This window comes from Mytilus galloprovincialis, chromosome 12 (assembly GCF_965363235.1).
Source record: "Mytilus galloprovincialis chromosome 12, xbMytGall1.hap1.1, whole genome shotgun sequence".
Classification (NCBI taxonomy): Eukaryota; Metazoa; Mollusca; class Bivalvia; order Mytilida; family Mytilidae; genus Mytilus; species Mytilus galloprovincialis.
Genome location: NC_134849.1, coordinates 8,565,307 through 8,637,395, shown reverse-complemented (window position 1 = coordinate 8,637,395; position 72,089 = coordinate 8,565,307). Strand labels below are relative to the sequence as shown.

Below are 72,089 nucleotides of genomic sequence, written 5' to 3'. Positions count from 1 at the left end.
TGGATATTGTTGATTATTTTATTATGACACAAAAGATGCTTTATCTACTAAAACATATGAGAAAATGCCACTTTTTTGCAGTTTTTCATCTCACAGTCACAATGACTACTTGAAGAAAAATTTATAACAATAAGCTCCAATACTATTTCAATTGAAAAAGGAAAGCGAACATCTGAAAATATAGTTGCATATAGCATGTATAGATAATTCTTAACCGAGTAAAAAGGTATCATTGATTCTTTTACTTGCGTTTGTTTACTGTTGGTTGTCTGTTTGTCTTTTCCCTTTATGGCATGGCGTTATGAGTTTATTCACGCCTTTTAAGCTGGCATGTCATCTTTTGTATTTCTTTTAGAACGTTTTTTTTTTTTAAATATTTACAATCGGTTTTCCTTCGATACAGCATAAAATATATCCCCCATATCGCTCACTATACTTTCATAGAAAACATCAAACGGTCATAAAAAGGCAATTACCAAAATATAAACAAATTCTGGATTTTTTCTTACGATTTGAGACCTAAACAAAACCAATGCTAAATAAAGTTAAAGCAATCGAATATCTCAAAAAATGGAGTTCCTTAACCTATCATTTCTTTTCGGTTGTTTGGTTCCTCAACTCATGCTCTTCTGACTAACATCAATTCTAAATTATAGATTTCTTAAATAAACGTAACAACATCCTTAACACCTGTAAGATAGTTATCAAAAGTACCAGGATTATAATTTAGTACGCCAGACGCGCGTTTCGTCTACATAAAACTCATCAGTGACGCTCAAATCGAAATATTTATAAAGCCAAACAAGTTCAAAGTTGAAGAGCATTGAGGATCCAAAATTCTAAAATGTTCTGCCAAATACGGCTATACCTGATGAAAGTTTCCAGGGGAATATATTCCGTGTATATTATACCTGATGAAAGTTTCCAGGGGAATATATTCCGTGTATATTATACCTGATGAAAGCTTTCAGGGGAATATATTCCGTGTATATTATACCTGATGAAAGTTTCCAGGGGAATATATTCCGTGTATATTATACTTGGATAAATAATGGTTTGTCTTATTGTTTTTACAGATTATTCAAAACTTTGATATTTCAATGCCACCTGGAGTATCAGAGATTAAAACAGTTCACCGTACTTTTACTTCACCTGCACAGAAGGTCACACTTCAGATCCACGACAGAAATATTAATAGGATTTAAAATATATTCTTACATATATATATAATATACACAGAGTCGTTAGTACATACTTGGACATTTATTTGTTTTAATATCATATATGATATGATTCATGTTTATAATTATCTTTTTTGTTTTTATCAGAATTTTACATGCGTTTTTAAGAACTTTATCCAAACAGATTTATCTTTGTAAAGTTACTGAATTTATGAATGATATATGATATTAGTAACACAGTGTACTGGTGACCTCATACTGTATATTTGCAGTTATTCAATTCTCTATGAAGGTGAGAAAAACGAAGCTCAAACCCAACATGGAGTTAACTGAACCAATATATATCGTGTTACGTCACTAGCGCACTATGAAACGAAGTTATCTTACCTGTTATCTGAACATGCATCATTTTTATTAGTGGTCTATAAAAGTAATCAAGTGCTATATATAAAGAACCTACTTTCATCGGTCTATACAAAACAAAGGCAAACAATTACAAATTATTAGTTCCTATTTTTTATGCATTATTTGCAATTGTTTATTATCAATTTTTTTCTGTTATCCGGAGGAAACGGTTCAGATTTTTCTTCCACGTCTTGTAGGTTTTATAAAGAGTCGTGAGAATACTACTTAACGTGTATTTAAATAAACTTCGCACGTTGAATATACATGGTCCCAACGCGGTCGCTTTTAACCGATGATATTCACAGAACTGTATAGGAGGTAAGATAAGTGATGTTTCACCTCGTGTCAAACACCATATCGTGAATAAATATAGATGACAAACCACATTTAACTTATAAGAAACGTTCAACAAAATATAACGCTCCCAGGAACACATGTTTAATTGTTCATGTTATATGTCAGGGTCTTATAATTAAGTAGATACACTCATCATACACACCAGGCACGACATTTTGTACTCTAGACGCGCGTTTCGTCTACAAAGTACCAAATACGCTTTCGTCAAAATAATTAAAAAGACCAAATAAAGAAAGAAGTTGCAGAGTATTGAAGATATTTAATTCATATTTTCTAATGAACACACATATTCGGTTTTAAGCGTTTCTGATGAATATAAATCCATCCTAACATAATTTGATTACCATGATTACAGACGTCAAGAAGCTGTTTACGGGTAGATCGTTGCATAGATCTGATAAATGTGTCATAAAAGAGGGACGAAAGATACCAGTGGAACAGTAAAACTTACAGATCAAAACTAAACTGACAACGCCATGGCCACTGGGGTAAAGCTAGTGATTTGTGATTTCTGTGTGAATCTTTTATAAATTTACATCGTATCAATGTATACTTTGTAAAGAAAATGATATAGAAAAACTGTAACACACAATACAGATCCTGACCTTATTTTTCATCCGACATCTTGGGATGACCGTGAATGCAGTTACGGTCATCAGCTTTACCCCAGTGATGGCTAAAAATGAAAAAAGACAAACAGACAAATAATATAAAAAAGAAGATGTGGTATGATTGCCAATGAGACAACTGTCCACAAGAGACCAAACTGACGCAGAAATCAACAACTAAAGGTCACCACAGGGCCTTCAACAATGAGCAAAGTAGTACACAAAAAATAACATAGACAATTAAAGACTGAGCAATACGAACTCCACCAAAAACTTTGGGTGATATCAGGTCCTCCGGAAGGGTTAGTAGATCCTGCTTCATATGTGGCACCCGTCGTGTTGATCATGTTATGACACTCATAAACTACTTATCATCACATTTTAATACAGCTACAAGTATTACATAACAATCTAAGCATTAACGTGATTTATTTTATTTTAACAAAAAACAAACCTAAAACAAATGTTTGCCCATGCACATCGCGTTGCATGTAGATATAGTGTTTTATAGAGTCAATACACGTATAAACCATTTATCACAATTTGTTTCCTCAGATTTTATCTTTGTCGAAAAAGCAATCTTAAAATATTATACAAAATCTATATGACAAATAATGTATAATTTTTATTTCATTGAGCATTCTTTATTTCTAATTTTATTTTGTCCGAATTTCAGATGTTATCAATTTTACTGAATAATTGTCAACCTGAAAGTAATTTGTTATCGAAGTAACAGTCATCAAAAAGTTAAATAACAAAAATACCCAACTCCGAGGAAAATTCAAAATAGAAAGTTCGTGATCAAATAACAAAATCAATAGCTGAAAACACATCAAAAGAATGGATAACAACTGAAATATTTCTGACTTGGATGTACAGTTATAATCGTGTTTACATTTTCTGCTCTCTTTATATGCTGCTTCCAGAAAATTGAAAGTTCAAGAGTTGACATTTCAATCTTTAATGAAGAAAACAAGGAATGTTAACAAGATTATTGTACTTACTGTAAATAGAGAAGATATTTAGGAAGAAATAAAAAAAAGAAAGAAAATAAATAAAAACGGACAACATCATGACCAAAATGAAATAAGACATAAAAAAGACAAAAAAGAGCAGTCAAAACATCAAGTTATCATCTTTTTTTAAAAATTTCTTTATTGGAAAAGAGGTCACTGTTTCTAGCAGTAAACCAAATTGATGTCAAATTATGCTAGTGACTTTAACCATAAAATTAAATTTTTAATGCACCTACCTAACAAACGGCTAAATTATATATCATTTGAAAACTACACATCTGTACTATATGTTTTGCCCGGTTGAAAAAAAATCGTACGGTGCAATTTCCGTCAAATCAAGATCAAAGGTCAAGGACCAATAAGTGCATATTTTCTAACATTTTAACTTGATTTCATAACATGACTTTTATATACTAAATTCATATATGCAAACAATTTAAACTTTTAGCAGAGAGATTAGCAGTCATTAATCGAATGCATTTTTAAATATTTAAAGCTTGTTTCTGATAGACACCACATGTTTCCTGAAATTCGAGTAAAAGTTAACAAAATGTGTGAAAACCCATTTTTTTCTTTTGAAAAAAAGCTTTTACGCATTTATTCAATAATTATTTATTTAATAAACAAATTCTTAAGCATCTGAAAAATTTAAAGTAAAAAAATATGTGCGCGAATCATACTATTGCTTAAAATAAAGGGGGCGAAACTAAGAGATTGCAATCTGCATTGTAGCTACTAGACTGAAATAAACATCTTTCGAATTTTCTAATTGTTAGATTTGTAGCTTCATTATAAATGTTGATGTAGTGAAAAGATCTTTTATTTCTTTCAATGTGAACCATTAAAAAAGAAATTGAAAACTAAGACAAAAATGAATAGAAAATAAATTGATGAAAATTGAAAGGAGTAGGACCAGTAAGACCCTTTTTTGGCCCCAAAATATAGCAGTTTTACAAAATTGTTAAAATGTAAACTTTTAGTTATTTATTGGAAAGAAGATTGCTTCTGCTACATGAATGTGGGCTGTTTTTGATAATTCAATGCACATATATCGAGTACTAGCATCATCAAGGTATAATAAATTACTGAAGTATTCACAATTTTAGCATTTTAGTTAAATTTTTGACAGTTTCCGTCTTAAATGTAAGTGGCCGCATTTTTGTTCATTCTTAATATTGAAATGTAAGTTGTATTTGATGGTAATACATAACATATATAAAGGTTGAGAATGAACACGGATGCGGCCATTTCAATTTTGACAAAAACCATCTGAAAAGTGATATTTTTTGGCATATTCGATATCTTTTTCATATTTAAGCTTGACTCGGAGCGTTTTTAATGATTAAACCAGTTAAAATCTTTCGCATAAACTAATTGAATCAACTGAAATAGACACTTAAGTGTTTAAAGTGTCCAAATTCTTTTGTCAGATGAACCTGAAATTTGAGGCCAAAATCGGTCCTTACCGAAACTATACTCCTTTCAAAGAATTAAAAAAGCAGTTAACACATTATAAAACTTAACTTCTTGATTGCTTACATTGCTTTGTTCATTGTTTAAATGCATCAATTCATCAAATAAGAATAAATTTAAAGAAAGCAATCCATTAATACGCAACGATTCTAGTCACAACTAGACTTTCTGAATAGCTTGAATGACTAATTCATTTTTCATACGAGGATGACCTCATGCAAGAGTTTCTGATCTTGACTGAAAAGAGGCTACCATTATTTTAAAACTTCACTTTCCACTATATAGATGATGTCATCTCATAGAATAGTGCCAAATTTGTGACAATGTTGGACTAGTATTTTCCATTGAAATTGAAAATAAAAGACTCAACAGATGTAGTTCACTTTATCACGTATCTTGAAATCGACGATGAGGGTTGGTTGAGAACAAGTTTTACGACAAAAGAGATGAGCATAAATCAACCCATAAAAACACTAGAGCTGCTTACTTCCAAATTATGAACTTTTGAATTTTATGTAGCAACATTATAGCAACGCCTGCATGTCTATCATACTAAAGAAGGAGATCGGTTTCATTGAGCCTCAACATCTCTGAAACAATAACAAGTCGGAAATATTTATGATATGACGTATAAATGTAGGGTTTTGTATTTCCTTGATTTGTCTTTGCATACTCAGTCGACGTACTGCCCGCGAAAATAAATAAACTCTTTATTTAAACACTTGCCCTACTGTATCGCGATTTCGCGGCATCTTCTTGTGTATATATCTCCAAGTTGATACGATATTCAAGAGCTTGCATTTACTTCCACGATTTTTTTGTGATAGTGCGTAACTGCTCACAATGAAGATATCAAATAAAGACAACTATAGTATACCGCTATTAATTAGTCATCAATCAATTTACTAGTAAATGAAACGAACCCGGATCACAAACCAAAACCGAGGAAAACGCATCAACTTTAAGAAGAACACAACGATATAACAGAAACACTGAACTGCTACAAAAACAAACGCCAACATACAAAGAAACAGAGTTCAAATGCAAGTTGAAATCATCCCGTTAAAAACTTTATGGACAACACTGCGAGTTGGTGATTATGAAATTATGAAATATCGCGAGATGACGACTAATAAGTTCCAATCGACGTAACCAATATACCGTCATCTCTACCTTGAATTTCACCTACCGAATAAGGCTTGGCACCGAATTGGGCATTACATGAGCCACAAGACGGGTGTCACATGTGGAACATGATCTGGTTGTCCTTTGGGAGGCCCTGAGTTCACCCCAAATATTTTTTGGGGGTTGTGTTACTCATTTTGTAGTTTTATATGTTGTGTTTTGTATACTGTTGCTTGTCTTGTTCGTTTTTTCCCCGGCTTTGTCAGTTCGTTTTCAATTATGAGTTTGGTGTCCCTTTGATATATCAAGTAGTAAAATGTTTTAAAATTGTAGATAATTGTAGCTATATGTATCATGATAACGATTTGGTTCAATATATATATCACCATGAGAAAATTAAGTTATTTTCGCGGATATTTGTCTTATTGCGTTAATCTTCTTTACTTTACATTGAAGCGACTTTTTTTGCCGATTTTCATTACTGCAAGTTTATGTCTTTAAAGTAAAATAATACCAAAGGGACAACCAACATCTCAAACCATGAATCAAATAAACTTAATTAAAACCATGAACAAAATAGAATTAAAGTCCAAGAGACGAACAACAGTCCACAAAACACAGCACACCATAAAAACACTGCCAAAACAGCGAATGATCTTATGAGGTCAGGAAGGGTATTCAACTTTTTCATTTTTTTTTTATTTCACAGCTGCTTGTAGTGTTTAAAAAAGAGAGACGAAAGATACCAGAGGGACAATTTCATAAATCATAAATAAACTGACAACGCCATGGCTAAAAATAAAGGACAAACAATAGTACACATGACACAACATAGAAAACTAAAGAATAAACAACACGAACTCCACCAAAAACGATCTCAGGTGCTCCGGAAGTGTAAGCAGATCCTGCTGAACATGTAGCACCCGTCGTGTTGCTTATAAGATTACAAATCCGATAAATAGTTTAGTTCGGTAGGTCACACTCATTAAAGGGAAGGGGATTGTAGTTACGACGTAAGGAACATATCCGACATCATTTGTGATACGGTTATTCCATAACATACACCATGACCTGCATTTGCATTTTAAAAGCTTATGTTGAAAATACCAAAAGCATCTTTTATTTAAATGATTAAAGCGATTAAACTTCTAAACACATTTAATATGATAAACACGACTTTAAACTAAATAAGAAGCAGTAGCATTATAGTAAATTCGTTTACATCCCGCTTTAGACAACCAAGTGTTTCTAAACAAGATTACATATTTCAATGCTGCCTACGATTAAGTCGCAAAGTCATATTTTTACCTCAATTAGCTCGTATATATTCATTTCGAACATTAAATATCCCTTCTTGTATTATGGAAAATCATTCTCCGCCCTGATATTGACAATTAGCGATGTGTTATCTAACACAGAATAACAAAATGATCGCTATTTGCAGATGACAGATGTGTGGGCAACTGCAAACATTTCAGTAGCAGGCTTTCTATGAATAATAATTAATTATTGCATCTTAAAATTACAAAACAAATATTCCTTGACCTAAAACATATTCAACTATTTTTTAGCATACAAATCGTTCCCCAAGATATATTTTGCTTTTGGAACAATTTTTTTATTTTTTAGGATTTGTGATAAGTTTCAATTATCGGGAAATTTTGCGCATGTAACCTCTTATATTTTGTTTTATTTGGAAATAATGTATCATAATCCATACAGTTCATATGATATTTTGGAATTTTGGTACAAGAATTAGAAAATGGCTTTTTGTTTAGTAATCGCAAATATTGGAATGTTTATTCATGACCTTTGACCTTGATTTAACAGAAAATGCACCGTACGACCGGGCAAAACAGAAAGTACACATTATTAGCTTTCGAATGATATATAATACAGCCGTGTGTTAGGTGGGTGCATTAAAGTCGTTAACAAAGCGTCTTTTTGAAATAAGTCAATCGTTAAACATTTGTCAATCTAATCATAAATGTTTCTATTCACTGATTACAAAAACAGATCGGTTGTAATGTCTACAAATCTGATTAATTTGATATTAGACCTTTGACTCGTGTTGTTTAATTATACCTTTGTTTGTTATTCCATATTTTTATATTATTATCGTTAATGGTCTCAACGAGATTGATTTTCTCGCTTCAGCCAGTACGGCAAAAATGAGAAAAGCAATCGAGTTGAGATGACCAATGATAATCTGTTTATCACTTTTTTACCAATGACGAAGATGTTAATTTCATTAACAACGGGCACGTGCACCCTTAGATTTTAGCGATATTTTTCTCTTACCACTCTACTGTGTTGAAAAAGAAAATTATGAGTTAGCAAGATCAAAGGAAACATTGAGAAAAAAATAGCGATATATTTTATTTCATCTTCATTTAGAATCCATATTATACACATCACCAGTTTATACTCACAAATAGGTTTATTTCGTGATCATAAATAAAAATAAATGGCAAAGAGCATTACCACACGGCAGAGCCGAGGGGCTTATTCAAAAGGATGTACATTTACAGGTGCAGATTACGTAATAACTCGATAATGTCATCATCATACGTACATTGTATATAATCCAATAACAATAAACGTATGCATTGATTTTCTCAATCTTGTAATGCAAAACATTTTAAATATCATATACAGGAAACATGTCAAAAAGCATTGAAGACCTATTGGTGACCTTCTGCTGTTGTCTTTACTATGGTCGGGTTGCTGTCTCTTTCCATTCTCAATTTTAAATTTCAAAAATACTGAACTCCAAGGAAATTTCAAAACGGAAATTCCCTAATAAAATGGCAAAATCTGAAGCACAAATACTTCAAACGACTATAGTCTGATTTGGTTAAGGCACAAAACATCCTTTGACGTTACTAATTGAAACCCAATATTGTACGTAACGTGATATTTATTCTGACTTAGTTCAGGCGTAAAACGTCTTTTGACTTTACCAACTGAGACCCAATACTGTGCGTCACATTATATATATTCTGAATTGATTCAGGCGTAAAACGTCTTTTGACGTTACTATTTGAGTCCTAATATTGTACGTAACGTAATATATATTCTGACTTGGTTCAGGCGTAAAACATGTTTTGACGTTACCATTTGAGACCCAATATTGTGCGTCACGTGATATATATTCTGACTTGGTTCAGGCGTAAAACGTCTTTTGACGTTACCAATTGAGACCCAGTATTGTGCGTCACGTGATATATATTCTGACTTGGTTCAGGCGTAAAACGTCTTTTGACGTTACCATTTGAGACCCAATATTGTGCGTCACGTGATATATATTCTGACTTGGTTCAGGCGTAAAACGTCTTTTGACTTTACCAATTGAGACCAAATATTGTGCGTCACATGATATATATTCTGAATTGGTTCATGCGTAAAACGTGTTTTGACGTTACCATTTGAGACCTAATGTTGTGCGTAACGTGGTAAATATTCTGACTAGGTTCAGGCGTTAAACGTCTTTTGACGTTACCAATTGAGACCCAATATTGTGCGCCACGTGATATATATTCTGACTTGGTTCAGTCGTAAAACGTCTTTTGACGTTACTAATTGAGACGCAATTTTGTGCGTCACGTCATATATATTCGGGTGCGGGTTTAGAAAGGCATGTACTGGCCTGATAAGAATTGCAAAATAGATAATTTTGCTTATGACAGGATGAAACACAAAATGCGGCCATTTGTAAGAATTATTTTTTCAGGTTGATTTGAATTAGATGTACAAACATAAAAGGACAAACTCAAAAATAGCGTTTCAAATGCTGCTCTTTTACATGTGTTACGATCAAAGTTCCAAGAATTTGAGTAACACAAACACTTTAAGTCTTACAGTTTTGAAACAGTATACTTTGGACATAATCATACATGCCAAGTAACAGATAAAACAGGTATTTATTTATATATCAATGTGTAAACAAAGTAACAATTAAAACAGGTATTAATCAATATATCAATGTGTATACAAAGTAACAATTGAAACAGGTATTTATTAATTACAAAGTAACAATTAAACAGGTATTTATCAATATATCAATGTGTACACAAAGTAACAATTAAAACAGGTATTTATTAATTACAAAGTAACAATTAAAACAGGTATTTATTAATTACAAAGTAACAATTAAAAAGGTATTTATCAATATATCAATATGTATAGAAAAGAACAATTAAAACAGGTATTAATTAATTAGAAAGTAACAATTAAACAGGTATTTATCAATGTATCAATGTGAATACAAAGACTTAATCATACATGCTAAAATAACAATTAATAGAGGTCTTTATCAATATATCAATGTGTATACTAAGAAATAATTAAAACAGGTATTTATTAATTACAAAGCAACAATTAAACTGGTATTTATAAATATATCAATGTGAATACAAAGACTTTATCATACATGGTAAAGTAACAATTACAAGAGGTCTTTATCAATATATCAATGTGTATACAAAGTAACAATTAAAACAGGTATTTATTAATTACAAAGTAACAACTTAACCGATATTTATCAATATATTAATGTGTATACAAAGACTTTAGGACCGATTAGGATTTAATTTTTAGGTATTAGCCAAGGGTTTAATTTCTTATTTTCATCATTTGAAATGAACTTGAATTTGTATAAAATATAGAATACAGATAATATATTAGACAGAAATAAAAGTCTGTAATGAACTTTTAAAAGAAATAAAATAATAAATTATCACAGATTTACAATCCTTTCTTAAGAGTTGATTGTGAGCAATATATTTTATTTTATTTATTTTGTTCCGAAATTTGAAGGTAAACTTTGACACATAAACAATGAATAAATCAATTTTTTTTTTAACTATTTAGGTTATCTTCATTGATTCAGAAAAGATCAATTGAAATTATTATTATCGTACAGGTAAAACGTTATTCTAAAATATTGACCGAATTGCAGTTTTTAATTTATGTACATTGTGTTGAAGGCCGTACATTGACCTATAATGGTTTACTTTAATACATTGATATTCGGATGGAGAGTTGTCTCATTGGCACTCATACCACATCTTCCTATTTCTATATAGATTTATGAATATATTGAAATGGTCTGTTTGTAATTATAATCCTGGTACTTTTGATAACTATGTACTATTGAAATTTTTGAAATTAATAATTATTTACAAGCCGCCTGAAGTCTACTTCCGGGTGCGGAATTTTCGCGCTGCATTGAAGACCCACATATATAGGTGGTCGTCGGCTGTAATCACTCTGTGGTCGGGTTGTTATTTCTTTGACATATTCCCCATTTTCATTCTCAATCTTATTGTTTGTACTACTTCTGAATTCATATGGTCTTGTAAATTCATGGACATATGCCACTCAGTATTTGAAGGTCATGGCAAGTTCGTTGAATGTCAAAATACGTTTTGGATACGTCAGGGTTGCGTTTTTTACGTTCGCAGAGAGCTATAACTGCAAGAAATATGTTTACCTTTGCATTTCGATGTACTTTAAACTTATGCAACGCGCGTCTAACGATTCCTTAGCGTTCCACTTGCGTGAACATAACAAATACGGACGTTTCTAACTAAACCACTTGGTTGCATAGCTTCCTTTTGAGCAGCAACCCTTCATTAAGGACAAAAAGAAGCCCCGGAATATCGAATCAACTCAGGGGTATATAATCCCTATGCAGGCTTTGCTTGAATACAGATACATAGAAATTATCAATGCATAATCTGGAATCTCTCTTTTGCTCTCAATTCTTTTGTCGAAAGCTTTTGTTTGCCCCAAATCCCACGTCAGTTTTAAGATATAAGTCAGGCTATTGCTTGCTTGCTAAGCGAAAAGTGATGTTAACGAATACTGCTGAATTTTTTTCTTGAATGAAGATAGCATTATATGAATAGAAGAACAAGTTGACAAGGGAAGAGACACATGTGGTACCAATAAGAATCCCGAATGTCTACTGAAAACACGTCTTTCAATCGTAACAAACTAAATATTGTGTCTATCGAGAAATCAAGGTTCTTGATAATGTCAGTTTCAAATATATTTTGTTGGCATCAGACTGGTTTTTAAAAAAGTAAGAATTAGCCTCCATAAAACAAGAAACTTGTATATACGTTATTCATTTTAGTTTTTATGACACAGAGCAGGACCAACCCTTTAAATTAGTGCTTTTTTGGGGAAAATTTACTTTATTCCGATCATCTAGGCATGTTTAGAAAGCGTGTAAACAGTTAACTTTCCCTCAAAACTGTACCAAAAAAAATCTTGAATTTTTTCATTAAAGTTGCTCTTGACCGGGTACCAGATGTCCTACCATAAAGAAGGGAACCTGTTATAAAATGTTAATTCCGGATTCGATAGTCGGTAATACTAAAATAAACTTTTCATTTATCAATATTAACAGAAGATAATGTATGATTTCCAATGAGACAAATCTCCACAAGAGGCCAAATGGAACAGGAATTAACATTTATAGGTCACTGCACGGCCTTTAAACGATGAGCAAAGCTTCATTCATCAAGCACTTTATGTGATGTGATTTACACCAAAAAAAAACGATATTGTTTAGGGCTTTATATGCGGTTTCAACCACAGTTTTGTCATATTTTGAGGTAGGACACGTGCTTTTGCAACATTAAGGTCTGTAAAGGTTAACGAAGAATGGGTATTGATATACCCATTCATCAATACCCATTCAGTTTATTAATTCTGATTATATCAACGACCTCACTGCCTGAATCCATTATAAAAGAGTATATTCTTATTATTAGCGTTCATTTCATTCTTTGGCCAAATCCTCAATTTTACCCAACAACATTTTGAAGATGTGTTTCGCAATGATCTTCAACTTTGTACTTTCGGTGCCACTGATGGTGAAGGTGTCTTTGCCGAGGTAATCACAGGCCCAGAAGTCAACACTTTTATGTTGACATGGATCATCATTGAAGAAAGTAAAATAACAAAAATAACGACCTCCATAGGAAAAACGAAAAAAACCTAACAAGTGTCATATTCCTGACTTGGTACCAGCATTTCCTTATGTAAAGAAATATGGATTAAAATGTTCATAATTATAAATCAGCTGTGAACAAAACTTTATAAAGAACGAAATGCCCAGGATTGTTTACCCTTTAGATAGATCCCTTTAGCTGTATCTGGACATACCTTGTATACGTTTCAGTAAATAAATAACACAATGTTTAAGTTACACTGTGTTTAACGATAATACTAAGTTATGCGATTAATGTTATATTCACATGTTGTTAACAAAAAGTAAAATCACAAAAATACTGAACTCCGAGGAAAATTCAAAACGGAAAGTCCCTAATCAAATGAGAAATAAAGGATAAACCACATCAGATGTATGGACAACAACTGTCATATTCCTGACTTGGTACAGGCATTTTCAAATGTAGAAAAAATGGTGGATTGAACCTTGTTTTACAACGATGCGTGAAAAAAACAGACATAATCAAACTGTCATAGGTAAAGGTAACAAAACATGACTCACCCGTGATGCATCCTTTTGTAACCTTGCGGTTCTGAAAGACGTGAGAACTTAATAGTTGCCTGCAATACATGACACCAATAACTGTATGTCCGTATATGTGGTCCTTAACTAACGTTATATAAGTTGGAAAGCACAATTCTTGTTTCCTGTAATTAGTTAATACTTCAGTTTTATCATGTACATGTTTTGTATAATAATTTTATAAATTTACTGTTTGCAAAAGTATAAATTATTCTAAATAATAGGGATGTTCTGGTAACTAACAGAAAACCCTGGCCGTTTTTGGCACAACTTTTTTGATCTTTTGGTCCTCGATGCTGTTCGACTTTGTGCTTGTTTTGGCTTTCAAACTTTTGAATCTGGGCGTCACTAGTAGATCTTGTGTGGACAAAATGCACTTCTGGCGTATTAAAATTTTGAACTTGTTGCCTTTTGTTGGCTGTTGTTCGTGTGTTTCTTTTTGTCAATTGTGTTCTCCAATTTATTTATATTGTAGTCCTGTTGTGTTTAGTTGTCATTATAATGTTATATTTAACATGGCTATAAAAGAGGGAGGTTTGGCATGCCACAAAACCAGGTTCAACCCACCATTTGTCCTTTAAAAATGTCCTGTACCAAGTCAAGAATATGGCCATTGTTATATTATAGTTCGTTTCTGTGTGTTACATTTTAACGTTGCGTCGTTTGTTTTCTCTAATTTTTGAGTGTAAATTTACATTGCGATAAGACGTGTCACTGTACTTGTCCATCCCAAATTCATGTATTTGGTTTTGATGTTATATTTGTTATCCTCGTGGGATTTTGTCAGATGCTTGGTCCGTTTCTGTGTGTGTTACATTGTAGTGTTGTGTCGTTGTTCTCCTCTTATATTAAATGCGTTTCCCTCAGTTTTAGTTTGTTACCCCGATTTTGTTTTTTGTCCATGGATTTATGAGTTCGAACAGCGGTATACTACTGTTGCCTTTACTTGTAAAGTACTAATTTTTTTTAAGAATGATATGTGTATTCAGGAATGCTTTCCTATTTTTATTTGACAGTTTTTTGTAGGAGTTTCGACGATAAACACACTGCTGATTCTGTCTTGTAAACGAAAAAGCAAATATTGTTTTAGAGTTAACCATTTTAACATTGCAGTTGCATTTTTTAAAGCCTTCCTATTTACATTAGTAAAATATAACATAAGGGTACTGTTACGGTACTATGTTTTAATTATTGTTCAATATTTTTTGTTATATTATAGCTAGTAGTTCATATACAAAAACAGATAAACCAAAAGGACTAGGAATAATTGTACAAGGAGAGAGATCAAGATATTTTCCACTTGTTAGAGGTAAAATTTAATCACCCTCTTCTTAGTGGTGTTTTCATATTGCTGGGTGTTTTTGATCGTTTTGTCTTATCATAGCATTTCCATTTCCTTTTCGACTTTTGTTATCCATTGATATATGTCGACTTTCCTTTATCAATATAGAAATACTAATCGATTGTAATGTATAACAAGAATAGCCAAGTGAATATGTTCATTTTCTTTAAAAACAAAAAATATATCATGATTCAATCAAAACCTGACAACTCCAAGACAAAAACAATGTAATATATACAAAAATCAAAAACATCTCACAAACATGTTTAACCCCGCCGCATTTTTGCGCCTGTCCCAAGTCAGGAGCCTCTGGCCTTTGTTAGTCTTGTATTATTTTAATTTTAGTTTCTTGTGTACAATTTGGAAATTAGTATGGCGTTCATTATCACTGGACTAGTATATATTTGTTTAGGGGCCAGCTGAAGGACGCCTCCGGGTGCGGGAATTTCTCGCTACATTGAAGACCTGTTGGTGACCCTCTGCTGTTGTTTTTTATTTGGTCGGGTTGTTATCTCTTTGACACATTCCCCATTTCCATTCTCAATTTTATAATCATAACTCAGGAACATACAGACAACGCAACCAATCCAGAAAACAAGAGACATCAAGGCGCTCCGGGGCACCACTTCTTCTACTACAAAAGAGACTCTACTTTAAAAACAAGGGATGATTTATATAATGTCATATATAATTTACGTTTTGTCATAATTTGTCCTTGATTTAACATTCGACATACACAAAATCATCAATTCCTGTATATCAAATTGTCTTAGTTAAACAGCATAGAAGTGTTCAGAAACTAAAAAAAGTGATAAGCAAACATAACAAGGTCTTCTATAGTGCATACACAATTTCCAAATACATAAACTACCATTTTCAATTAAGAAAAATTGCTGGTACGACCAGGAACAAATTATTTCTGGTCATCTTTGATACAGATGTTATATAACGGTGATACAATTTGAAGGATTGACTTTACCTTTATTTTTGAAATCATGGTGCAATATCGTCCCAGCAAGCAGAACCCCTGTTATAAAGTATAAGATATTTCGGAGAAACTGAACTGTCGTCTTCAACGTGATATGTATACTACCACCAATTAGTATGGGCCTGTTTCAGTATTGTTATGAGTTATTATTTATAATAGACCAATCAAAACAACATCAAATAAAAAAAAAATGCTTAAAGATATTTGGATGATATATTGGCTCTCAATACTGACAACTTCTGTATGTATTTCTAATGAAATGTATTTTGTTAAACTAACTTAAAATTAGGCTAATACTAACATTGAACATTGCCCTTTCCTCGATCCCGATATCTATATCATTAACGAGAAACTTAATACCAAAAATGATGAAGAAATGATTTTTCATTTTCTATGTTAATTACCAATTTTAGTTAGTGTGTTCCTTTGTCACCATCTTATGGTATTTATATATCTCAACTTGTACAATTCAGTCGTATGTAACAACGTAATAGATCTTAGCGAAAGAAATTTATGTTCTACTGAAAAATTATTACACAAACCAGTCAAACGATTTACTTTATTTTATCATCGGTACAAGGACACATTCGTAAGTATAATTCAACAAGCAGACATCTTATTCGTTCAAGGTATTTCACATTCATTTGTTATGGTAATATTCTTTACAAAGCACACAAATGTCGGCAGTCACCCCAGGGGATAACGAAACCTTTAAACATACTCATTAAGAAGGGATATAGCTACGATACTGTTGTCAGGTCATTAAAGATAGCATATTATGGCTTTAATATTGATTCAGCTTTCATGGCTTTTGCATCGGAAATAAACACATTAATTCTAAATCCAGTTGTATCTTTAATGACTTGACAACAGTGTCGTAACAATATCCCTTCTTAATGAGTATGTTAAGAGATGGTTTAACACATAACCCCTAACTGGAGGAATTGTGCTCGATATTCATAGGATGAAGACATAGTATTTCAATCTGTTTAATCGATGTCTGGATCTATCATGTCAGGAACTGCTTGTAGTCTTTCCCGGAGCTTCTGGCCTTTGTTAGTATTGTATTATTTTTTTATTTTAGTTTCTTTGCTATATTTCGGAATTAAGTATGACATTGTTCAGAGGCAGCTGAATAAACCCTTCGTGTTTCTAGCTGCATTGAAGAACCATTGGTGGTCTTCGGCTGTCGTCGGCTGTCTTCTACTCTTTGGTCTGGTTGTTGTCGCTTTGATACATTCCCCATTTCCATTCTCAATTGAACCATATTGCTTCACAGAAATGGAAGTTTTGAATGTGAAAATTTACATCATCTCTTTTGTTGCAGTCAAATAAAACCTGGTTCTTTCATATCACGAAGTCTCCTTGTCTAGAAGCAAATTGAGGTGAAAATGTAGCAAGACATTTGTTTATCCCCATTTTCCTTTTTACTTTAATCAAAATATTTTTTGTAATATATATGTTAGCGGCAATAAGTGAAATTAGGCATTAAGCTTAAATCCTAGGCAATAAGCTAACGCCTAGGCATTAAGTTATTGCCTGAAATTTTCAGGCATTAAGCTTATTACCTGAAATCTTATGATGATTATTCATCCTATTGCCGAACATAATTTTAGGCAATAAGTGAAATCTGGAATTAATGCATATTTGGTGATTTATTCTTGATATAAAGGAGTTACTTAATTTATTTCTAATATAACATGTGTAAATATACATTCATTTGACAGATCTTCAAATTTAGTAAGTTTATTTAGTAGTTTTAGCAGTTAAAAAACAGAATTTACACATACTTTTTTCATGTTTTTGTGATATTACAAAATATTAAAAAGATTTAAAAAAGTGATTGTTATAATCCAATTAAACAAGGGGGAGATTCTATAAAATAATTTTAATATTTATTTGAAAAAAAATTCACTTCACTATAGTCGAGCTGATTTAAACTGGTCAAAAGTAGACAAAATTAAAATGTGATTTTTTTGCTCACACCATTTTTCAATTTGTTTTTATAGGATAAGTAAGTTTTCTTTATTAACAGTTTCACAACTTGTGATAACAAAATTATTTGAACACAAATTTTTATCAAGTTTTCATATTTTAGATTATTATTTTAATATAGATAACATATCTTATTAGTGATTTTATTTCCAATCTCTTGTGGAGTGTTGTGACACTTCCATTTCAGCTCCCTCAAAGCATGATTTTACTGATTTTATGTAAAATTTTAACTATTTGCAGTTAGTTTGCTCAATTCTAATATAAAACGTAGAGTGGGTGCACATATTCGCCAGGGACACAATTTCGCCGTTTTATGATTTTGAGGTGTAAAAACTTCAAAGGATGGTTTAAATTGAAGAAATATGCCAGTAAATTATATTTTTATAACAAATATGATTATTTTTGAAAATGAGACCAAATTTCGGCACTTACCGCAAAGGACCGAAAAGCGGACAACGATTTTCAGCCAATTTCCTGAATGCAAAAAACGATTTCAAAGAAGTATTTCTTTAGTAATTCTTTGACTGATTGCCCTAAATTTCATTTTTTACACCTTTCAAATGTCTGCTATTCATCTATAATGAAATGTATTTGATAAATATTATTTAAAGCTGAAGTTATTTTTTTTTTAAATAGATGTGTAACAACGGCGAATATGTGTCCCCCGTTGACAAAACATCAGCAAATTTCAAACACCCTTTAATCCAACATTTCAAATGATTTTTCTCAAAACAAACAAGTTTTATAGCTTAGAGTATTTTGTATTTGAAATTATCTTCATATAGAAATATCAGAATACTTCAAAAACATAAAGACCTGAACTTAAACTGAAGAAAACATGGAAAGATATGGCGAAAATTAGCACCCCACTCTAGTTATATTTTTTACTTATGTTTTGTTTCATATAGTTTACAATGTACAAATTATTATAATTTAAAACTAATATTTATTTTCTAATAATTAGTCGGTTTTTAAATTAAAGTTGTTGGTTAAATTTGATACAATATTAATTTTTTTCATTTGCTATTTTTTACGTCAATACGCGGTTAGGACATCCTAGCTAAGATAATCCTCAGATAGCTTCAATGTGCATGCTGAGACATGTCGTAAGTCGGTCCTAATTTTATCATAATTTCTGTCCTAGGAATATCTAATAGATCGATCTTAAGACAGTTTCGATAAACAGGCCCCAGTTCTCATAATGTTATTATTTTACAAATATATTGTTATTTAAATGAATAAATGTCTTTTATTTACTCGCATTTATGTTTTAGGCATTAAGTTTAATACCTGCACATATTTTTCAGGATTTAAGCTTAAATCCTAGGATTTAAGACTAATGCCTAACATCATTTAGGCAATAGACTTACTGCCTAGGCGTTAGCTTATTGCCTAGGATTTAAGCTTAATGCCTAATTTCACTTATTGCCGCTAACATATATATTGTGTTCATTAAAGTAAACATATGATAAAATTCTCTAGTACACATTTGATCATCCGGATATAAATGTACTAGAAGCTATTTAAGTTTTTTTTATGTTCTACATGTAACCTATTTTGATACCAGATAGTAATTTGCAATAGTAAACATTTGAATTAACCGGACAGAATTTCAATGGGGACTGTTACATATGTATTTGTATTTCGATGTTGAGACTATACCCACTTGTTTTTTTTATTGTTGTTCGAAAAAAAATATATAATTACATACAAACTTGGATTTTGTACGATATTTACAAGTACATGTAACTCATAAGTTTATATAATTATAGCTATTTACAAAGTTGTTTAATCAAATTGTGAAATCATTCATTCCTATCAATATCTGTTCCTACAGAGTCTATGAATACCAGTAATCCAAATCATAGGATAGCAGTCCCTTTATTGTTTCAGATCCTGACACACTTCATTTACAAGAGTTCTTTGACGAAATTGGATTTGTTACTGAATGCATGTATGGTATTGATTATGCCAAATTGCACCCGTATATGACCGATCAAAACATTTATTGCATAGTCATCGTATTGAAGGTATGTTAAATACAATGCTACATTTTTTTTTATAGATGTGATTAAACGATAAATTATAAAAAAAATAGGGTTGACTAGGCTACACTTGAATGATATGTATTAACAATTTGTCATAGTTGTTTTGCAGTTGGTATTTATGTTGTATACCTACTCTATTATACGCAATCAAACGCTGAAAAATACCATGTAATACGAACAATCCTTTAAACTAAGGGTTGTAATGGTTTAATGATTCACCAGTAGTAAATATGTTCTTGTCTAACGAGTATTCAATAGCTGTTATGAGACAGTTATCAATAATTTGGTGGTTTCAAGTCAATCAGTCAAGTTTTTGACTTATTTCCTGCGGTGAATGCAGTACTGTTTAGACAATTCGCTTGCACTGAAGTGAGATATGCCAAATCCATGTTTTTGAATTTACAGATGACATTAAAACCATACTGATAGAATACTACTGAATAGTAAAATTAAGAATGGAAATGGGGAATGTGTCATAGAGACTGCACTGATTACAAGAGAAATATCTGAACGATACTGAATTTACCAGAGTTGTTCAGATTATTCATATGTTAATAAAGATTGAAATCAGAGCAATCATCGTAATATTCCATGGTTAAACTGATAATCATTATTTTAAGTTAGTATGAACAATTTTTTTTTAAATGTTTATAAAGAAACAAATTCATCTTTTACATTCAGGGGTTCAGAGACCCTCACTTCACCAATTACCTATCACGGCTATTGCAGTCAAAAATCCCAGGTAAGAAATACTCATTTGAGTCAAATTTATCAAGTGAGTGTCGTTACTGGTAACTTGTATATAGTTTAATCATATTTCGATGTTTAAGACCAGGACAATCGCTTGCCTTGTTTAGCCTATTGTTGAAGATTGTGACTATTTAATTCTTCCCATTCAATAAACGGAATTTGACTCACCTGCAATGCCAAACCAACACACAGTCACCATGTCATAATCAACATATCACATACTTAACAATGTGTTATTGAATCTCCTTCAGAGGACGTCTACCTTCTAAAACTGATTGGTTCGTCACTATTTTTATATTGGAAACCTGAATATTTTCTAAGTGGAATGATATGAAGAAATCAATCAAAAGATCGGTCTCAAAGTACAAAATTATTCTTTTAAAAGCCTAAAGGCAGGGACTGAGACCATTAACAATTTCATAACTGTAAATGAACTCGTTATGATAGCATTTATAACTATACAAAACAATGTTCTTTTGGTTTAACATATTTCACCATTTGGATAACAGTTCATCTTTTGATCGATATGATTAGGTATCAGGAATCAAACGATATATAAACATTATAAACAGTATCTGTTGATGTGTCTTTCAAAACTAATAACTTTAACTAATCGTCTAAGATCTCTCTTGAAGATAAACACTTTGCAGCGCCCTAAAACCTCGATTTTAAATGTCAATAAATGTTGACAACCAATAAAAAGGTTGACACTTTTAATAAAACTCGACTCCATGTGTGAAATATTACTTTCAATAATTGACCCGAAAAATCAGATACACTAAATAGAGGCAATAATACATTTTCTTCTATTCTATCTTTCTTAATTTGTCAATCAACATTATGCAGGACTGTCGATTGTTTTCCATTTCTGAACTGTTCTTGTCTTAAAATATGTATTAAGTTAATGACTATAAGATTAACATTATAATCAAAATCTGAAAAGTTGTTTTTTTCATAAAATATTTGTATATAAACTCAACATAGATACCCTGACTAAATTTTATATCTACGCCAGACGCGCGTTTCGTCTACAAAAGGCTCATCAGTGACGCTCGAATCAAAAAAAAATTAAAAAGAAAAGGCCAAATAAAGTACGAAGTTGAAGAGCATTGAGATCCAAAATTCCTAAAAGTGTTGCAAGATACTGCTAAGGTAATATATGCCGGAGGTAGAACAGCCTTAGTATGTGTATCTTAGTTAAAATTAGCAATGTAATATTCAATTACATGCATTATACAATTTATTTTTGCAAAATAATATAATTACCTTCTGCATTATAAATGCCTGAATATTTTATGATATTAAAGGATATAGTTACTGTGAAATGGATTTATTTTGAATGTACGTCCAATGTGAACTCGTGATTGTTTGCAGCTGGTCGATGTCGCTTCCTTTTAAGAATAAGTCATTTATGGTTTTATCAATTTAGAAGTTAATGCTTCGGTATTGACATTACTTTTTACACACACCTCTTGAAAACTCAAAACAAAAGTCGGACTCGGTTGACCTTACATATCAATTTGTAGGTAATAATTGTTCATATAGCTGTTAACAAATTTCGGACCTCAAACGTCATTTGATATTATACATGTTAGGATAAGAGTGTACGCTATACAGAAAATTGTATCCTATGCACACCACTTATAAAGTATTATGTTTATAGTTTTCAATCGTGAATATAAGTTCATTGACTATAACACTTACTTCTCTCCATAGGATACTGTATCAACTATGAATTTTATAAAACCAATGTCATAAATATTTGACGGACATGTAGAACGATTTGATGTACTTGAAAGTCACCTTTTTTAATTTGTTTCAAATAAACAAGCATATTAAATGATCATACACGCCCTTTCTAGAGATAGAACACTACATTACAAAACATAAGATCGAAACAAAGCAAATAAAACAAACAAACACGTTACAAAATATTTACGATACAAAGTACCAATTTTTGTCGTTTGATCATTTCATATCTAAACTGCATAGGATATGCCAAGAGAACTATAGACTATATGATTTTCATACTTTGAACGACATTTTGTTTTATAATTATACATGTGTGACGTTTATATTCTTACGTCATACGCACGATTCAACGTTTGAGTCATGTTGGTTTGGCAATTCGGTTCCAGTGCTTAAAACCGTTCAATCGTTGATGGGTGGATTTAACATATATGTAAGACTCAGAACGACATCCGGTCTCTTATCGACGTTCGTTCCTCAAATCGACGTCCAAATTTGACGTCACAATAAAATGACATTCCAAATCGACGGCCAATGTTATGTCCCTCTAATTGACGTCCAGTTTTATGGACATATGCAAAGATCCAAACACCGAGATATTTTGGGCCGACATGCCGTAAATATCCCCAAAAAATTAACAAAACTGCAAATGGAAACCCTAAAAGGTTATAACAGAACTGAAACTTTGATTGACCTGGAGAGATTTAAAGACAGTTGTAGGTCAATATTTTTTCATAATTTATTATATGCGACAAACAGAATATATTTTTAAAATATTTTTTTTAATTTATTACCGATGTTTACAGGACCGTTGTTAAATATTTTCAAATCAGTTGGCTTTACTTCTTTAATTTGTCCATTGTTGAAGACTAAATGTTGCCCTTAATATGTTTTGTTTTCTTTGTCGTTGATTTCTCACTGATGTATACTCACATGTAATTTATCAATATGAATATGAAAGAAATTCGTCAAGATAGATCGATTGGATTAGTTTCTATCAAATATCATTACGCAAGTTACCTATTTGTGATTGAAGAACATCTCTATGAAAAGTTTATATTTGTATTAAATTGCTTTGAGAACCCTACAAATCAGACCAACATTTATCGTTTATTTCGTATTTAAAAAATTCAATATCAATCAACGTCCTACGAATGTACATGTATAAATGTAAGTGCAGTAATTTGTTATTTCATAAGTTATTGAACATCGATAAGAGAAAACTACAATTTATCAGACGTCGTTTTGGCAATACATGACGTCACATTGGACCTCGATTAGAGGATCAAAATATTGGAAGACGATTTGAGAATGTGACATCAGATTTGACGTCAATTTGAGGAACGGACGTCGATTAGAGACCGGACGTCGTTCTAAGTTTAACTTATATCAATAAAATTTGAAAATAAGACAGCAATGAATGAGGTTGCTACATTTTATAAATGCCTTCTTATGCATCTGTTTTAAATATTTGTTTATTGTATTGGTATTAAGATTCTCGTATTCTTGTAATAAATTTTTCTTATGTGCTTTGTCAATTTGCCTTATGGTGTTACTTCGAAAACTTGTTTGCTATGTGCTATGTCTATATGTCTTTTTTGTGTTTCTTTGATACATATATGACGTGTCTCTGTACTTATACATCCCGTCATTGTGTTATTGTACTATGGTAAATTTATTTTATTGGTATTGAGATTCTCGTATTCCTGTCCTTAATAATTACTTATATGATTGGTCTGTATGCCATTTTGTGCTTCTTTGTTACATGTTCGTATATGTCCTTAGTGATTAAGATTATAGAATAATGTTGATTGCTGTATTATCGACATTTTTACCTATTATGTCTGTTTGTTTTGTTGTCAATATAATGGAATTTGATACGACTTTCATACAAGTGAAAGGTCTAGCTAGCTATAAAACCTGGGTCAATCCACCATTTTCTACATAAGAAAATGACTGTTCCAATTCAGGAATATGACAGTTGTTATACATTCGTTTGATGTGTATGAGCTTTTTTGTCATTTGATTAGGGACTTTCAGTTTTGTATTCTCCTCGGAATATTTTTTGTGATTTGACTTTTTTCATAAATAGTTATTTTATTTTTCATATATTGTTTTGCTTTTTAACTATTTTGGTCTGAGTGTCACTGATGAGTATTATGTAGACGAAACTCGCGTCTGGCGTATTAAATTATAATCCTGGTACCTTGATAACGTTTTAATTTCAGAGTCCTGTAAAACGAACTCTAAAGGTTAAATTTTGCGTATAGTTGAAGGCCATAGTGTGAATTTACAGTTCTCAGTCAACTTCATTTGGGCTCTGTTCGTCTCATTAATCTCCTAGCCCATTTCCTAATTTGATATCAAGACTTCGGAAACGTGGTTGATAGGAGACGCCTTCACAGTCCACTTCGGGTCTTTGTCCTATTAGAGTCTAAACATTTCACTGACGACAGTCGTTTAATGTTTTTAAACATTTTGCATAATATCAATTGAAAAAAAAAAATAACGCATAGGTATAGTTCAAATGCTTGTTTTGTAACAGAATTATTTCAAAGAACGGTAAAAGTTGATCATAAATATAAAAAGTTCCGATTTCCCTCTCATGTCCTGCTAGACGATAATTAATTTAGTTTAAACAATATTTTAATCAAATAAATTGAATTGGATTGGGCAACAGGCATAGCCTATGTAAACCCTCTCCCTCTAAGATAATTAATGAACATATAAGCACGTTAAGCAATGACTACAGGAAAAGCCAAACACAATACAATGGCTGACATTTATAGAATAAAAATTTGATTTTAAAACATCAAATATTTCAAGCATAACGCATTCGGTTCTTACGTTTTAAGCAATTATTTATTATTTAGATTGAAGTAACTATGAATTACGATCATTATGAAGTAAGCAGTAAAATGGCATTTTAATTGACTCTCCATATAAAGGGCTATTGACAATGAAAGTAAACACAATCAGAGATTTGTTTTCTTCAATGTCATGCTCTAATCTTGTATAAATGTATTTAAACTCGGAATTTTGAATATCGTGTAGAACTAACGAAAGTGAGGTTTGAAAAACTGAACTACATTATGTCTTCGAAATTAATCAGCAAAGTAAATGCATGGGATGAGGGACTAATTTTTATTCTTGTAGGATAACCGCAGTTTTTTCTTTTTCATATAATTCAAATCCACAAGAAATTGTTTGAATGAGAACAAAGCTAAGATTATTATCTATAAATGAATGTGAATATCTATTATACTTATATTTCTTTATTTAGGTATACCAGTGATTGTTATGACTGATTACGTTGCCTACAGTCTTTACCTTAGCTCTGACATGGCCGATGAAACTGATTTATTGCTCGTGATGCCTTTTGGTCCAAGAACAAAAGGTAGAGTTATGCATTTTCCCTCTCATTGCAGTAAAATAATTAAACATAGTGAACGATAAAGGATAGAAAATAAATAGAATATTATTGTATTATCACATTGGTATCATAAAACAAACTCACCAATCTAACATTTGAGAGTCTAATGATTTTAAATATACAAGACATTCACGATAACTCTGATGTATTATCATTTCATCTGATACATACGATGTTTTACATTGGTTCAAATATTACGGATTTAACTGTCATTATTTGAGATATATCATATTGCACATTATATGATGAATTGACCTGTTTCTTTAATGAATAAAAACAACAGTAGTATACCGATGTTCAAAGCTCATAAATCGATAGAAAAAAACCAAATCAAAACCGATGGAAACGCACTAAATATAAGAGAATGAAGAAACACAATTTGAAATGTAACACACACAGAAACGAACTACGCATTAGACAAAATCCGATGAGAATAACAAATTTAACATCAAAACTAAATACATGAATTTGGGATAGAAAAGTACCGTGACATGTCTTATAATAATGTGAATTCCCACTCAAATATATGAGAAAACAAATGACACAAAAGAAACACATCGTTAAGATATAACATACACAGAAACGAACTATAATATAACAATAACTTGGTACAGGACATTTTTTAAAGAAAAAAATGGTGGGTTGAACCTGGTTTTGTGGCATGCCAAACCTCCCTCTTTCATGGCCTTGTTGAATATAACATTAAAATGACAATACATTACTACAGTACTACAACACAAATAAATAGGAGAACACAATTAACAAAGAAACACACGAAAAATAGCTAACAAAAGGCACCAGATTTAAAATCTAATACGCCAGAAGTGCGTTTTTTCCACACAAGACTTACTAGTGACGCCTTGATACAAAATTTGAAAGCCAAAACAAGTACAAAGTTGAACAGCATCGAGAACCAAAAGTTCAAAAAAGTTGTTCCAAAAACGGCCAGGGTGTTCTGTTAGGTACCAGAACATCCCTATCTAACCCTAACCCTAACTATCCCTATTATTTAGAATAATTTAAACTTTTGCAAACAGTAAATGACATATTTCGCGATATTTAAGTAACCATCATATTGCATTGTACAATGATCTCCAAACCAATTGTGATTTTCTAGCATACTTCAGTAGGCTAAGTTCTTAGTTATATTGGTTCTTTTGGGGTTTTTTTTATAACGAGAGAGAGAGAGAGAGAGAGATACCATTAAAACATCCTCCTTTGATGCAATTGAAGCGGTTTTCTACTTTTATAACCATTGCGAACTTATTTAAAACCGTTCGTCTTATGTGCAAAATAACCGTTTGTCTCTTACTTCTGTTTACGCAGTTTAAATATAGATTTATTTGAATACCCTATCCTAATGCCCTTTACTTTCATGGTTTATCTTATTTCTTGTATATATTTTTTTTGAAATGATAACTATATTTTATTTAATATATAGTTTCATTAGAACATTTGTATTACCAGTTCGTATCAGACAGCTGACAATTTTTTTCTCGCGTACGCGTAGATTATTCTAGTAGGTTAAGTTCATTGAGAAACAATATGATAGATATTTAAAAGATACCAAATAGCAGATAATAACCGAAGACGGGCTCCAGCTGGCCCCTAAAAAGAATGTGTACTAATTCATTGAAATAACACCACATCTGATGAGCAAATAAACTCATCACAGATACCAGGATTAAATTCTGTAATCACGCCAGACGCGCGTTTCGTCTAAAAATTACTCATCAGTGACGCTCTAAGTACTAAGTTGAAGAGCATTGAGGACCAAATTTTTAATCGTATTGCCAAATGCAGCTAAGGTAATATATTCCTGAGGTAGAAACACCTTAGTATTTCAAAAATTAAAAAGTCTTGTTATCAGTTAATCATAAATATCACTGTATTAATGATAATTTATGTCAGCTGACTACTAGGCTGGTGATACTCTCGGTGAATTAAAACTCCATCAGCAGTGGAATCGACACAGTGGTTGTTAATATACTCATCATAGATACCAGGATTAACTTTTGTAATCACGCCAGACGTGCGTTTCATCAACAAAAGACGCTCGAAATTAAAAAGGACAAATATAGTACGATGTTGAAGAACATTGTATATCTACGATACGATATTACTAGAACGCACTCTCATAAGTTTTGCATTGCATATGTAAAATGTTACAGTTATGTAAGATTTTAAAATGTTATCAAATTTCATCCTTTATCTAGGCCCGAATCATGGAGATAAAGAAAACAACATACTTGATGAGTTTTTGGAAGTTGCACGGAGCAACCCATTTGCTGATATTACGGATATTTTGACAAGGATGAATGCACTCTATGATCGTCCTATTACTACATTCAAGTCATCATTTAAGAAGAAACTCTACGTTTTGTAATCTGGAAAACACTTTTGAAACAAAATCATAAAACTAAAACAGCACACAGAATTGAACTAAGTTATCATATACACGTGTATAAACCATTGAGTGCTTGAAATACATGATGTATAACTTTTAAAAGCCAAAAAACCAAATCAAAACCGATGGAAACGCACTAAATATAAGAGAATGAAGAAACACAATTTGAAATGTAACACACACAGAAACGAACTACGCATTAGACAAAATCCGATGAGTATAACAAATATAACATCAAAACTAAATACATGAATTTGGGATAGAAAAGTACCGTGACATGTCTTATAATAATGTGAATTCCCACTCAAATAGATGAGAAAACAAATGACACAAAAGAAACACATCGTTAAGATATAACATACACAGAAACGAACTATAATATAACAATAACTTGGTACAGGACATTTTTTAAAGAAAAAAATGGTGGGTTGAACCTGGTTTTGTGGCATGCCAAACCTCCCTCTTTCATGGCCTTGTTAAATATAACATTAAAATGACAATACATTACTACAGTACTACAACACAAATAAATAGGAGAACACAATTAACAAAGAAACACACGAAAAATAGCTAACAAAAGGCACCAGATTTAAAATCTAATACGCCAGAAGTGCGTTTTTTCCACACAAGACTTACTAGTGACGCCTTGATACAAAATTTGAAAGCCAAAACAAGTACAAAGTTGAACAGCATCGAGAACCAAAAGTTCAAAAAAGTTGTGCCAAAAACGGCCAGGGTGTTCTGTTAGGTACCAGAACATCCCTATCTAACCCTAACCCTAACCATCCCTATTATTTAGAATAATTTAAACTTTTGCAAACAGTAAATGACATATTTCGCGATATTTAAGTAACCATCATATTGCATTGTACAATGATCTCCAAACCAATTGTGATTTTCTAGCATACTTCAGTAGGCTAAGTTCTTAGTTATATTGGTTCTTTTGGTTTTTTTTTTATTACGAGAGAGAGAGAGAGAGAGATACCATTAAAACATCCTCCTTTGTATTACCAGTTCGTATCAGACAGCTGACAATTTTTTTCTCGCGTACGCGTAGATTATTCTGGTAGGTTAAGTTACGATTGAGAAACAATATGATAGATATTTAAAAGATACCAAATAGCAGATAATAACCGAAGACGGGCTCCAGCTGGCCCCTAAAAAGAATGTGTACTAATTCATTGAAATAACACCACATCTGATGAGCAAATAAACTCATCACAGATACCAGGATTAAATTCTGTAATCACGCCAGACGCGCGTTTCGTCTAAAAATTACTCATCAGTGACGCTCGAATCCAAAAAAGGTAAAAAGGCAAAATAAAGTACTAAGTTGAAGAGCATTGGGGACCAAATTTTTAATCGTTTTGCCAAATGCAGCTAAGGTAATATATTCCTGAGGTAGAAACACCTTAGTATTTCAAAAATTAAAAAGTCTTGTAATCAGTTAATCATAAATATCACTGTATTAATGATAATTCATGTCAACTGACTACTAGGCTGGTGATACTCTCAGTGAATTAAAACTCCATCAGCAGTGGAATCGACACAGTGGTTGTTAATATACTCATCATAGATACCAGGATTAACTTTTGTAATCACGCCAGACGTGCGTTTCATCAACAAAAGACGCTCGAAATTAAAAAGGACAAATATAGTACGATGTTGAAGAACATTGTATATCTACGATACGATATTACTAGAACGCACTCTCATAAGTTTTGCATTGCATATGTAAAATGTTACAGTTATGTAAGATTTTAAAATGTTATCAAATTTCATCCTTTATCTAGGCCCGAATCATGGAGATAAAGAAAACAACATACTTGATGAGTTTTTGGAAGTTGCACGGAGCAACCCATTTGCTGATATTACGGATATTTTGACAAGGATGAATGCACTCTATGATCGTCCTATTACTACATTCAAGTCATCATTTAAGAAGAAACTCTACGTTTTGTAATCTGGAAAACACTTTTGAAACAAAATCATAAAACTAAAACAGCACACAGAATTGAACTAAGTTATCATATACACGTGTATAAACCAATGAGTGCTTGAAATACATGATGTATAACTTTTAAGAGCGTACTGTTTTGTTCACATGTGCTTTAACAGATGTTAACGTGTACATATATATGTTTTCCGCAACTTTGTAATTTAAGGTAAATAATAAATGATGTTCATTCAATCATCAAAATCATTTAATGAATATCAGATCATGCGTTCGATTTGGAAGATGCGTAAATGCACAAATAAAACGCAATTATATTCAACGCAAACAGCCGAATGACAAATAAAACCGAAAGAATCGATGGAAACACGTAATAATGAATGAAAAGATCCCTGACACAATTGGAAATTTTTCATCGATGTTTTATCAAAAAACTTTGACATTCGTTGTTCATAGACTTCATAATTCTGAAATGTTTCACTCCATAAGGTATTTTGTTAATTAAAGTGGTATGTAATAAAATGCCAGGTTATTTCCCATACCATCACATATAAAAAATAGAAAATAAAAGAAAATAGTAAACCTTATCCCAAAGTGTATTTATATATTGAGTGAAGAATGTTCAACATTTATGTATACATGATATAATTGTCTTTTTTCTCATTCAATTTTCATATATTTAAATTAGTGAATGCTTTGCAATTTATTCTTCACTCAATATTTACATATACATGATAAAATAGTCTTTTTTGTCATTCAATTTTCATATATATGAATTATTGAATGCTTTGCAATTTAGATTTTTTCTAAGTCACACTGTTTATCATTTCTAAGCTTATATATTCTATCTTGATTATCTACACATCCTTAATATGTTGTAAACTGTTAATAGTAATGTTTGTCCTAAGCTATACAAGCTATCAACCAGGTGTAATCCACCATTTTGTACATAAGAAAATGCCTGTACCAAGTCATGCATATAACAGTTATTATCTGTTCGTTAGATGTGTTTGAGCTTTTGTTTTGCCATTGGATAAGTGACTTTCCGTTTTGAATATTCCACGGAGTTCAGTGTTTTTTATGATTGTATATATGGTGCAAAATAAACTCAAATATCAAAGTGATACCCTCGGGGAAATAAATCTCCACCAGCAGTGGCATCGACCCAGTGGTAGTAAATAAACTCACCATAGAGACCAGGACTAAATGTTGTATATACGCCAGATGCGCGTTTCGTCTACAAAAGACTCATCAGTGACGCTCGAATCCAAAGAAGTTTAAAAGGCCAAAATAAAGTACGAAGTTGAAGAGCATGAAGACCAAAATTCCTAAACGTTTTGCCAAATCCAGCTAAGGTAATATATGCCTGAGGTAAAAAAAGCTTTAGTAGTACAAAAATTCTAAATTTTGTAAACAGTTAATTTATAAATATAACCATATCAATGATAATCCATGTCAGCACAAAAAGTGCTGACTACTGGGCTGGTGATACCCTAGGGGAAATAAATCTCTACCAGTATACTACTGTTGTCGTTATTTATATGACAAACCTGTGAACATTTCCAAGGCAATTTCCATGCAATTCCATTTTTTTACAAAGAGGAATAGTTCATGTCGGCTTGAAACAAATCAGTATGAAAATTGTATAATGTACATAATTTTCTTCATTTGCTCTAGTATGACAACTTTTTATTTTTTCATCAAATATTGATAATATTGATAATATCAAAATATTGTGAATACTTACATTTGTAGCTGCAAATATGCAGGTCAATGCTGATACGAGTTTCACTTATCCAATACATTAATTAGCATTGTGCAGAAAGTTGTTGTTGGTAATAGAAGACTATTACGGCAGTAGATAACACGGACTTTCCGCTATATAGATTATGTTCTTTCACTAAATAATTCAAAAATTTGGTGACTATGTTGGACGCATTCTTCCCATCGAACTAGAGATAGAGGATACAACATATATAATTAAGTCGGCCTCATATCTTGACTTACATCTAGAAATTGACAATGAGGATCGGTTGAAAACAAAACTTCACGACAAAAGAGATGATTTCAGCTTTCCGATTGTGTACTTTCCATTTCTTAGTAGCAACATTCCAGCAGCACCTGCATACGGGGTATATATTTTCCAATTGATACAAAATTCCTGTGCTTGCATTTGTTATCATGATTTTCTTGATAGAGGGTTGCTGCTCACAAGGAAGCTATTAAACCAATAGTTCCCAATGGTAAAGTTGAAAGTATCCCTTCGTAAATTTTATGGACGCCATCACAAGTTGGTTGGCCGTTAAGGAATAACCGTATTTCCTTACGTCGTAACAACAATTCCCTTCCCCTTCATGAATGTGACCTACCGAATAATACTCTTTACCGGATGTGTCATTACATAAGCAACACGACGGGTGTCACATGTGGAGCAGGATCTGCTTTCCCTTCCGGAGCACCTGAGATCACCAATAGTTTTTGGTTGGGTTTGCGTTGCTCGTTCTTTTTAAATGTTGTGTCATGTGTTCTATTGTTTGTCTGTTTGTCTTTTTCATTTTTTAACCAGGCGTTGTCAGTTTATTTTGGATTGATGAGTTTGACTGTCCCTCTGGTATCTTTCGTCCCTCTTTAATAGACACAAGAAGTTGTGGTATGCGTGCTAATGAGACAAATCTCCATCAAAGTCATAATTGGTCAAAGTAAATCATTATAGTTTAAAGTACGGTCTTTAACACGGAGCCTTGACTCAGCCGGACCAGCCCAAAACATATTAATGTAAAACCATGCAAACCGGAAAACCAATATTCAGGGAGGTATTTCCATTTTACTCATATATGAAAAGCTATTACTTTTCCTCTTATAGTTGATGTATCTACCTCGGTTTCGGTTTGTATTCCTGATTTGTTCTCTCTTAATCTTTTTATGACTTTTGAATAAAATTGAGAATGGAAATGGGGAATGTGTAAAAAAGACAACAACCCGACCATAGAAAAAACAACAGCAGAAGGTCACTGACAGGTCTTCAATGTAGCGAGAAATTCCCGCACCCGGAGGCATCCCCCAGCTGGCCCCCAAAACAAACATATACCAGTTCAGTGACAATGAACGCCATACTAATTTCCAAATTGTACACAAGAAACTGAAATTAAAATAATACAAGACTAACAAAGGCCAGAGGCTCCTGACTTGGGACAGGCGCAAAAATGCGGCGGGGTTAAACATATTTATGAGATCTCAACCCTCCCCCTGTACCTCTAGCAAATGTAGAAAGTAAACGCATAACAATACGCACATTTAAAATTCAGTTCAAGAGAAGTCCGAGTCTGATGTCAGAAGATGAAACCATAGAAAATAAACAAAATGACAATAATACATAAATAACAACAGACTACTAGCAGTTAACTGACATGCCAGCTCCAGACTTCAATTAAACTGATTGAAAGATTATGATTTCATCATATGAATATCAGGCACAATCCTTCTCGTTAGGGGTTTAGTATCATACCATCATAACATATATGAGAAGAACATAACCCGTGTCACTTTCTTACTATTGATAATTTTATTTATAACAGATACCATACCAAGTAACACAAACTAAATGCGGATTTCGACAATCAATGCTCCAGGTCGAAATATTTGCAGATCCAAAAATATTTCATTGAACACCAACAAAAGAAAATTGGGCCTATTTCTGAAATTAATTCTAACAAACTTTAGATTTTTTTTAACCCTGTATGCCAACATCCCCATTTGAAATTATAAAACTGTTTTGTATAAACATTGAACGATAAAATTTCTTTCTATGTGACGTTCACATTTTCTGACGTCAGACATGCAAAGCAATGACTGTATAATTAATTTGATTGATGCTTTTGTGCTTTTTTTTTTAGAATTCTTTTAGAATTGTAACACAGTGATGACTGCTGTACCCATATTTTGACATTTTATTGATCATGTCTGCTTTGTTCGGGCATCGTTGTTAATATAACGGCATTTGATGAGACTCTCGTACAAAGTAAGAGGTTAAGCGCTATAAAACCAGGTTCAATCCAACCTTTTCTACATTTGTAAATGCCTGTACCAAGTTAGGGTATTTTAGTAGTAAAATATTATTTGGAACAGATGTGAAAACCTTTGAAAATTAAGTGAACTACGAGTCGATACACATCTTAAAATTGACACTGCTTTTTGGTGTAATGTTTTCGGATTTATTTGACGTTTAATTTAGAAGTGATCATGTTTGTATCTCTGTATTGTATCTGTTTTTGGGGTAAGATTGCATGAAATCCATGTACATTTCCAGAAATTTATCAATGTAATATATGCTCAAATATTCAAGTCACATACCGATGTTACACCTGTCAAGAAAATTACATAACTTTTGCAAGGTCAATGAATCTAATATCTGTTCTAAAAATATAAATGATGTCATTGTTATAGTCATCTTTAAATCTCTCATTGTCAAGAATTGTTGTTAAATCAACTACAGCCAATGTCATATCTAATTTTACTTCCCACTTTAATTGACGCAATATTTACCCCTCGGTGACTACAAACACATTGATTATATGTTTGGATTAACGACATATGATCTAGATCAACACATGAGCAAGAGGCTATCCAGATCCGATGCTGCTTGCTGTTAATTGCTTTTTTTTCGGGTTATGGGTGGTCAGACAGTCTGTTGTATTTCTATTACTCTGGAAATTCGTGTTCTTTTAAGCTCACCCGACTCAAAAAGTCCAAATGAACTTTTCCCATCACTTGGCGTCCGTCGTCGGTCATCGTCGTCGTCCGTTAACTTTTACAAAAAAACTTCCCTTCTGAAACTACTGGGCCAAATGAACCCAAATATAACCTAAACCATCCTTAGGGTATCTAGTTTCAAAAATGTATCCAATGACCCCGCCCATCTACCAAGATGGCAACCATGGCTAAAAAATAGAACATGGAGTTTAAATGCAGTTTTTGGCTTATAGCTCTGAAACTAAAGCATTCAAAGTAAATATGACTTATAAATGTTCATCATGTCAAGATCTATCTGCCCTGAAATTTTCAGACACAAAAGACAACCAGTTGTTGGGTTGCTGTCCCTTAATTGGTAATTTTAAGGAAAATTTGATGTTTTTGGTTATTATCTTGAATATTATAATAGATAGAGATAAACTGTAAACAGCAAAATTGTTTAACAGAGTTAGATATACAAACTGGTCAGTTGACCTCATAAGAGGTATTGCCCTTTAAAGTCAACTTTTCACAATTTTTTGTTAATGTTTGTAAGTTTTTACAAAAATCTTCTCCTCTGAAATTTCTGGGTCAAATTGGTCAAATAATCTAAACAGACTAACAGATCAGTAATACATGATAAACAAAATAGAGATTTTTGTAATTGTCTATTTCGTCTATAATGTTGGAGTATCGTGTACTTGGCTGGGTGACTATAGTATGCACAAGCAACGAGTGGCGAATAAACTGTGCGTTGTTCAAATCAATTTTTATTACATGATGACCATGCCACTGCACTGCACTTTAAGGTGGCACGGTAGTATTTCTTGGCCCATAAGGGATAATGATAGCCATTTTAGAATTTTCACCACTTTCTAACACTGCAAAAAATTCTGCATTCACAGTTAACTGAAGTACTTTCACTTAACTATTCAGAAATGAATTTGAATATATGTATCATGACCGTTTACTTTTTTTGCTATTTTCAAAACCCTAAGGCCACTAGTGCTTTTAGGTCTTTTATGGTGCAGTGAATACAAAATTTTAAAAAATCTCAAAAATTCATTTTCATCTGAAGTGTATGTAAAATTATTTCATATTTTTCTACACCTGATTCATCCCTCAGTTTGGGAAAGTATGTCCAATTGATACTGTATTTTTTTGTCCAATCACACTGTTTAGATACATTGACCTAAGTGGGGTACACAAAAGAGAAACCTAAATTTCGGAATGCAAATACTACCGTGCCACCGGCAGACGCAAACTTACGTAATCATAATAGCTAAAACATGTTCCACCTTTTCCGACATAATATATAAATTGTGTGAGGCAGTCCCGATAACCAGAATACCCAAAATGGAAATATAACAGGAAAATGTCCTTTGTTTGATATGCCAATAGACCAAGGTAAGCGACTCTAGTTTGTATTCCACACTGACTACAATACAGAATTTTGCAAGTATATATTAAAGGTTAAAAAATGTACGCCAAACTATATTGTATATGGCGAACTTGGTAGAACACCCATGTCTATATGTATTAAAGCTAGAATGGTTGGTTTTTGGCAGCGAATTTTAAATGGCAAAAAAAGAGAAATATCTCGAACATTGTATGATATGTTGCATAAACTGAATGAAGGTGATGTGTACCATTCTAAATGGTTATTATATATAAAAGATATTTTAATTGAATGTGGTTATGGAAATTATTGGTATGACCAATCTGTATTAAGAAATATAAGCCTGTCTAAAAATGTAAAGCAAGTTCTTAATGAAAAATTTGTAGAATGTTGGAAATTACAAGTTTATGACTCACCGAAGTGTATTAATTACCGTATTTATAAATCTGATTTTAACTTTGAGTATAACCTTACTGTACTTCCACCTGACTTGATGTATAATCTTATTGAATTTAGATGCGGTAGCCATAAATTGCCAATTGAAGCTGGTAGATTTTTTAGTATCAATAGAGCTGAAAGAATTTGTGATCTTTGTAATAAGAAAGAACTGGGTGATGAATTTCATTATATATATAATTGTAACTTTTTTTACTCAAGAAAGACTCAAGTTTATACCTGATCATATATATAAAAACAAAAATACTGTAAGCCTGTCAAATTTAATGAATAGTCAAGATAAGTATGTACTTGTTGGGTTGGCAAAATTTTGCAAAATTGTTATGTCTGTATTTAAATGATAATATATGGATATTACTCTTTCATCTGCATACACCTATTTCATATGTATATACGTTAGTTCATGCATTACTATTGTTTGTTAAATTTATTGTACTATTATGCCTCATGTGAGGCCTTTAGTGAAATAAAAAGTTTCAAAAGTTTCAAGAGTTTCAACAGGGTTATACAATTGTTGGTCTGTCCGTCAGTCCCTCCGTCCGTTCGACCTCAGTCTGTCTGTCATTCACTCCGTCAATCAGTTAATAAATTTAGTTTCATCTGCTAACTGAAATTCTTTATATCCAATTGCAACTTTTGATAGCAATATAGTCACATAAAATAAGAGGACGATCCCTATTTATTTGAAGGTCACCTGGTCGAAGGTCAATGTCATAGAAATAGACCGAAAAAGTGAAAATAAGTGGTTTTTGGATTCTAAATAAAAAAAGGCACTGTCTGCGGTTACATGGAAAAGTAACAATTATAAAAAAAAATATTGTTACATTGGTGACTAATTACCGGAATGCAGGGTTGGATAAGGAACCGATTAATTACGAATGTAACCACAATAATTGAATCTACGGTTACATTGCGTTATTGTTACAATAATGTACTTCAATGTGCAACAGTAAATTATGTCCGGTAGATAATTAAGATTTTCTTAAGATCTAGATAACAGGTGCACAGTTTCATTATAAGGTAAAGATCTTGATAAAGTTATAATAAATACTAATAAAAGAGGTATGGTAACGTGCTCGTCTAGAGTGCGTGAAGTTTTGGTTGGTACCCACCTGACCAAGTCAAATCAAAGATTTGGGAATTGTAAAATGCCACCTCATCTCTACTAAGCACGCGACATTTAACGAGTATATATAACTATATATTTATACGATATAGATCTATCTAGCCTGTTTATATTCATATCGCATTATCAAGTTTGTGCATGTAATATTTGCCACTGCACGTTTATCACGTATCACAGTGATTACTTAATTACACAGAAATTTGTTGATAAGAACGACCTACTAAACATAATATATATATATATATATATATATATCATGTACACACATAGCTATTTATAGAATAGTTACATAATAAATGTACCGGATGTAGTTGCAATTTAATACTAACTATCGAAGACATATATTAATTGCAGTCTGCAATGTGACCAAGAAATTTTGAACCAGGTAGGGTATCATGTTGTTATATTATTTCATGCGTGAACAAATAACAACAGATCAAGTAAATGATCGCAAATTGAACGGGCTATACTCATGACACTATTCGCTAAATTTAAATGATTAATATTACATGTAATATACATATGATAAATCATGTAAGTCACGTGTGCAAATGCACCTTTTATTCTTTCATTCACCAACGGCTAGGAACAAGCATACATTTTCTTATTGAATAAAATTAAACTTGAATATTATAAATGTAATTATTGGAAAATTACACCCATAAGGGGTCAAGCAGTACAAACAAACAATACAACTAATTACGTTTATTTCATATCGGTTGAGAATAAGATTCTCTTATTGGATTAAAAGAGGTCACATGACATTCATTATTCTTCAGTAATAAATTCCATCGGTCATTAACAGAAAAAAAACGGACCAGAAAACCGGTCGTTAACGAACTTTTACATGATAATGACCGGTGGGCCGTGGTTTCCGTCTGATAATGACCGTTGGGGCGTGGTTTTCGTCTGATAATGACCGTTGGGGCGTGATTTCTCTGTTAATGAACGGTGGGGCGTGGTTTCTCTGTTTAAAGAGATGTACATTTTATAAAACATGTTCCTGTTTTTAATATTATATTTAAGTTGTTGAATTGTTTATTATATGTTTTCGTTAATTATAAAATTACAGATAACTTGATTAAGTATTTATATACTGAAAAATTGGACAAAAATGAATGGCAGTATTACTACGACTGGTCTTCACTCTTTGCCATAGAAATCGTACAACTACTCGAGTTCGCTGTAGGCATTTTGAATTTATGAGAATTTTCCAAAACATGGTTTCGCAATGAAATAAACATAATAGTTCTTGAAAAACTGGTCATTATCGTGATACATGGACTGTCCGTAGGACAGTGGTATTGACTGCGACAGCGATAATGACCTCGCCTTCGGCTCAGTCATTATCACTATCTTAGTCAATACCACTGTCCTGTGGGCAGTCCATATATCACGATAATGACCAGTTTTTCAAGAACTATTATATAAATACACTGAGTGTATAGACAATACAATAAAGAATTATATAAGAAAGATTTCAATTAACACATTTATTTAAAAAAAAAACAAAAACAATAATTATAAACTTGTCTGACCCCTTCAATTCTAAAGACTCTCAAATATGACAAACAATGAACTTACAGGTATAACAAACAGCTTTTATTTATTACGACAAAGTAAACGTAAGATACATATTCTTTAACTATAATGTCAATTCACTATACACAGGAATGCACTGATCAAATCACGCATATAAAGCACTGTACAATCATATCTATTTATAATAGCGGAAAAGTACATATTACAATTGTTAAATATAAATTATAAATAGAAAATTATCGCTTAAAGAAAAAAAATAACTACATTAAAAAAGAGATGGGGGAGGGGGTAAAAAAGAAAGCTCTACACTGTTGCTACACATATGTCGAATATTTTAAACTTCAAATATGTCAACAAACTCCTAAATTAATACTCAATCATCAATTTATAGCTTTTTGTCCGGTGTGAGCCAAGGCTCCATGTTGAAGGCCGTACATTGACCTATAATGGTTTACTGTTATAGATTGTTGTTTGGATGGAAAGTTGTCTCATTGGCACTCACACCACATCTTCCTATATCTATGTGACATCTGTACCGGTCCATATAGGTAGTTGGACAATACGCGTAATGACATGACCATATGCGTATGTAAACTCGTATATATGGTGCAATGATACGCATATGGTTTGACTATCTGAGTATTTTACTTGTTTGTTTTTCAACGGATCGGACCATATGAGTATTAAGAAAATATCGATATTATTCGAATAAATCTTAATTTCCTTCGCAGGAACACACAACTCGTTCTCCGAATCAGAAACCGGCACATGTTCTTAACTGAAATCCTTTATTTTTGACATATTGTTTGGACCTTTGTATATCTCTTGTCTTCACTAGAGTCAGTTTAAAGCGCCTGTCTACTTGTTTTGCCCGTTGTGTTCAAGAGTTAAATATAGATCTTGTTTTCTTTTTTCTCTGGTGTTAAGACTAGTTTTCTATTTAGTTTCAACATACGAAAAGGGATGCATCAATTTAATATCATCTCTTCTTTTTACAGATATTTTGTGTGCAGAAAATATTGTATGATAAGAATAATGTCAGCAAGAATAGGCATACATGTAAATCAGTTATGCCATAACATCTTCCTATAAAAAAAAAAGATGTGGTGAGACAACTCTCCACAAGAGACTAAAAATGACACAGAAATTAACAACTATAGGTCACCGTACGGCCTTCAACAATGAGCAAACCCCATACCGCATAGTCAGCTATACAAGGCCATGAAATGACAAATGTAAAACAATTCAAATGGGAAAACTAACGGCCTGTTTATTACATTTATACCTCAGTTGTTTACTCTCTTTTCCTTTTAAAGATATTTCGTGTGCAGAAAATATTGAAAGATGAGAATCATGTCAGCCAGAATAGGCAGACATGTGAGAAGGCTTGCAATTAACTATCCGAAGTTATACTCGTCAACTGTTGTCAAGGAAACAGAAGCTGTAGCAGATGGGGCAAAATCTTTCAGTGAAATTCCAGGTCCAAAAGGAATGTACAATATTCCATATTTTGGGACAGCCCTACATTTTAAACCGTTCAGTAAGTCAAAATTGTGTCATTTTACATAAACAACTCATTATCTGCGAAGACAGTGATTAAAACAAGACAACATGGGTTAATTTTTCAACTTGAAACGGTTTTCAAATTTCTCATCATTTATTTTTAACTGAGTATATCATGTTTATTAAGTTAAATTTGTGCTATATGTTAATAACATCTGCAATTTCGTTTTGTATATATTTAATATGTTTATGGCCCCGCCGTAGTGGAGGGGGCATTAAGTTTTATCCTTGTCCGTTTACGTCCGTCATCCGTTAGTTCCAAAGTTGGTTTCCGTTCTCTTACTTTAAATTGCCCCAACTAATGCTATGAAACTTATTCACAATGCTTATTACCACAAAATACAGATCAAGTTTAAAGTTTTAATGATGTCACTTTACTTATTTACAGTTATTCCTCTTTAAAAAGGGAAAACATTCAGTTTTCGTTTCTCTTACTTAAGTTTACCTCAACCAAATGCTATGAAACTTATACACAATTGTTATAACCACACAACTCAGACCAAGTACAACTTTGGGTAGCATCACTATTACCGTTTTGCATTTATAAATGTCCCTTTATTTGTTAAAAACTATTATAATATACAAGCGGGGCATTATCTGTGGCCCATGGAAACATTCCCCATTTATTAGGTCTTTCCACTTTTCCGTGGAAAGACCTATTGAATTTGTTCTGATTATTAAGTCTTTCCACTTTTCTGTGGAAAGACTTATTGTTTTTGTTCTGATTATTATTATTATTAGGTCTTTCCACCTTCCCGTGGAAAGACCTATAGGTTTTGTTCTGATTATTAGGTCTTTCCACTTTTCCGTGGAAAGACCTATAGGTTTTGTTCTGATTATTAGGTCTTTCCACCTTTCCGTGGAAAGACCTATTGAATTTGTTCTGATTATTATTATTATTATTATTTTTTTTTTTTTTTTCTTCCGCCTAATTTTTTTTCTTGCGTATTATTGATGTTTCAAAAGATGTCGCTTAGATATTTGGAATATGGTATCGTATAGTTTATACGCTTTAAAAATTTACAACTGCGTAACAAAATACTTTACGTTGTTAGAGTTATCTCCCCAAACACTGTTTTTCTTGTGGCCACTACTCCTTCGCAACCGTTAAAGATTACGACAAATTTATTTTACCAAATTGCTCGTTACATCTTCAGGATTAGGATATTCATTTGGACCGAAGCTTTACGGAGACTCCATATGAGAGTTATTCCCCCTTTTCCATTTAATTAAGTGATATGCATTTCTAAATGGTAAACCATAAGTGATAAAGACATAGGGTCTTTAGATTTGAGGTCCTTGGTCCAAAATGATAAAAATGAGGTCAAGGTCAAAGGTCAAGGTCATATTCTAAATTTTTGATTTTGGCTTATTTTCATTTATTTTCAAATATCTTATGACATATCGACAAATAATTTTTCATAAATTGTTAGTTGCGACATGTCCTTACTTGTATATTTTGGTTGATAGGGTGCGCAGACAATAAATGGGAGTTTTTGCCAATCTTACATTTAGAATCACGCGTAAAGTGATATTACTAATAAACCAAACATATTAAAGACCTAGGTCTTTTGATTTAAGGTCCTTGGTTTGTGAACTTGAAATTGAGGTCAAGGTCATAGGTTAATATGACGTTCTAGATTTTGACCTTTGCTTTAAATTCATATAAATACATCATAAAGCCATAGGAACTAACATTTTCAACTGATTTTTTCATATTTCAATATCAAAATAGATCTTTACTTGTGGAAAGACCTACAATTGTTCTCTGAACAATTGGTTTTTAATTATTATTATTATTATTAGGTCTTTCCACCTTTCCGTGGAAAGACCTATTGAATTTGTTCTGATTATTATTATTATTAGGTCTTTCCACCTTTCCGTGGAAAGACCTATTGAATTTGTTCTGATTATTATTATTATTATTTTTTTTTTTTTTTCTTCCGCCTAATTTTTTTTCTTGCGTATTATTGATGTTTCAAAAGATGTCGCTTAGATATTTGGAATATGGTATCGTATAGTTTATACGCTTTAAAAATTTACAACTGTGTAACAAAATACTTTACGTTGTAAGAGTTATCTCCCCAAACACTGTTTTTCTTGTGGCCACTACTCCTTCGCAACCGTTAAAGATTACGACAAATTTATTTTACCAAATTGCTCGTTACATCTTCAGGATTAGGATATTCATTTGGACCGAAGCTTTACGGAGACTCCATATGAGAGTTATTCCCCCTTTTCCCTTAAATTAAGTGATATGCATTTCTAAATGGTAAACCATAAGTGATAAAGACATAGGGTCTTTAGATTTGGGGTCCTTGGTCCAAAATAATAAAAATGAGGTCAAGGTCAAAGGTCAAGGTCATATTCTAAATTTTGATTTTGGCTTATTTTCATTTATTTTCAAATACCTTATGACATATCGACAAATAATTTTTTATAAATTGTTAGTTGCGACATGTCCTTACTTGTATATTTTGATTGAAAGGGTGCGCAGGCAATAAATAGGAGTTTTTGCCCATCTTACATTTAGAATTACGCGTAAAGTGATATTACTAATAAACCAAACATATTAAAGACCTTGGGTCTTTTGATTTAAGGTCCTTGGTTTGTGAACTTGAAATTGAGGTCAAGGTCATAGGTCAATATGACGTTCTAGATTTTGACCTTTGCTTTAAATTCATATAAATACATCATACAGCCATAGGAACTAACATTTTAAACTGATTTTTAATATTTCAATATCAAAATAGATCTTTTCTAGTGGAAAGACCTACAATTGTTCTCTGAACAATTGGTTTTTAATTATTATTATTTTTTTTTTTTTTTTTCTTCCGCCTAAATTTTTTTCTTGCGTATTATTGATGTTTCAAAAGATGTCGCTTAGATATTTGGAATATGATGTCATATAGTTTATACGCTTTAAAAATTTACAACTGCGTAACAAAATACTTTACGTTATAAGAGTTATCTCCCCAAACACTGTTATTCTTGTGGCCACTTCTCCTTCGCAACCTTAAAAGTTTACGACAAATTTATTTTACCAAATTGCTCGTTACTTCTTCAGGATTAGGATATTCATTTGGACCGAAGCTATCCGGAGACTCCATATGAGAGTTATTTCCCCTTATGCATTTGATATAAGTGATATGCGTTTCTAACTGGTAAACCATCAGTGATATAGGCCTACGGTCTTTGGATTTAAGTTCCTTGGTCCAAAAAAATGAAAATAAGGTCAAGGTCAAAGGTCAAGGTCATATTCTAAATTTTGATTTTGGCTTATTTTCTCTTATTTTCAACAACCGTGAAAGATATTGACAAATTATTTTTACTAAATTGTGAGTTGCGACATGTTGTAACTTATAGATTTTGGTTGGAAGGGTGCGTAAACAATAAATGAGAGTTTGCGCCCATCTTATATTTAAAATCATCCCTAAAGTGATATAACTCATTAACCATACATATTACAGACCTAAGGTCTTTTTATTTGAGGTCCTTGGTTGGTGACCTTGAAATTGAGGTCAAGGTCAAAGGTTAAAAGGACGTTCTAGATTTTGACCTTTGCTTTAAATTCATATTTATACATTATAAAGTCATAGGAACTGACATTTTAGATTGATTTTTAATATTTCAATATCAAAATAGATCTTTACTAGTGGAAAGACTTTCAATTGTTCTCTGAACAATTGGTTTTTAATTATTATTATTATTTTTTTTTTTATTCTTCCGCCTAATTTTCTTCTTGCGTATTGTTGATGTTTCAAAAGATGTCGCTTAGATATTTGGAATATGATATCGTATTGTTTATACGCTTTAAAAATTTTCAACCGCGTAACAAAATACTTTACGTTGTAAGAGTTATCTCCCCAAACACTGTTTTTCTTGTGGCCACTACTCCTTCGCAACCGTAAAAGATTACGACAAATTTATTTTACCAAATTGCTCGTTACATCTTCAGGATTAGGCAATTTATTTGGACCGAAGCTTTCCAGAGACTCCATATGAGAGTTATTTCCCCTTATGTAAATGATATAAGTATTATGCATTTCTAACTGGTAAACCATAAGTGATAGAGACCTAGGGTGTTCAGATTTGAGGTCCTTGGTCCAAAAAAATGAAGATGAGGTCAAGGTCAAAGGTCAAGGTCATGTTCTAAATTTTGCTTATTTTCACTGATTTTCAAATACCGTATGACATATCGACAAATAATTTTTCATAAATTGTTAGTTGCGACAAGTCCTTACTTGTATATTTTGGGTGAAAGGGTGCGCAGACAATAAATGGGAGTTTTTGCCCATCTTATATTTAGGTTTACCCGTAAAGTGATATTACTCTTTATCCAAACATATTAAAGACCTAGGGTCTTTTGATTTAAGATCCTTGGTTTGTGACCTTGAAATTGAGGTCAAGGTCATAGGTTAATAGATTTTGACCTTTGCTTTAAATTGATATTAATACATCATAAAACCATAGGAACTAACATTTTAAACTGGTTTTTCATATTTCAATATCAAAATAGATCTTTACTAGTGGAAAGACCTTCAATTGTTCTCTGAACAATTGGTTTTTAATTAGGTCTTTCCACCTTTCTGTGGAAAGACCTATAGGTTTTGTTCTGATTATTATTAGGTCTTTCCACTTTTCCGTGGAAAGACCTATAGGTTTTGTTCTGATTATTATTATTATTATTATTATTATTATTTTTTTTTTTTTTTTTCTTCCGCCTAATTTTTTTTCTTGCGTAGTATTGTTGTTTAATAAGTTGTCGCTTAGATATTTGGAATATGATGTCGTATAGTTTATACGCTTTAAAAATTGACAACTGCGTAACAAAATACTTTATGTTGTAAGAGTTATCTCCCCAAACACTGTTTTTCTTGTGGCCACTACTCCTTCGCAACCGTAAAAAATTACGACAAATTTATTTTACCAAATTGCTCGTTACTTCTTCAGGATTAGGATATTCATTTGAACCGAAGCTATCCGGACACTCCATATGAGAGTTATTTCCCCTTATGCATTTGATATAAGTGATATGCGTTTCTTACTGGTAAACCATCAGTGATATAGGCCTAGGGTCTTTAGATTTGAGGTCCTTGGTCCAAAAAAATGAAAATAAGGTCAAGGTCAAAGGTCAAGGTCATATTCTAGATTTTGATTTTGGCTTATTTTCTCTTACTTTCAACAACCGTGAAAGATATTGACAAATTCTTTTTACTAAATTGTGAGTTGCGACATGTTGTGACTTATAAATTTTGGTTGGAAGGGTGCGTAAACAATAAATGATAGTTTTCGCCCATCTTATATTTAAAATCATGCCTAAAGTGATATAACTCATTAACCATACATATTACAGACCTAGGGTCTTTTGATTTAAGGTCCTTGGTTTGTGACCTTGAAATTGAGGTCAAGGTTATAGGTTAAAAGGACGTTCTAGATTTTAACCTTTGCTTTGAATTCATATAAATACATCATAAAGCCATAGAGACTCACATTTTAAACTGATTTTTCATATTTCAATATCAAAATAGATCTTTACTAGTGGAAAGACCTTCAATTGTTTTCTGAACAATTGGTTTTTAATTATTATTATTTTTTTTTTTCTTCCGCCTAATTTTTTTTCTTGCGTAGTATTGATGTTTCAAAAGATGTCGCTTAGATATTTGGAATATGATATCGTATAGTTTATACGCTTTAAAAATTTACAACCGCGTAACAAAATACTTTAAGTTGTATGAGTTATCTCCTCAAACACTGTTTTTCATGTGGCCACTACTCCTTCGCAACCGTAACAGATTACGACAAATTTATTTTACCAAATTGCTCGTTACATCTTTAGGATAAGGATATTCATTTGAACCGAAGCTATATGGAGACTCCATATGAGAGTTATTCCCCCTTTTCCATTTAAATAAGTGATATGCATTTATAAATGGTAAACCATAAGTGATAAAGACATAGGGTCTTTAGATTTGAGGTCCTTGGTCCAAAAAAATAAAAATGAGGTCAAGGTCAAAGGTCAAGGTCATATTCTAAATGTTGATTTTGGCTTATTTTCATTTATTTTCAAATACCTTATGACATATCGACAAATTATTTTTCATAAATTGTTAGTTGCGACATGTCCTTACTTGTAAATTTTGGTTGAAAGGGTGCGCAGACAATAAATGGGAGTTTTTGTCCATCTTACATTTACAATTACGCGTAAAGTGGTATTACTCATTAACCAAACATATAAAAGACCTAGGGTCTTTTGATTTAAGGTCCTTGGTTTGTGACCTTGAAATTGAGGTCAAGGTCATAGGTTAATATGACGTTCTAGATTTTGACCTTTGCTTTAAATTCATATAAATACATTCATAAAGCCATAGGAACTAACATTTTAAACTGATTTTTCATATTTCAATATCAAAATAGATCTTTACTAGTGGAAAGACCTACAATTGTTCTCTGAACAATTGGTTTTTAATTATTTTTTTTTTCTTCCGCCTAAATTTGTTTCTTGCGTAGTATTGTTGTTTAATAAGTTGTCGCTTAGATATTTGGAATATGATATTGTTTAGTTTATACGCTTTAAAAATTTACAACCGCGTAACAAAATACTTTACATTGTAAGAGTTATCTCCCCAAACACTGTTTTTCTTGTGGCCACTACTCCTTCGCAACCGTAAAAGATTATGACAAATTTATTTTACCAAATTGCTCGTTACATCTTCAGGATTAGGGTATTCATTTGGACCGAAGCTTTACGGAGACTCCATATGAGAGTTATTCCCCCTTTTCCATTTAATTAAGTGATATGCATTTCTAAATGGTAAACCATAAGTGATAAAGACATAGGGTCTTTAGATTTGAGGTCCTTGGTCCAAAAAAATAAAAATGAGGTCAAGGTCAAAGGTCAAGGTCAAATTCTAAATTTTGATTTTGGCTTATTTTCATTTATTTTCAAATACCTTATGACATATCGACAAATAATTTTTCATAAATTGTTAGTTGCGACATGTCCTTACTTGTTTATTTTGGTTGTAAGGGTGCGCAGACAATAAATGGGAGTTTTTGTCCATCTTACATTAACAATTATGTGTAAAGTAGTATTACTCATTAACCAAACATAAAAAAGACCTAGGGTGTTTTGATTTAAGGTCCTTGGTTTGTGACCTTGGAATTGGGGTCAAGGTCATAGGTTAATAGGACGTTCTAGATTTTGACCTTTGCTTTAAATTCATATAAATACATCATAAAGCCATAGGAACTAACATTTTAAACTGATTTTTCATATTTTGATATCAAAATAGATCTTTACTAGTGGAAAGACCTACAATTGTTCTCTGAACAATTGGTTTTTAATTATTATTTTTTTTTTTTTTTTCTTCCGCCTAATTTTTTTTCTTGCGTAGTATTGTTGTTTAATAAGTTGTCGTTTAGATATTTGGAATATGATATCGTATAGTTAATACGCTTTAAAAATTTACAACTGCGTAACAAAATACTTTACGTTGTAAGAGTTATCTCCCCAAACACTGTTTTTCTTGTGGCCACTACTCCTTCGCAACCGTTAAAGATTGCGACAAATTTTTTTTACCAAATTGCTCGTTACATCTTCAGGATTAGGGTATTCATTTGGACCGAAGCTTTACGGAGACTCCATATGAGAGTTATTCCCCCTTTTCCATTTAATTAAGTGATATCCATTTCCAACTGGTAAACCATAAGTGATAGAGACATAGGGTCTTCAGATTTGAGGTCCTTGGTCCCAAAAAATGAAAATGAGGTCAAGGTCAAAGGTCAAGGTCATCTTCTAAATTTTGATTTTGGCTTATTTTCACTTCTTTTCAAATACCGTATGACATATTGACAAATAATTTTTCATAAATTGTTAGTTGTGACATGTCCTTACTTGTATATTTTGGTTGAAAGGGTGCGCAGACAATAAATAAGAGTTTTTGCCCATCTTACATTTAGAATTACGCGTAAAGTGATATTACTCATTACCCAAACATATTAAAGACCTAGGGTCTTTTGATTTAAGGTCCTTGGTTTGTGACCTTGAAATTGAAGTCAAGGTCATAGGTTAATACGACGTTCTAGATTTTGACCTTTGCTTTAAAATCACATCAATACATCATAAAGCCATAGGAACTAATATTTTAAACTGATTTTTCATATTTCAATATCAAAATAGATCTTTACTAGTGGAAAGACCTACAATTGTTTTCTGAACAATTGGTTTTTAATTATTATTATTTTTTTTTTTTTTTTCTTCCGCCTAAATTTTTTTCTTGCGTATTATTGATGTTTCAAAAGATGTCCCTTAGATATTTGGAATATGATGTCGTAAAGTTTATACGCTTTAAAAATTTACAACTGCGTAACAAAATACTTTACGTTGTAAGAGTTATCTCCCCAAACACTGTTATTCTTGTGGCCACTACTCCTTCGCAACCGTAAAAGATTACGACAAATTTATTTTACCAAATTGCTCGTTACGTCTTCAGGATTAGAATATTCATTTGGACCGAAGCTATCCGAAGACTCCATATGAGAGTTATTTCCCCTTATGCATTTGATATAAGTGATGTGCGTTTCTTACTGGTAAACCATCAGTGATATAGGCCTAGGGTCTTTAGATTTGAGGTCCTTGGTCCAAAAAAATAAAAATAAGGTCAAGGTCAAAGGTCAAGGTCATATTCTAAATTTTGATTTTGGCTTATTTTCATTTATTTTCAAAAACCGTATGACATATCGACAAATAATTTTTCATAAATTGTTAGTTGCTACATGTCCTTACTTGTATATTTTGGTTGAAAGGGTGCTCAGACAATAAATGGGAATATATGCCCATCTTACATTTAGAATTACGCGTAAAGTGATATTTCTCATTAACCAAACATATTAAAGACCTAGGGTCTTTTGATCTAAGGTCCTAAGTTTGTGACCTTGAAATTGAGGTCAAGGTCATAAGTTAATATGACGTTCTAGATTTTGACCTTTGCTTTAAATTCATATAAATACATCATAAAGCCATAGGAACTAACATTTTAAACTGATTTTTCATATTTCAATATCAAAATAGATCTTTACTAGTGGAAAGACCTACAATTGTTCTCTGAACAATTGGTTTTTAATTTTATATACATGTAATTCATATTTTTACTTTAACCGTATATATATAAAAGTATTGGTAAGTAACACATTATTATGGTATGATAAGTTTTAGTTTTGTCGGATTTGATGTGATCTCTATTTAGTTTATGTTCGCCACACTTCCATTTGTCTATTTCAAGGTTAATAACAGCTCGAATCAACAGATTGCAAAAAAATATCAATATAAAAAAAATACTGAATTCCACCAAGGTAAATTAAAAAAAAGGGTAATTTTAAGTCCAAGTTATATACCTCGCTAAACCTGCAACTTGTATGGAAATTATTTATAGTTCCGTCATGTTCAAATATTGGTTGAGCATTATATTTGAACTACTAGTGCATGTATATGCCGTCTTTATAACAGCAAACTATGAACTAAATGACCTACATCTTTAAAACAGCAAACTACGAATTAAATGACCTACCAGAAATTCTGACTAATATGAGGGAACAATATGGTGACATAGTGAAGATGCGTATCGGCAGAGACTATGTTGTGTATATATTTGATCCGGACTACACAAAAACAGTACTACAGCTCCCGTACAAAGAATTTTTTGCTTACCAACTGGATCTACCTGAAGTATTAACGAAAAGAGCGGGACTACCGAAGAGTTTAACATTAATGTAAGTTTAAGCTACTGTGGTCTGGATGAATTTTTTTCGATGGTATAAATTTTTGTTGGAGGAAACATTGCATTTTCGTGGATATTTGATATCGAGGTGTTGCCAAAATTTTATTGCATATATATAGAAAAAAGCACTTCATGGAACATGTAAATTTGTTGTTCTCTTATAGATATGACAAGATGTGGTATGAGTGTCAATGAGACAACTCTCTATATGTCCTAGTCACAATTCGATCGTAAAAGTAAACCATTATAGGTCATAATACGGTCTTCAACACGGATCCTTGGCTCACACCGAACAGCAAGCTTATATGGCCCCAACAATTACTAGTGTAAAACCAGTGTGAAATTGACATTTAATGCAATCAATAATGATTAACTACTAAGACCACTCGGCCACCAAGGCCACTTAATTATTTAGAACGTATCATTTGCAGTTATTACACTGGGGGCCGTATCAGTTCAGCTTTAACGGTCGCATGAAACCACAATTATGATTGAAAAAAGATGAACACTAATTCACAATACAGTTGATTTGGTGGTTCGGGGGTAATGCCGTGCCTCTGTTGGTGTTATCCGTTGTGTGTTGCTCTTGCAAACATAAATTGGCGACACGTTGCGTTTTAAATCTGATTCATATTATTCTTCGTTTATTGATGTGTATACATTTAGTTTCTCATTTTATTATTAGAACTTAACACCTTTAGGTTCATAATTTGTACCTCAAGTTTTCTTCTTTATATGAATAGAGTTATGATGGGATAAAAATGATAAGAAGCCAATAAAAGAGGGGCGAAAAATACCAGAGGGACAGTCAAACTCATAGATAAAAAGCAAACTGACAAAGCCATGGCTAAAATTGAAAGAGACAAACAGACAAATAATGTACACATAACACAGCATAGAAAACTAAAGACTAATCAACCCGAACCCCAACAAAACTGGGGATGATCTCATGTGCTCCGGAAGGGTAGGCAGATCCTTCTCCAAATGTGGCACCCGTTGTGTTCTCATGTTATTAAAAACCCGGTAAATAGTCTAATTCGGTAGGTCATATTCATGAAAAGGGAAGTAGGGGATTGTAGTTACGACGTTAGGAACATATCCGATATCATCTGTGAAACTATTTTTCCATAACGGTCAACCAACTCGTGATGGAGTCCATAAAATTTACCATAGGATGATTTCAACTTCACCATTAGGAACTCTTGGTTTAATAGCTTCCTTGTGAGGAGCAACCCTCTATCAAGGAAATCATAAGAGGATATACAAACCCGGGAATATCGTATCAATTGGGAGATATATACTCCGTGAGATGTTTTTTTTTCCCATATATGAATATTAGGGAAGGTAAGGAGTGGAAGGAGCTTCGAAAACCAGCTCAAGAAAAGATGCTACGTCCAGCAGTGGTTGCGAGTTACGGCCCCTTGATAGAACAGGTTACTGATGATTTTATTGATATACTCAAACGAAAGAAAACGATTGATGATTTACAGATGACATTAAGTAACTACACTACTGAGAGTAAGTAAGATTATTTATCACTGAAACGAGGCCGGGATAAGGTACCGGTACTTCTTGTATCTCTAACAAATGTAAAATTCAAATAAAATAAAGAAAAAAATAAAAAAAAAATTTCTTTCTTTATATTTGTGTTACTCAAATATTAATTTTCCCGGAGTTTATATTTCAAAATTTCAAGAACCAAATCTGTTTGCAATATTCTATTTTCGCATTTTTTTATTCCTTTCTATAATGTCCCAAACGTTTGACGGAGGACGAGTAAAACCTAGATTTATTCTTCAGTTAAAAAATTTTGAAAATAAATCAGCGGAAATAATCCTTCCTTACAGTTTAAATAATTAAAAAATACTAATATAGATTAATGATGTTTTAGTTTTAAACAGATATACGAATAACTGCATGGAATACTTTTAGAGATAAACAATATGTCTAAATTAATCACCGAAATTCTAAGGACGATTAAATAAAAGATCAATCATAAAACAAATGAACAGATAAATAATAGTAAAGATGGAGAAACCTTCAATCCTCTGAATATGTCTCTGACCGAATTTACCTCATAAGGAGCTCCCGACCCAAACATTAGAAATCAAAAATGGTTTGTATACATAGAAGCGTTAGCTTGTATTAAAAAAAGGACAAACACAAATAGCCAAATTCATATAAGGTCATTTTGGTTGAATTTTAATTTTTTGTGTTTAAACGCCACTTTGAAGCACCGCTTTTCGGCTATTTCGTGGCAGCCAGTTTTGATTGGTGGAGGAAGCAAGAGTGCCCGAAGAAATGCACCACCCTTAGATAGATAAACTGACGATCCTAGTCAATGACGATTGGAGTCGTGTGCATCGGCACGAACAGGGTTCTAACTCACAATCTCAGTATTGATATGCGAGTGATTACAGTAGTTACTGCTTAGACCACTTGGCCACCTAGGCCAATTTGGCGTAAGGGAATATGAATTGTTAGTGTCAACGTGTACACATACGGCATTATAATTGTATCGTACCAATTTTATATGCGTATAAATTTGTTTCAGGTGTTGCAATGTTGTGCTTTAACAGAAGACTAGGAAGCATCGCTAGTGAAGAACCAGCCGAGATAGCCAAATGTATTTCGGAGTTTTTCACATTGTTTCAAAAATCTAGGATAATGCCCTTTAAGACCTTTAAATATTTTAAAACACCGTTGTACAAGCAAGCCGAAATGGTTAGACTACGTATCCAAAAGTAAGTACACACTTTCGATGTTTATTAAACATTGATCATAGGTCAGAAGCTACTAGCACAGGTAATTGTAACGATAGTTCTGATATACATAAAAGTATATGTTTTGATATTGTTTGAAGATAGATGTGGTAAGAGTGCTAATGAGATATCTCTCCATCCATTTATAAAAGTAAACCATTAGAGGTCAAGGTACGGTCTTCATCACGGAGCATTGGCTCACACCGAATAACAATCTATAAAGAGCCCTAAAAATTACTAGTGTAACACCACTCAAACGGAAAAATCAACGGTCTAATATATATAAAATCGGAAAGCGAAAAACACTTATTTAAAGTAAATCACGAAATTTTACACCCGCAAAACAACCCACTATACGGTATGTACCACATCAACACACGACAACTACTAAACTAAACTAGGACAGGTGCGAACAATTGCATCGGGATTAAACGTTGTAATGGTATCAAACCTTTTCCCTTATCTTAAACAATAGTGTAACATGTCTGTTTGTTTTGTTCACGCATTGTTGTCAATTTAATGGAATTTTATTTGACTGTCACACATGTGAGGGGTTTAGCAAGTCATAAAACCAGGTTTTCTACATCAGAAAAGGCATGTACAAAGTCAGGAATATGACAGTTGTTATCCATTCGTTAGATTGTTTCAGCTTTTTATTTTGCTATCTGATTAGGGAATTTCTGTTTGAATTTTCTCGGAGTTGGGTATTGTTTTTATGTTTAATTAAATAAGGAATCTTCGATAAAAGACAAGTAGAAGCTGGTTTGTTGATCACAATGAGATTTGAACAGCAACTGTAAGAAACGATAACAACTCTAATATTTCTGACTTTGTACAGGGCATTTAAGGAAAAAATGGTGGGTCGAACCTGGTATGTATCACTAACCATGCAAATCAATCCTCAGTTAAATTTATAATTGGAAATATGAAATTATCATTTATACGATTTTAAGTTGTCATTTTAATCAATTAAATTGTTTTGAAAAAAACTGCAGTTCCTCTTCTTTCAAACTAACTTAATTAATATGCAATGTGTTCAACGATATATACAATACTTATATTTATCTTCAGCATTGTAGAAAAAGAGTTGAAAGCACAGCTTGATGTCTTGAATGAGCTGAAAAAAGAAAATCAGTTAGATGATTACTTACAAAAAGATCCCAACTTTATGTACTCATTGTTGGCAGACTCTAGAATGACACTTGGGAAAATTACTAGTATAGTGACAACGTTATTTAATGCAGGGATAGACTCTGTAAGTATTTATACCCCTTTATTTTAAACCTTTGCTTGTGGAAATTTTGAACTTAATTCAACGAAAACATCTTACATAAGAATACATTCATTAAAAATAAAGAATATTGATTATCGAATTTCGCTTTAGGAAAAGAAAAAATGGTACCGTTTATGTTATTAACACACGCAAACACGAATATCTATGATGAATTTATTAAAATATATCTTCTAGTATTATCTTTATCAGATTCTTGAGTGTTTTAAGATTTTTATATTTAGAAATAATGAGATGCAAATGAGACAACTTTTTATCAGAGATCAAAGTTCACGATCCGCGATAGCAGCTTTATGTCAACGGTCAACACAGCAAAAGATTACTTAGGTCAACCATAGTTGCTAACACCTATTTAAGAAGTTTTTCATTTTTTTTATAAGTGACATTAACTACTAAATCACTGACTACCTAACTAGTAGTTTATCAGCATTAGTCTAAAAACCGATTCACTGACTACAAAAGTGTTGATACACTCGAAAAAAACCAGACCATCAGAAAAGGTCTTGACCCAATACTACGAAATGAAAATATCCTCTGACATAGTATAAGAAAATAAGAATTACATTCATAAATTTGAAAACAAAGTTTTTGTTTTCAGACTGCCAACAGTATGTTATTTGCCCTGAGTGATTTAGCCTTTCATCAGGAAAAGCAGCAGAAATTGTACCAGGAAATTCGGACTGTTGTTGGAGATGGCAAACACTTAACCAAAGATTATTTAGCTCAAATGCCATTTCTAAAGGCGTGTATCAAAGAATCGCAGAGGTAATGGTTTAGTACAGTCCTTGATCTGTGTAAACTTTCCACGTACCTTTTAAACCCTTAAACAATACAGCACATCTAACCATTACAACATCAAGGAGGGCTAGAGGGAATAGTTAAAAGTCATTGAAGGAGGTAAACTTTCGGAAACATTGTCCCATTTACCTATCATGTCTGTTTGGGTTGATCACCCAAATTTTCCAATATAACGGAACTATTAACTACTGAAGACTGTCATACAGGTTGAAGATTTAGGTAACTATTAAACAATGTACTACCCACCATTTACTTCTGAAAAATTCTTCTACCAAGTCAAGAATATGGCAGTTGTTTTTCATTCATTCTGCTGATGAATTACCTAAGTTATTTTACTTGAAATTGGGTATTTTTGTTTGATTTTTAACATCAAGCACGATCACACCACACATCAACACACCATCAAAAAATTAAAGAAGAAATGTTCATGTAAGTCCTTAAGACTGAAAATGCTGAAAATACTGAACATAAACAAACTAATATATTATGATACACAATGAACCATTTTAGAGATAATTGTATTGTTTATTTCTGTTCTTCTCTGTCCTTTAGGTTCTTCCATTTATTTGTATTATAGTCCTGTCATGTAATGTTGTCATGTAATGTTGTCATTTTTATGTTATATTTTACATTGCCATAAAGCGGGAGGTTTGGCTAGCAACAAAACAAGTTCAACCCACCATGTTTTCTTAAAATGTCCTGTACCAAGTCAGGAAAATGGTCATTAATATAATATAGTTTGTTTCTGTGTGTGTTGCATTTAAATGTTTCTCCTGGGTCGTTGTTTTCCTCTAATGTTTGATTGGATTTCCTCAGTTTTAGTTTGTAACCCGGATAATCAAAACTTAAAACATACGCCAATGAATCATCAAAGAATTACACCGTACATCAAACATACATACACCAACAATGAATCACAGAGTTTTAAATTTATATTTTCAAATGTAGGAACAATTTCCATCACTTTTATATCATAATTATTGTTTGTTTATATAGTTAATCATGTGTATGTACAGGCTTACGTTTCCCGTAATGATAGGACCTGCAAGGTATATGGAATGGGACACAGTTGTTGGTGGTTTCACTATACCAAGAAAGGTTATTATTTTTTTTATTTTACAGAAGAATTAGATCTGATGTTTTTAAAAGTATACAACAGAATGTCTATTTACATCGCAAAACGATTTATCTTTATCATTACCATCTACCCGTCATTTAAAATTTCAATGCATATGGGGTCCTACTGTGCCAATTTATTTTTTATTCGTTGGATATTATCATATCAATTTTCGTTGCTTTCATGGGTATAGGTGAACCACGAAATTAAATGATCAACGAATGACAAATTTCTTATAGGCCTGTATGCAAGAGGGACGAAAGATACCAAAGGGACAGTCAAACTTCGTCATAACCACATCATTAAATAAATGTCCACAAACATGCAAGTTTTTATTTATCCACGAATATTAGTACCAACGAAAATAAGTGAATCCACAGTATATTGCGAAAAGCCAATCAGCTGCATCTCATATTTTGATATAAAGTTTATAAGATTCATTTAAAACTGCTTCATTTATGTCACTTTTTCCAACATCTATTTGTCAATTTGACATCGTGCGAAAAAAAAAGAAATGAAATGAAATTTCAACCATTTTCAACACATAATTATAAAGTGTATTTTTGTTGCACGTACCATTTTACATTATATTCAGTCCGCCAAAAGTTAAGGACCATCCATTAGTTTTTAAACACTTTCCAAAGAAATATTTAATGTGTGGTGCTAGGAATCGCCTTTAACATACACTAAGAAAATTCATTACGACAAAAAAAAAATGTACTCCGACAAACCCGTCTTGCAACTTTCTACTAAATGTCAAATACACTGTGTTTTGAACATCGGTATACTACTGTTACCTTTATTCGATACCTTTAAATCATATTCCTAATGTCACGCGTACAGGTAAAATTTGACCTTCATCTTGTCATTGTGTAATATGGGAAGGCGTTAGATGTCTGTGGTTGAACGTTGTCAAGCAATTGGCATGTTAAGTTCGGGAATGTAAATGATAGACCAAGGTCCGGAAGACCCCGTTTAACTATTAGTCGTGATGACAGAAAACTTTTTCGTCGTGCTAAAGCCAGCCCATTTAATTCTGCCCCGATTCGTAGACACCACTGGCCTCCAGGTGGTCGTTAGTTTATAACATTGGTTCATCGACTTCATAGAGGCAATCTATGAGCATGTAGTCTTGTCAAGGGACCTGTCCTTACAACCAGGCACAGTATAATCAAGTTTCAATGGGCTAATGACCACCAACGCTGAAACATGAAAAGCCGAAAAAAAAATATTGGTCACATGAGAGTCTGTTTCTTTTTCAACCGGTGGTCGGTATGAGGTGGCTTCTCATATCGTTGTAAGCTCGGTATGCATATTCTGCAGGGTTTAAGGAACGGACAGCAATACAGGTATTGAGTGCTTAGAAAAATGTAGTTCCTCATTTCACAATCATCCACTTGCGACAAGCCCCATGTACAGGTGTGGCGAAATCAGTCTAACATGGAATCCTTTTATATCTTTAATCCAATAACTAACAGTTATTTACAGTATATACAGTTTATAAATACCACATTGGAATAATCCGTCTTTTTCTTTCTAATTCAACTGATAATACTTCTATACTTCTGTTACTACTATTTTTACAATGATAATTATCCATAAAAACCCTTAACTTATATACTAAAAGCATAAGAACATTCTAAATCTAGAACAAACTATAATTAACTATAGAAATGATAAATAATCTATTTTTAGTAACAGGGTAAATTCCGGAATTTGCCAACACTTTCTTGAACATAAATATACACAAGTACTTTCACTATCCATCTAGAATATTCTAGTATGATTCATTTACTATAATTAAAATAACAATGTAATTTTATATACACAATGTCAAAATAAAAGTCCAATGTCTTCATAATTGCGTACTTTCGCAACACTCCAGAGGCCAAAGAAAGTCTATTACAATTCCAACTGTTCTTGTATCTTCTTCATTGCCGTTCGGGCTGCTTGTCTTTGTGATCTCTCTCTCGTAGCACTAGTATTGTCATTTATCAACTCAGTATCCTTTTCCGTATCTGAGTTTGTTAAACCCTCATTTAACTCCTCACATTCTATACGATATAGCATATTCAGAGCTCTGTTTAATGTCTTTTTATTAGGTAGCATAACTTTTCAAGATCTTATTTGACCATCTCGACTGACTGCTAATTGGCATATACGGCCAATTTTCCAACTTCCTCGTGGAAGGTTTTCCTTAATTAACACTATGTCACCAACCTTAGCTGGAGTTTTGCTCTGAATTCTTCCACTCCTTAGTTTGTTGGCAGTTCTTTCACGTAGACTAAGGAGATACTCATCTCTCCATGTTTTCCAAAACATATTTAGATGTTTCTGTCCTTTCTTCCATGTCAATAGCAATTTTTTAGCACTACTGGTTTGCGGTAAATATTCTGGATCTGTAGAATCTTCTTCGTTATGATCTGGAAATCCTGTTTTAGCGTTCAGAGTTAGAAAGTGTGCTGGTGTAAGAATAATATTGGAATTTATGTCATCTCCAATATAAACAAGTTGTCTAGAATTTACCACTGCTTCAGATTCAGCTAAGAGAGTTCTAAATTGTTCATTTGTTAGACATAACTTTCCAATTGTTTTCCGTAAACATCGTTTCACAATACCAATTAATCTTTCATAAAATCCACCCATCCAAGGTGCTAACTCAACAATGAATTGCCACTGAATTCCTTCATTTGCTATGTATGTTTGCACATCTGAATCGACTGTTACACCATTCCATGCTTCTTCTAAGGTTTTGCTAGCTAACTTGAACTGGGATCCGTTATCTGAAATTATTTGTTTTTGGTTACCCCAGCGAGCAATGAACCTCCGAAAGCCTAGTAAGAATTCCTCTGCTGACATGTCTTGCATTAATTCCATATGTATGGCTCGAACCACTAGACATGTATATAAGCAAACCCATACTTTTTTGGTTCCAGTGTCTGATTTCACAAAAATTGGTCCAAAATAGTCTACTCCTGTATATGTAAATGGGGCTGACTCGTTTACTCGTTTCTTTGGTAGTGGAGGCATTAATGGCATTCTATATGGTCCGCCTTCACACCGTTTGCACATTGTACATTTTTTCAAAACTCTTTTTACTCCTGAACGTCCTTGTGGAATCCAGTACGTTTGACGCATCGTTGATAAAGTTTGTGAGACACCAACATGAAAGTTTTTTCTGTGTATGCTTTCAATTAACAGTTCAGTAACTTTGTTTTTCTTTGGAAGTAATATTGGTGTTTTTGCCCCTTCTGACAGTTGAGCAGCTCCTAATCTACCAACACACCTGATCACATTTTCCTGGTCTAAAATGAGCCCTAACTGACTTACTAAGTTGTGTCTTTTATTTTCTTTAATTGCTATCATCACTTCACCAAAACATTGTTTTTGAACAGATTTTATCCACAATAACTTTGCGTGTTCTAGCTCTGCAGCTGTTAGAGGACCAGATATCGTCTCTTTATTTAACCGTTTAACAAATCTCAATACCCAAGCTGATACTCTGATCAAGCGGATAAATGAGGAAAATCTGCTACAATCAATGTCTAACAGATACCCAACACTAGATTTCGAATTTTCAACACTGTTTGTTTCTCCGTCAGGACCCTCTCCAGCAAGCAATTTTGCTTCATGTAATACTTTAGATACCTTGTATTCTGATTCAATCGAATTTTGATTGTCAACACTTATATTGTGAGGATCCCATCTGGGCCACTCAGTTCTGTGTTTTGTTAACCAAGAGGGACCATACCACCATTGGCTGTTTTCTTTTAACAGTGATACTGTTGTGCCTCTGCTTGCAATATCAGCTGGATTTTCCTTCGTATAGACGTACTGAAATTGAATGTCTTGTTGCTGCCTAATCTCCTTTATTCTATTATCAACAAATGTTGCTAGAGGTTTTTCGATCCTATCCAGTGTAAAACACATTGAGAATCTGTCCACAAAATTGTCTCACAGATAGGAAGTTTTAATTGCTTCTTAACAAAGTCAATGCAACGGACACCAATGACAACTGCTAATAACTCAAGTCGTGGTAAAGTTATTTTCTTATTTGGTACCAAGCGTGTCTTGGAAAACAGTAAATCAATTCTACATAAGTTGTCTTCCCTGAGTTGATGTAGATAAACAGCAGAAGCATAGGCTTTGGTTGAAGCATCGCAAAAGCATAGTAATCTGAACGTAACTGTACCTGGTAGCCCAATAGCTCTAGGAATATGATATTCCTGAATTTCATCTAAATCAAAAGAGATTTCTATCCATTGCTGAATATCTTCCTCTGTCAGTTGTTCATCCCATTCCATTTTCTTGTTCCACAAAATTTGGAGGAAAAGCTTGGTTCTTAAAGTCACAGGTGTAAAAAAATCCAAGTGGATCAAACACAGAAGCCACTCTCTGTAATACTTCTCTTTTGGTGACTGGAAACATGTTATCATTTCTTGCACTGTTCACCGTTAATGTATCATCTTTTATAGTCCAAGTTAATCCAAAAACCTTTAATTTTTCTCTATTCGCCTGATCTTCCTTGGGAATGCATTCTAAAAATTTCTGTGAATTTGATGCCCATTCTCTTAAGTTCATTGATGCATCACTGAATATTTGTTTTGCCTCTTTATATAATGTAACTGCATTCTCTGTCGAATCTACTCCAGTAATTACATTATCCACATAAATGTTTTCTCTAATATTTGCTGCTGTTGCATTTTTGTATGTGTCAAGGTGAAAGTCCAAAGTTGCTGCAAGTATCTGTAAACTTGTACATTGTTTTCTACAGTTGAGTGATTAATGTTTCTTAGCCAAAAAAATCTAGTTGCATCTCTGTCATTTTTTTTGTAGTTCAATTTGGAGAAATGCCTTTTCAATATCAGCAACTGCTGCAATTTTGTTCATTCGAAAACGCAACAAGAGTCCACATAAATCTTGTAACATTACAGGTCCTCTGTGCAGGCAATCATTCAAACTTTTATTCTCTTGCTTTGATTTGGCAGACGCATCATAAACTATCCTTACTTTAGTTGTAGGTTTGGTTGGGTCAACTACTGCATGATGTGGTATGTAATGCTTGATTCCGGTATCCTTACTACATTGGTTTGACACCTTTTCTATGATGCCCTTTTTGCACTGGTCTTGAATAATCTCATCATACTTGTTTAATAGGTCAGGATTGTTCTTCATTTTCTGAAAAAGTGACTTTAGTCTTCCGTATGCAAGTTCCCTATTTTCAGGAAGTTCCGGTAAATTTTCTTTCCATGGCCAGGCTACTTGATATCTTCCATTTTCCATTTTGAGTGAGGTGACAAAGTTACTCAAAGTATTTTCGTCGTCTGATGTATATGGACAATCTTGTATTCCAATAGTTTCCAATTTCCAGAAATCTTCAATGGATGGCTTGATTTGTAGACATGTGTCAATTGTAGAGTGAAGACAGCATTCTGTTAAAGATAATAAGCCATTTACTGTCATGGTCATTTTGTTCTCTCTTTCTTCATCACTTAATTGTGACCTTCCTGTAAGGATCCATCCTAGCTTAGAGCCAAGTAGATAAAGCCCTTGTTGAATTTCTATTTTCTGTGGCAATATGATATCCAAATAATAATCATTTCCAATAAGAATCTCTATTGTTGAACTTTCTAAGCAACTGGGCAGTGTGTCAGCAAGTTGCAGATTGTTACATAAGTATTTCACATTTTCACATACATCCATTTGTAAAGGTCTTCTTAGTATTGATCCTGTTATCTTAGGAACAACATTAGCATCAATAAGCATACAAACTCCATCTTTTAGTCTGATCTTTAATGACACCTTTTGTGTTCTTAATGTTTTTGGCTTATCTGCACCAAATGTTACAAGAGTTATCTCCTCCGTAGCTTTCTTCTTCAAGTTTAATCTCTTGGCCAAATTTTCTGTTATATATGTTCGCTGAGATCCGGAGTCCATTAATAGTCTTACTACTTCTGTTTCATTAACTTCTATATTTGACACAGTTGTTTGAGCTGTCTGCATCAAAACTATATCTCCGGAGGACAACAAGCTGTTCCCTGGTACGTTCTCTTTACTTGAAGCTATTTCACACATTTCATCAGCTAGATGTGAAACTTCTTTCTGTTGAGAGGGAATTTTCTTTGGGCATAGACTTCTATGGTGACCCTTTTTCTGTTTGCAATGATAGCATGCTTTTTCAAATTTACAGTCTCTACTAACATGTCCTGGTTTCAAGCATGTATAACAACTACCCTTGATTTTCTGCTTCCTGTCTTCAATTGTACTGAACTTTCTGCACTCATCACTCCAATGGTGTCCATCACAATATCGGCAAACCATTGAATTTCCACTGCCTGAGTTTTTTCCAAATGGCTTTATTGTCATCAGAGCTTCTGCAGATAAGTGTTTTCTTGGTTGAAAATTACTGTTGTTCGACTGGATTTTAGACTGCTGTTTTTCTTCAGAACTGGGACCAGTATGTGTTTCCTTAGACTGACTTTCTGCAGCTTCCCTAGCAGTTATGTAAGTATTGAAAAACTGTCTTAACTTCCCTACTGTCCATCTTTCATTGTTACCTTTCTGTATTTCAAGTTGAATAAGGACTTCCTTTGGAAGCTTAGATGTTATCATCGAGATGAATACATCTTGGGTTACATCTTGATGCATTGCGTCCAAACTACGTAAGTGTCGTTCCAAGTCATCATAAAGTCTTCGCAAATGTGTAGTTTGATTTGAAGCTGACTGAATGTTTATTAAATCTGAATAGTGCTTGTTGACAACATATTGAACATTTCCAAATCTTTCCTTTAGTATTGAAATTGCTACATCGTAATTTTCATGGGAGAGCGTTAAGCCAGATATAGCAGAATTAGCTGTTCCTAAAAGTTTGCTTTTCAAGTAATTTAATTTCTCTATTTTTGTCAAGCTTTGATTTGTGTGCACTGCTGCTTCAAATGAATCCCAAAATTCTGTCCATTTTAACTTATCTCCATTGTACGAAACTAGGTCTAATTTAGGAAGTTTAACTGCACTTACCGTTGAAGGTTGACTTTTCCTCTGTAATTCTTGGAGTTGTAACTGTTGAAACTGTAATATCTGTTCTTGCATATGTGTCTGTAATTGTAATAAATGCTCCACCTTGTGGTCCGTGGCCGATTCTGTTTTCTTAGTATCTGTAATTTTATCCTGAATTGCTTCCTCGAATATTTTTAATTCGTCTAAGCGCTGTGTTAGAATCAAGCAATTTAAAATATATTTCACTTGCCTTTGTAAATTTTACAATTTCACCTTCTTTATCTTCTTTTTCCTCTAATATAAGTGAAATTTCTTTCATACTATCTTCAAGTTTTGCTGCAAAATCCTTTAATCGTCTCTCTGCTGCTAACACTTGCCTTAATTGTGTTGTCACACTTTCATCTCGAATCCCTTGTGCTATTATATCTCCACTTTTATCTAATTCTTTAGCTAACAAATTATTGTACCTTGTACAGAGTCCTTTCAAATATGAGACTGCCATCTTTTCTGTGGTTACGTCTTTTCCGTGTTCTTTAGAAATTTCCTTTTCTGTAACTCCCGGGTTCCGGCACCATACAATGTGGCGAAATCAGTCTAACGCGGAATCCTTTTATATCTTTAATCCAATAACTAACAGTTATTTACAGTATATACAGTTTATAAATACCACATTGGAATAATCCGTCTTTTTCTTTCTAATTCAACTGATAATACTTCTATACTTCTGTTACTACTATTTTTACAATGATAATTATCCATAAAAACCCTTAACTTATATACTAAAAGCATAAGAACATTCTAAATCTAGAACAAACTATAATTAACTAGAGAAATGATAAATAATCTATTTTTAGTAACAGGGTAAATTCCGGAATTTGCCAACACTTTCTTGAACATAAATATACACAAGTACTTTCACTATCCATCTAGAATATTCTAGTATGATTCATTTACCATAATTAAGATAACAATGTAATTTTATATATACAATGTCAAAATAAAAGTCCAATGTCTTTATAATTGCGTACTTTCGCAACAACAACGCTAGACCACACAGGGCAAGGAAAGTAACCCAGTATTAAAAGAAATAGGCCATTGACACTGTCTTTTGGCCTTCCATGTCTCCAAAACATGAATCCAATCGAACATGTGTGGGATGCCATTGGCAGAAATCTCAATCTCAGAGATCAAACCAATGTGGCAATTGTTGATGAATGAAACAGATTTTTTCAACTTAAGTTAAGAATGCTTGCACAGAGTATGAGACGCCGTGTTATGGAACTGTACCGGTAGAACGGTTACACATCTTATTGACTCAAATATTAACATTAAATTTGCCGAACATACCGAAGATTATTTGTAGAAAATTTTAATGATATTTGATGATTAGTTGTGGATGATTAATCACAGTGAAACTTAAAATTCCGTTTCTGATATGTGTAATTTGCACTATTTATATGGACGCCAAATTCAAATGCATAGAACCTGAATGAATGAAAAACAAAAAACAATGATTTCATAAAAATGCTCAACTTTTGGCGATATGTATACTTAGACTTCCACAATAATTCTCAATTTGAAAACCTTTTGTAACTTTGGAGCGAGCATTTTTGTCAAACCAATTGGTGTCTTCAAAACATACCGACATATCTCATCGTGTCTAACTATTTACCGGATTTGTTATCACATAAGCAACACGGAGGGTGACACATGTGGAGCAGGATCTGCTCACCCTTCCGGAGCACCTGAGATCACCCCTAGTTTTTCGTGGGGTTCGTGTTGTTTATTCTTTAGTTTTCTATGTTGTGTCATGTGTACTATTGTTTGTCTGGTTGTCTTTTTCATTTTAAGCCATGGTGTTGTTAGTTTATTTTAGATTTATGAGTTTGACTGTCCATTTGGTATCTTTCATCCCTCTTTTCTAAGCAATAGGTCCTTACCATAATTTCTATATTATTTTCTAATTCAACATTGAACTCATGGGTCAGCTATATTTATAGTAAATCTGATCTGTGAAATATATATTTAGTTTATTTACAACCACTGGGTCGATGCCACTGCTGGTGGAGATTTATTTCCGCGAGGGTATCACAAGCCCAGTAGTCAGCACTTTTTGTGCTGACATGAATTGTCATTGATATGGTTATATTTATAAATTAACTGTTTACAAATTTTTGAATTTTTTGAAATACTAAGGCTTTTCTACCTCAGGCATAGATTACCTTAGCTGTATTTGACAAAACTTTTAGGAATTTTGGTCCTCAATGCTCTTCAACTTCGTACTTTATTTGGCCTTTTTAACCTTTTTTGGATTCGAGCGTCACTGATGAGTCTTTTGTAGACGAAACGCGCGTCTGGCGTATATACTAAATTTACTCCTGGTATCTCTGATGAGTTTATTTAACATTTGCTATCGAAAACCTGAATTGGTATTATCCCTTACCATTAAACAACATTTGTACATGAATAAGATGTTACATAAATATTAAATGTGGAATAAAAGTTGCTAGAATTGCTAAAACATCTGTTAGGTGGAACGAATACACGTCGACAGTCCGTACGGAACTTCCTGGATACATATGAAAAGATGAATTCATGTGAAAGTCAAAAGGAAAATAAAGTGCCCTGAATTTTGCCAAAAAATATTGCGAACGAGGTAAACATTTAAAGGAAATATGACTCACATTAAAATTTTGTTTTTCTCAAAGGTTGATTAATAAACATTTACAAAACAACAACAATTAAACCGGAGGTCACCCACTTATGTTTAATCGTTGCTCGAACTGGTTTGTAGATATAAAGACAACATATACATTTGTCATACAAGTAGGATGTCTATCTATAAAATCGGGTTTAACCTATTATATAGTGAATTATGATATAAAATATGAAATTCTTCGATGTAACTTTTACTGAAAGAAAAATATGTTTTTTACCAAAGAAGAATTTGAACTTATTTTTTTATAGACTTTGGTAAATCCTGATATGGCAGCCATGGTGAAGGACGAACGATTTTTTCCGAAGGCGAAAGAATATATCCCAGAAAGATGGCTAAGAAATGTCAATGATGATATCACTAAAGGCCAGGAGTTCCCTTTCGCTTTTAAGCCATTTGGATTTGGTCCAAGGGGTTGCATTGGTCAAAGATTTGCTGAAATAGAGATGCAAATAGGAATTACAAAGGTACAGTGCAACCTTCCTTATCTGACACATGAGTTTTCCAACATCCTGCTTTAACCGACACATTTTCGTGGTCCCTATAGAAAAAAACCTGAGTATTCCGACACCCTGCTCAATCAAATTTTTTTTCTGGTACCCATGTGTCGGATTACACAGGTTACACTGTAGTTTCACCAATGAGAAAATGGACATTGTTTATTATTTAATTACGACACAAAATTTGCTTAATCTACTAAAACATATGAGAAAATGCCACTTTTTTGCAGTTTTTCAACTCACAATCACAATGAGTACCCGAAGAAAAATTTATAACAATAATCCCGAATACTATTTCAATTGAAAAAGGAAAGCAAACATCTGAAAATATAGTTGCATATAGCATGTATAGATAATTCTTAACCAAGTTAAAAGGTATTATTGATTATTTTTCTTGTGTTTGTTTACTGTTGGTTGTCTGTTTGTCTTTTCCTTTTATGGCATGACTTTATGAGTTTATTCACGACTTTTAAGCTGGCATGTCATCTTTTGTATTTCTTTTAGAACGTTTTTCTTTTAAATATTTACACTCGGTTTTCCTTGATACAGCATAAAATATATCCCCCATATCGCTCACTATACTTTCATAGAAAACTTGAAACGGTCATAAAAAGGTAATTACCGAAATATAAACACATTCTTGATTTTTTCTTACGATTTGAGACCTAGATAAAGCCAATACTAAATAAAGTAAAAACAATCGAATATCTCAAAAAATGGAGTTCCTTAACCTATCATTTCTTTTCGGTTGTTTGCTCTTCTGACTAACATCTAAATTATAGATTTCTTTAATAAACGTAACAACATCCTTAACACCTGTTAATACCTGATGAAAGTTTCCAGGGGAATATATTCCGTGTATATTATACTTGGATAAATAATTGTTTGTCTTATTGTTTTTACAGATTATTCAAAACTTTGAGATTTCAATGCCACCTGCAGTATCAGAGATTAAAACAGTTCACCGTACTTTTACTTCACCTGCACAGAAGGTCACACTTCAGATCCACGACAGAAATAGGATTTAGAATATATTCTTACATATATATAATATATACAGAGTCGTTAGTACATACTTGGACATTTATTTGTTTTTATCAGATATGTTATGATTCATGTTTATAATTATCTTTTTGTTTTTATCAGAATTTTACCAGCGTTTTTAAGAACTTTATCAAAAACAGATTTATCTTTGTAAAGTTACTGAATTTAACTGACATGCCAGCTCCAGACCTCAATTAAACTGGTTGAAAGATTTTGTCTTCATCATATAAATATAAGGCACAATCCTTCCCGTTAGGGGTTCAGTATCATACCATCATAACATATATGAGAGGACAATAACATGTGTCATGCCAACCACTGGTTTTTAAATAAATGCGTTTAGTTCCGATGAAAAGCCCTATAAGTAATTCAACATTAACGCCAAAATATCCAATCAAAACAGTATCGTAACTATATCCCCTCTTAATAAGTCTATTTAAAGGTTTTGTTAGTTTCTGAAATAAATACAAATATTTTTGTGCTTTATAAAGAATATTCCCATAAAAGATTTGGTGTGAAATACCCGAACGTATAAGAAGTCTGCATGTTGAGCTATATTAACGAATGATGTCCTTATACCGATGATAAAATTTAGAAAATGTTTTGACTAGTTTGTGATATCGAAAACCCTGGTGTAATAATTTTTCAGTAATACATAAATTTCTCTCGTTAAAATCTAAAACGTTTTTACATACACAACCGAATCGTACAAGTTGAGATACATAAACACCGTAAGGTATGGTGACAAGGGAACGTTACCATCTAAAAAGGATAATTAACGATAGGAAATGAAAAATCATCTCTTTTATCATATTTTAGTATTAAGATTTCCGTTAATGATATAAATATCAAGATCGAGGAAAAGGGCAGTGGTCATTGTTATTATTAGCTTTAGTTAAAGTATGTTCAACAGGATACATTTCTTTAGTATACATACTGAAGTCGTCATTATTGAGAGCTAAACTATCATCCAAATATTTAAAAGTATTATTAAATTTGTTTATCAGATGTTGTTTCGATGGGTCTTTGCTGATTTTTGTCATAAATTGTAACTGATAGCAAAACAAAAACATGTCCGCAATAAGTGGTGCACAGTTAGTCCCCATTAGAATTCCGATAACCTGACGATATACGGAATCTCCAAAGCGAACACAAATGTTATCTAGTAAAAATTCAAGGGCAGTTATAGTATCAAAGCATGTCCAATCGACATAGTTCTTTTGTTTATTGCTACTAAAAATGACCGAAAAGAGTTTGAACATATATATTCACATTTTGACTTTTAAAATGCCCATTCAATTAGGTGTGTGGTTTTTTTCTTAATGAGAATGTGAGGCAATGTGGTATATGGGGTAGAAAAATCAAACTTCGAACAGATTCAAAATCTCCAATATAAGCATTCAATTTATCAAGTACTCCAACGAGTTCTTGACACTCCAAAAGTAATTAAAACCACTATTTTTGAAGGTCTTATTTGAACAATTGATTGTTAGGTTTTTGATTTTACCAAGTGTACTGGTAAACAGAATAGACAATTTAGAGTAGTGGAACAATGGCTTGAAGGCGAAATAAATCTATAATTGTAAGGTTCTGCTTGTAAAGCGTTAGCCAAAAGTTTTTATAAATGGACGTAACAATAAACGTAAAAACAATTTTTGAAAATAAGCGTCCTTAGGTTTGAACTATCTAGAAAAGAAATCTTCATAACAAAATATCATGCAAAATGTGTATGACAAATTATGTATATAATTTGTATTTCATAGAACATTCTATATAACCAATTCTATTTCACTCAAAATAAAATATTGTATCAATTGTACTGAATAATTATCAACCTGAAAATAAGTTATTATTAAACTTAGTTACAGCTTTATGTACAGTCAGCAAAACGTAATATAACAAAAATACCGAACTCAGAGAAGAAGTCAAAACGGATAGTCCGTGATAGAATGGCGAAATGAAAAGATCAAGCCACGTTCAAACGAATGAATAACAATTGACATATTCATGACTTGGATATACAGATACAAATGCTGCTTATCTTTTTGCTCCATTTATGTGTTGTTTCCCGAAAAAATAAAAGTTCAAGAGTGGACATTTCAATCACTAATGATGACAACAAGAAATCTTAACAATACTTTTGTATTTACTGTATTTACTACACGAACCTAGATAATATACAAAGGAAGAAATAAATAAAAAAAAACAACATTTTGACTAAAATGAAGACACAAGACACAAAAAAGACAAATAACAGAGATTACGAAAACAGTAATTGATCGGTTGTAATGCTTTCAACATGTTCAAATCTGATTAATTTGAGATTTAAACCTTTGACTCGTGTGGTTCAATTAATATAATTTATATCTCCTTATTTTTATATTATTATTATTGGATACATTTCATTTTATCTCGATTAAGGCAAAGTTGAGTTAGATTTGACCAGATAGTTTCACAGGGAAAAAAATTGTAAAAACTTTAAAAAAATTACGAAAAGTCGTGCAAAGTCGACTTTTAAGGGCAATAACTCTTTATGGGGTCAATTGACCATTGTGATCATGTTGACTTATTTGTAGATCTTACTTTGCTAAACAATTTTGCTGTTAACAATTTATCTCTATCTTTTATAATATTCAGTATAATAACCAAAACTGCAAAAAATAGTCCGATCAGAATAGTTATCAAAAGTACCAGAATTATCATTTAGTACGTCAGACGCGCGTTTCGTCTATATAAGACTAATCAGTGACGCTCATATCGAAATATTTATAAAATCAAACAAGTACAATGTTGAAGAGCATTGAGCAAGTTTACCATCTGAAAAGGAAATTACTTACATCACTGAGCAGATAAAGATTACACGGAGCACATAAACAGATGAACTACTTAATGCAGGAGTTCAATAAAGTTAAACACAAGTTATTGTCAGGAATTTAGAAAAAAAAATGCTTGTTTTTGGCTCCTTTTATCCCTCTAATTTCTAATTATTAAGGCAATTACCAAACAGTACTATACCGTTGTTCGAAATTCATAAATCTATAGAGACAATACAAAGCCGGGTTACAAACCAAAACGGAGGAAAACGTATCAAACACAAGAGAACTACATATACGACACAACAGAAACACAACACCAAAATACAACACACACAGAAACGAACCATAATACAACAATGGCCATTTCCCTGACCTGGCACAGGGCATTTTAAGACAAAAATGGTGGGTTGAACCTAGTTTTGTGGCACGCCGAGCCTCCCGCCCCAATGGCAATGTCACTTATAACAATAAAATGACAACATTACATGACAGGACTACAACACAAACAAATGGGAGAAAACACAGGACAGAGATACAAACGATTAATAGCCAATAACAGGTACCTAGTTAAAAATTTAATACGTCAGACGCGCGCCACGTCCAGACAAGACAAACAAGTGACGCCCAGACGAAAAAAGTCTGAAAGCCAAAACAAGCACAAAGCCAAAAAGCACCACCAAGAGTTCCAAAAAGCTGTGACCAATACGGACAGGTTTATCCATCTTGGACAAGAACATCCCTACCATTTAGAACAATACATCCCTTTGCAAATAGATATACAAAACCAAACCGAAGTGGTCTACAAAATTCACAGCCTTGTTAGCCATAACCAGTGTTACGTTCAGTGATTTTCTAAAACGGCTTCCCAAAATAAAGAAAGAATTTAGATGAAGTTCAAGATTAGATTTGTATGACTTCTCTAACGATTATTATAAACAGTAAAAATTACAATACTAATTGATATCAAATTGTAGTAGTAAATAGATAATTAATTGTATTATTCAGCTATGTCGGTGTAAAAGAGTCACAATCGGGAAGAAGTCACGTTCGGTAATAAAAAGGTCAGACGACTTAATGCC

The 72,089-nt window shown here is 32.5% G+C and overlaps 2 protein-coding genes across 4 annotated transcripts in view; both read left to right on the top strand.

Moving 5' to 3' along the window:
• The window catches only part of LOC143054801 (1,25-dihydroxyvitamin D(3) 24-hydroxylase, mitochondrial-like), a 10,720-nt gene extending 9,039 nt beyond the window's left edge, over positions 1-1,681 (top strand). The window contains exon 6 of the mRNA XM_076227857.1: positions 1,077-1,681. The gene's annotated coding sequence lies outside the window, so the exon portion shown is untranslated. The remainder of the gene's footprint in view (positions 1-1,076) is intronic.
• A 36,354-nt stretch (positions 1,682-38,035) lies between these two features.
• Positions 38,036-70,013, top strand: LOC143054799 (putative cytochrome P450 CYP44). 3 transcript variants are annotated; one of them, XM_076227855.1, is made up of 10 exons: positions 38,036-38,147; positions 40,945-41,168; positions 50,737-50,962; positions 52,310-52,488; positions 53,525-53,714; positions 54,804-54,987; positions 55,622-55,788; positions 56,838-56,919; positions 66,902-67,117; positions 68,056-70,013. In XM_076227855.1, the coding sequence occupies exons 2-10, from the start codon at positions 40,973-40,975 to the stop codon at positions 68,176-68,178; spliced, it is 1,563 nt and encodes a 520-aa protein (XP_076083970.1). In that variant the 5' UTR covers positions 38,036-38,147; positions 40,945-40,972; the 3' UTR covers positions 68,179-70,013. The 3 variants fall into 3 exon arrangements, with proteins under 3 accessions (XP_076083970.1, XP_076083969.1, XP_076083971.1); XM_076227854.1 differs by lacking the exon at positions 38,036-38,147 and adding an exon at positions 38,365-38,471; XM_076227856.1 differs by lacking the exons at positions 38,036-38,147; positions 66,902-67,117 and adding an exon at positions 38,365-38,471.
• The last annotated feature ends 2,076 nt before the right edge of the window (positions 70,014-72,089 follow it).

Excerpts from the sequence above, each read along its gene's own strand:
- LOC143054799 (XM_076227855.1), top strand. The coding sequence starts at position 40,973 with ATGAGAATCATGTCAGCCAGAATAGGCAGACATGTGAGAAGGCTTGCA. Across the intron at positions 52,489-53,524 it reads AAGTAACTACACTACTGAGA|GTGTTGCAATGTTGTGCTTT; the intron begins GTAAGTAAGATT and ends AATTTGTTTCAG. Across the intron at positions 67,118-68,055 it reads TGCAAATAGGAATTACAAAG|ATTATTCAAAACTTTGAGAT; the intron begins GTACAGTGCAAC and ends TTGTTTTTACAG.